At 31.9% G+C, this 72,089-nt stretch overlaps 3 protein-coding genes and 1 pseudogene across 6 annotated transcripts; 3 read left to right on the forward strand and 1 right to left on the reverse strand.

Annotated features, from left to right (window-relative positions):
- Positions 1 to 3,459: 3,459 nt before the first annotated feature.
- LOC124823580 (phosphopantothenoylcysteine decarboxylase HAL3a) lies at positions 3,460 to 7,517 on the forward strand. 3 transcript variants are annotated; one of them, XM_047295812.2, is made up of 4 exons: positions 3,460 to 3,608; positions 4,919 to 5,324; positions 6,135 to 6,408; positions 7,063 to 7,517. In XM_047295812.2, the coding sequence occupies exons 2-4, from the start codon at positions 4,992 to 4,994 to the stop codon at positions 7,092 to 7,094; spliced, it is 639 nt and encodes a 212-aa protein (XP_047151768.1). In that variant the 5' UTR covers positions 3,460 to 3,608; positions 4,919 to 4,991; the 3' UTR covers positions 7,095 to 7,517. The 3 variants fall into 3 exon arrangements, with proteins under 3 accessions (XP_047151768.1, XP_087962366.1, XP_087962365.1); XM_088106239.1 differs by lacking the exon at positions 3,460 to 3,608 and adding an exon at positions 3,798 to 3,999; XM_088106240.1 differs by lacking the exon at positions 7,063 to 7,517 and having other exon boundaries at positions 3,461 to 3,608; positions 6,135 to 6,838.
- Positions 7,518 to 24,127: 16,610 nt separating this feature from the next.
- Positions 24,128 to 41,164, forward strand: LOC124841485 (calcium-dependent lipid-binding protein-like). 2 transcript variants are annotated; one of them, XM_088105694.1, is made up of 12 exons: positions 24,128 to 24,261; positions 24,586 to 24,719; positions 27,874 to 27,975; positions 28,065 to 28,115; positions 30,360 to 30,480; positions 38,059 to 38,180; positions 38,279 to 38,377; positions 38,705 to 38,785; positions 38,875 to 38,960; positions 39,304 to 39,529; positions 40,200 to 40,364; positions 40,544 to 41,164. In XM_088105694.1, exons 2-12 carry the CDS (start codon positions 24,615 to 24,617, stop codon positions 40,937 to 40,939), a joined length of 1,554 nt encoding a protein of 517 aa, XP_087961820.1. In that variant the 5' UTR covers positions 24,128 to 24,261; positions 24,586 to 24,614; the 3' UTR covers positions 40,940 to 41,164. The 2 variants fall into 2 exon arrangements, with proteins under 2 accessions (XP_087961820.1, XP_087961819.1); XM_088105693.1 differs by lacking the exon at positions 24,128 to 24,261 and adding an exon at positions 24,268 to 24,427.
- LOC148203157 (uncharacterized) lies at positions 32,400 to 34,056 on the forward strand. Its single transcript, XM_088105695.1, has 2 exons — positions 32,400 to 33,421; positions 33,733 to 34,056. Exons 1-2 carry the CDS (start codon positions 32,437 to 32,439, stop codon positions 33,768 to 33,770), a joined length of 1,023 nt encoding a protein of 340 aa, XP_087961821.1. The 5' UTR covers positions 32,400 to 32,436; the 3' UTR covers positions 33,771 to 34,056.
- A 12,516-nt stretch (positions 41,165 to 53,680) lies between the features above and the next one.
- On the reverse strand, positions 53,681 to 54,288 carry LOC148203158 (GCN5-related N-acetyltransferase 5, chloroplastic-like; annotated as a pseudogene).
- Between the last annotated feature and the right edge of the window lie 17,801 nt (positions 54,289 to 72,089).

Genomic DNA, 72,089 nt, shown 5'->3' on the forward strand with positions numbered 1-72,089 from the left:
ATTATAAATAAATAAATATAATATATAGTGTTTAATATTTAATATTTTTATACATCAATTAAATTTATTCAACAACTTTTACAATTAACTTTACTGAATGAAGTGAAAGGTCATGATTGTCTCTGTGATACAATATGCACCCTATATTTAGCTAATTGTGTTAATGAATCGTAGTACTCGTCTAAAAAGTTTACTTACTTTCATGGGCACCAAGGCAAATTCATATGCCATTATATATATTACTCGTTCCTCGCATTCATATTCAACACACTTCCTCCTACTTCGTATATTTCCAATCCAATATATTTACACAATCTTTCTATTTCTCGTGTGAAAACCACTGATTCGTAATGGCAGCGTGGAACTTCAACGCATCTTCATCATCACAAATCATGGACGAATAACCTTTAATCTTAGATATGTTGATGAATTCAACACAGATGATGAATTGGATAAAATAGTTGGCGATGAACACAATGAGGATGATCACATGACACAATCATCTCAATATGTCATTCTAGAGCTACATGACCGTATGCAGTTCCAATCAAAGGAGGAAACCGTTTATGCAATCAAACAATATCACATCAACAACGGATACAAATACAACGTTGTTGAATCCAAGCTTAACATTTATGTTATACGATGTCTGAAATGCCACAACGGTTGTCAATGGCGTTTAAGGGCAGCCTATAGCAAAGTCTGTCAACATTGGAAAATCAAGAATATCAAAGGACAACATACGTGTTTCTCAAACATATTATCTCAAGATCATACAAATCTTGATAGTAATCATATTACTGCAATCGTATCAAATTCTGTCAAGACAAACCCCTTTGTTCCCATCAAGAGTTTGATTGCAGATATTAAAGCTCGATTCGGATATTCTGTATCATACAGAAAAGCTTGGATCGCGAAACAAAAGGCTCTTGCTATGTAGTTTGGTGACTGAAAATTCCTATAAACATCTGCCCAAGTGATTACATGCAATGAAGGATGCAAATGCTGGTACAATTTTGCAATGCATTGGTTCTCCAATGGAGATTAATGGACAAACTGACAGTAATTACTAAGTTATGGAAAGAGTTTTCTGGTCTTTTGGTCCTTGCATACAAGGATTCAAATATTGTAAACCCATTCTCCAAGTGGATGAAACCTTTCTAACAGGCAAATATCATGGAACTTTGCTCACCGTCATCGCTCAGGAAGGCAATAGAAATCTTTTTCCATTAGCATTTGCCATTGTAGAAGGTGAGACAAAGGAGGTCATGAATGGTTCTTTCAACTACTTCAAGAACATATTAGCCCTCAACAAAATATTTGCATCATCACTGACAGAGGAAAGGGTATCCTATCAGCATTAAGATCAGAAGAAGATGGTTGGGAAGAAGATGGTTTGAACTCTCTTTATTGCATACGTCATTTAGCCTTCAACTTCAACAACAAATTCAAAAATTAAGAACTCAAAAAATAATTCATCAATTTAGGTACTACTACAATAAATTTTACTACCAATTTACAGTTTATATTTTGTTAACAAAATTCTTCAAATTTTTTAATTTATTATGCTTACGAGGTCAAGCACCCCACTATGACGGCAGAGCTTACAACACTGAGAGACCAATACCCCCAACAAGTTGCTTGGATAGATAAAATTTCATTAAAAAAATGGTCTCAAGCTTTTGATGAAGGGAGAAGATATGGACATATAACCATTAATCTTGTTGAGTGCATGAACTCTGTTTTAAAGGGATCACATTCATTACCAATTTGTGCTCTCATCAAAACAACATTTGAGAGAACATAATCATGGTTTGTTGAACGAGGATTAAAAGCACGCTACATGCTACAAGCAGGTCACCAATTTCCTGAAGAAATCAGCGACATTATTCGAAAAAATCAACAAGAATCCGCATTTTGTCATGTTCAGTGGTACAATCGTGAAAATTCTGAATTTGATGTTTAAAAAATTTCAACACCTCACCAATATCGCACACATCCAATTTCGTATAATGTCAGGCTAATTGAATGGTGGTGTGATTGTGGTCACTTCCAAGCTACTCGTCTCCCATGTCATCATGTCATTGTCGTTTGTGCATATTGCCATATACCACTAACTCAATATATCGATCCAGTCTACAGTCTTAACAACATTTACAAGGCATACGAAGTATAATTTCATCCAATCCAAAATGAAGATTATTGGTCTGCATATACTGGTCCAAACTTCATACCAGATCCTCAAATGCGACGCAAGACATCTGAAAGACCAACTACAAATATAATCCGTAATAAGATGGATCAATCCACTTCATATCAGTCGAAAATATGCTCTTACTGAAGTAACGAAGGTTATCATAGGGGGACATGTCCATTTCGTCAATAGTTATTTATTAATCTTACCATTTTGTAATCCATTCACTAATTAATATTAATATTTCTTATAAATTTTGTTTTAGGTTTTTATTTTGTTTTTCGATTCAATAAATTATAATGACAATTTCTTTTTTGTGTAACACAATCAACAAAACTAAAATGTCAAGAACAAAAAAATATATTTCATTTAACACCAAAATGCCTTTGGTAATCGATTACAGCATAGTTGTAATCGATTATCAGAGAGTTTATGCCCATATAACATGCTGAGGTAAAGTTGTGTCCTCCCTACACGACTTTAACACGTTGTAATCGATTACAATGCTTGATAATCGATTACAACATCCTAAAGTCATTTTTGGATGTAGGACTTCAACCTGATCAATGGTATAGGATGAAATCGTGCAGGGGACACGACTTCTTCATTTAAAGTCGTATGACCCCTTGACTTATCTATTCTTATTATTGGTTGGAAAAATTTTTGCCTACAACAATAATTTTTCTTCTTCAAATTTGTCTAGTTTAGTAAAAAACCGATATGCTAATATAATTTGTGTAAAAATATTATATTACCATATCTTTTAATGTATCTCTCTGTTATAATTTTTAAAGTTATATCTACAATGGTCTCTTAAAAGTAGCAACTTTATGAATATAAAGTCTATCATTTCCCAAAAAAAATTGTATTAGTGGAATAAAATATGTTTTATTATTAATAGTGATAAGATATTTATCATTAAAAATATTATAATAAGAATTATATTAATATAAACCTAGATGAACAGTATAATGTTTGATTTTTATCTGTTAACTTCTAAAAAATCAATTGATATTTAAGGTAATATGAATAAGTGTGGCAAGTTATTTTAAAATTGTGATAATAAACATAAAGTTAATAGAAACAAACAAACATGTTTCGATAAATTACTCCATAAAAATAAAAAATTTAATAGTACAAAATAAGAAGAAAAACAAAATAAATTGATCATATAAAAGAGGTCTATATTCAAAAAAATTAATCACCATGACTTGGTAAAAAAAATAATTTCTGATCCATTTCCTTTTTGAAAAGAATTATATCTTACTGTGTGTGAGTTCCGCAGCGGGATCTGTTTTTGAATGCTGACAGCGCAAACACTAACAGGAAACACGGATTGTGTTGTCGGCGTCAGTTGGTTGCGAGGTTGTTCTGTTGTGTTGTGTTGTCAGGGAAATCACCCTCATTCGGTTAGGTTAGTTCCACTTCTTCTCTTTGATCTCACTTTCACTCTTTGTTCTGTTCATCTTTCTTTTTCGTTGTTTATATTTTCTTCATTTTTCATCATCCCATCATATATTTTTTTTTCAACAAATAGTAGATCGAATCTATGGTGAGGTTTCCTGGGAATAGAAATTGTGGGTTGTACTTTCCCTGGAACTGGTTTTAAAACATGTTTGTTTCAATTTAGGATTCAGTTCGACACTACTGTTCCTCTTTCTTCTCCAAATTCATCCGAATTCACTGTTCAAATTAGGCCTCTTTGTAGAATCTGCTTTGTTCTATTTTAATGATTTGTGATTATTAAAGCAGGAAATCTCTCTCTCTAGGGTTCTTGTTTTGGGGGAAGGGAATGCATTATGTAGGTAATTATGAATTTGTATTGCTGAACTCTGATGTGTTGGATTATCTGTACCTGTTAATGTATATTATAATTTAAAGTAAGATTAAATGGAACAAAGGGAAAAGGTTAAATTTTTTATATTTCCATTCAATCATGATGTTCATGAATTGTAAATTGTTGATTTTAATAATAATGGTTTAATTACATGTTTGGTTTCTCTGACTCCAATATTAAAAAAAAAAATCGTTTTTGTTTAGACACCTGCAATTTTTAATCACTTTTAGTCTTTTTTTTTTTCTAGGAACTAAAAATTATATGAATAACGACTAAAAATAATTATAAATAAGTGGTAAAGTTTTAATTACTATAGGAACAATATTGGGGTGATCTATAATGTAGGTTGATTTTTAATTGTTTTAAGGGTAAGAAGTTAGTCTTACCATTTCTTAGAATTAAATTCTTTTTCTTAACATATGTAGGATACTGACCTTTGCTTCTGATATAATATATTTCTTTCCAAGGGAAGCACCAAAGCAAAATAATCAAATTTCTTAGTGAGTTAAAATTAACCAATTCACCTCAGATTTTAGAGAGATTGGGTTAAGAGCTTCTGGAAAAGTTGAAGAGCATAAATTAATTTTAGCTTATGAGAGAAACTTAATTCAGTTTACCTTTCTTTTCTTTTCAATATGTATTTATAGAAAAAATCGTCATAAAGGCTTTATCTTAACAGGAATATAGTACTTTTAGGTACATGTTCTCATTGGTGTTAAGCTAGCTGTGTATGGCTATGGTTAGACTTAGCTTTAGATGCATGTATATTTGAGTTTTAGTTCAATAACTAAGGATTTTTTTCCTTTTTTCCCTTTGCACCAATGTGATTCAAGTATTTAGTAACTATAAACTGTCATCTAAAGGGGTTTTAGTTTACCAATTTGAAGGTTTTTAATGAGTGAGCTGAAACTCGTGTTTGAAAACATGGAAATTTAAGATCATTGTGGAAGGTTCTGGGTGATGGCTGTAAGTGCTGAGGGAGAGACTATGGCTGTGGATGCTGCACCAAGGAGGCCCCGAATTCTGCTTGCTGCTAGTGGGAGTGTTGCTGCTGTCAAATTTGCAAATCTGTGTCATTGTTTCTCTGAATGGGCAGATGTAAGAGCAGTTGCCACAAATGCATCTTTGCATTTCATTGATAGAGCTTCAATGCCAAAGGATGTAACTTTATACACTGATGACAATGAATGGTCTAGTTGGATGAAACTTGGTGATAATGTGCTTCACATTGAGCTTCGCAAATGGGCTGATATCATGGTTATTGCTCCATTATCAGCAAACACCCTTGGCAAGGTAAACAACTAAAGTTCTTATTGAATAAATGCTTTGGTTGTTTCTATAATTGAAAAGAAAATGTGATTACACTGTTCTCAGAAAAGTTATAACTTATAAACTGTTTTCAAAAGCTACCCTGCATAATTACTAAGGGTTAAATATGTTTTTAGTCCTTTAACTTGAACCTGACATTAGAATTAGTACCTATTCCAAAATTTGATACATTTTGATGTCCATACTTTAAAAATGAATGAGTACAGTCCTTTTAACTTGATGACATTGATTTTTTTGGGATTTGTTAAACAATGTTCCATATTGACAAAACAGTGTAAACAACTCAAACATCGTACTAAAATGTGTTGGATACATCAAAAAAATATAACGCAGTTGATTAAAAAGACTATATTCATTCAACTTTAAAGTTTGAAGACCAAAATGTATTAAAGTTTGAGGAATAATGACGAATTCCAATTTCACGTCCAAGCTTAGGAACTAAAAACATATTTAATCCAATTACTAATATAAGTTATTTCATTTTCTCTCGTAGACATTTGCACAAGTGCTTATGTCATAAGATAAAGCCTAAATAAGTTGTAAATAAGTTCTTATAAGCATATCTTTAGTATACAAAATGGTGGTATAGCTTATATTTCTCCACAATAGATTAAACAAACTAGCATGTCTATGACATACCTATTCTTACACAGTGTAGGCAAGTTCAACCAATGATGTGTTTTTCTGTCCATCTTTTGGTGTTCAGTTTTGTGTGTACATCTTTTATAGGGTTCAGATGAGTTTCTGTTAAAGTAAGTTGAATATATGTTGTAGATTGCTGGAGGGTTGTGTGACAATCTACTGACATGCATTGTGCGAGCCTGGGACTACAGCAAGCCATTTTTTGTTGCACCAGCCATGAACACTCTTATGTGGAACAATCCTTTCACCGAGCGGCATCTCATCGCCATTGATGAGCTTGGAATTTCTCTCATCCCACCTGTTACAAAGAGGTTAGCTTGTGGAGATTATGGCAATGGTGCCATGGCTGAACCCTCTACCATTTACTCAACTGTAAGGCTCTTCTATGAGTCAAAGGCTCAGCAAGGTAATGGTGATATCTGACAGTGTTGACAATTGGAAACAAGTATGAATGCCTTCCTAGGACATGTCTTGGCCCCTTGTTTTATTGCATTTGTATTTCTCTTACATCTAGTCTGATCATAGGTTGTGTGTATTATTTAGGACAAAACTTAGATGTTGATCTTTCGCTGCTTTTTAATGTTGTTCTCCAATTAGAAACAGAGTCTCATCTCAGTAATTTGGAAAGAAAAAAAGCTTACATCAAGTGTCAACATAGTTTATTGAGATAAATTTCCAATTCTGGTTAGAGAACAACATCAAATGCACATGAAAAACTGTATCAGAGTTTTGTCGTATTTTTTAATGCAAAGGGGTTGTGCTGCAGATTCCTTTATGTATCAACATTGATGCATGTGCATCTCCTTAATCAGAGGACCATGAAATGAACTTCTTTATGCAGAAAAAAAATCAGAACATTTTATGCAGATAATGTCCTTTTGATTGCACATAATGCCAACCTTTTAATAACCAATGAGTTAGCATGAAATGTAACATCTATAAAAATCCTCTGCAGTTGTTTTTAAACCTAAACCCTAAATCTTTAAAATATTAAGTTCATATTACAAAGAATAATAAATAACAGTGGTATTAATAAAAAAACGTTGAATTCATGCACCAGGTTCAGTTTATATTTGGCCCTCTCGAAAATAGAGTGGCATAGCAGGAACAAAGCAGAGGAACCTGAGAAGTTGTGGGATTCAAATAGCAGAGTGGTTTTTCAATAGCAATTATTGAAATTTCCCAAATGGGTAAAATATTTATTCTTGGAACATCATTGTTTGAGTTTTTTGGGTAAAATATTTTGCAAAATGTTATGTTTGTTTTCATCTTTATACTCACATTAGGTAAAATGATGATATGTCAAGGTGTGCTAGTTTATCAATTTTAATCAAACACAATATGCCACCAAATCTGGTAGCTTGTGATGAGATTGAATCTGACCTATTTAAAGGGGTTGTCCAATTTAAGAAAACTAGGGTTTAATTTTTTTTATAAAAGATTATTGATGTAATTAATTATTACTTCTAAACAGTTCATACTATCTTAATTGCATGAATGATTCTTTTTATAGAATTATAATGTTAATTGAAAACAATGTTTATATTAATTGAAAAAAAAACATTGATGTTGATATTTGGAATACAATCAAAAAGAAAATGTTCATGTTAATTGATCGAGAAATCAATTTTGTTTGCATTGCATCAATAGTTGCAATGCCATTTGTCTATGCATCATTCACACCTGAAGTCCCTCTCTTACACAATCACCACTCATTTTTAAATAACAATAATATTTATCACACAAGCTAGAGAAAATTGTGTATCTACTATATAACTCTTTAAAAATTTTATATTTTTTTGTGTATGTATATAATTATTTTAAAATCGTAACTATGATTTATTATACACAAGTTTACCATTGATAGCTTATAAAATAAAGGGTTAAATATGTTTTTGGTCCCTTAACTTTCAGCGAAAATTGGAATTAGTCCCTCTTCAAAACTTTGGCCTAATTTAGTCCTCAAACTTTGAAAATGTGTGAATTTAGTCCTTTTAACTAAATTTTGTTAGGTTTATTTGATGTTTTAAGTGCGTTTCATGATAGCATTTGAGTTGTTTATTCCGTTTGACACATTTTTGCTTCAATGTTCACTGATAAATGTGTTTGAAACATCAAATAAAGTTAACAAAATTTGGTTAAAAGGACTAAATTCACACATTTATAAAGTTTGGGGACTAAATTAGTCTAAAGTTTTGAAGAGGGACTAATTTCAATTTTCGCTGAAAGTTAAGGGACCAAAAACATATTTAACCCTAAAATAAATAGATAAAAACCTCAGAAAGACTAAACATACATCCATGCATCATTCATTTTATTTTATCATTACTCACAAGCTAATTTGTTGAGATTACTTTATAAAGCTGAATCTAAGGATCCTCAAAAAACTGAGTTTAAGGAATTAATAGCGGACAAAAAGTTGTTAAAAAATGTTCATAACACTTTCATATTTTTAATGTACTAAACTTATTTTTCAATGTTTTTTCTTTTAATTAAATAAAATCAATATGATGTTAGCATTTTTTTTAAAAAAAATTATGTCAAACAAGTTTTGTAATAATTTTAAAAAATGTAATCGTTTTTTAAAAACAAATGAAAATTCTGTAATAATTTTCTTTTATAAAAGGAAGATTTTTTTTGTAAACTAAGAAATAATTATAATTAGTTTTTTATGTATATAATTATTTTATTTATTTATAATTAAATTACATTATATTTAATTAGCCTCATTTTTAATTTAAATAATAAAAGTTTTCATTGAAATATAAGATCAATTATATAAAGGGAGTTTGAATACATTTAAAACAGAATCAAAATACTTTCGAAACAAAGTTTAAAGAGATAATCAAGAATAAATTAAAACGTTCGATAAATAATAACAATTCACATACAAATGCACCTTCTATTATCTCCGTCTAATACTTGCTTTACACGAAATAATTTATGCTAAACAAATCAAAATTCTCTTGTTTATCATTGTTAAAATATGCACATGAATGACATGATTGAAAAATCAACACTCACATCTTATTGTTGTCACTGTAAAATAATTTTAATAGATGATGAAAACATATATATTATTGTATATATTTCTTGTTCTTTTGTCAACTTATATCAACGAAAATTTTGCTGTAACTCTTATTTTATAATAACAAGTAAAAAAATTATCGTGATTCGTCATTCATAAAGAAATTAAGTTTCAAGTCATATATTTTAATGATTATGATTTATTTTGATGGTGCACAATGAGACTCCTTTTTAGCTTAAGTAACAATGATGGAGCCTTTTATCGTATAACTTGTTGTGGTACTTGCTCAATTGCCTTAATCTTAATAATAATTGTGTTGTGAAATGAATCTTCTCTTTGTTAAGAATTTTGATAGTAATATATTAGTGAAATCTAATTTTTTGACTGATATATCTTCTTTAAAGGATGTTATTTTCATTGTCAATAGTGTGTGATTCCAACAATTAGATTCAATTCATAGTAGTTTAACAATAGTTTCTATTAGTTTAACATATAAGGAATAAGAATTGCAAAACGGGTTAGACCTATCTATTTTGACTTATTTCACTTTTGGTTTATCAAAAAATAATTAGCCACCTAAAAACTTGCCAAAGTATATTTAATTATATAAATATTTTCTAAACTTTGAATTGATTAATTTATATTTTTAATTGAATAAATTAAAGATCAAATCTTAATTTATAAGTATTAATGATTTAAGTTATAATAATATTATATATTTATATATTTATAAAAAATAATTTAATCTTTTTAATTATTTTAATTTTAATTTTTAATTTAAAAATTAAAATAAAAATAGAAAACAATAAGTGGGTCAGGACAAGCTAGTCTACCTTTTGGTCCACCAATTTTACGAGGGCTAAATCTTGTTTTAATAGTCCGATTTGGCATAACCTAGAAGATATTTTCATTATTAAATTAAATCAATTAATAATTAGTTCTCTTCGAATTTTTTTTTAGACAATAAATGTGTACACGTTCCATGGTTTTAATAATGCATGTGTATGTACATTCCGTATTGAATGTTTATACTTTGGTTTAAACCTTTCCTTGGTCCTCATTTTTGTATGAAAATCTCAGTTTGGTCATCATTTTTTCATCTGTCTCAATTGGGTCATATTTTTTTGTAAAAATGAACACATTTTACCCTAACCGTTAAATTGTAACAAACGGCGTTAGTTGGTGCTGACGTGTTACATAATTAATACGTTGATGTCAAAATATTTTATTACGTGAAATTTTTATTTAATTTGAGAGATTATGACATGGCAACCTTTGGTCGTTCTCTTCTTCTTTGTTTTGATCTTTTATCTGGGGCAAGGAAAATGCTCGCGATGGCGCAACCAAATGGCATTTACGGTGGCTCGTGGCGGCGTGAGAAATAATTTACTAGGGCTTAGATTTTGTATCTCCTTTCTTGAGCGTCAGAGATTTTTCCCCTTTCTAGAAGACCAAAGACTGCATCTTGTGAGTGAAAAACCTGTTTGCATCGGTGGAAAGCAATGGCTGGTATCTACGCCTTATCAGAATCAAGCTCCTCTTCCAAAATGAATCAGGTGAGCATCCGAGAAAGCCCCATCTCCCAATTAAGGGACAACCCCAAAATGGGGATTTCAACGTAGGATTATTGTTAAGGTAGCCATGGATACGCTATCTTTTTAATTGATATGGGAAAGGAAATTGATCTGGGATAAGGTTTCTTTTAGGAATTAACTTTATTAATTAAATTTGAAATCCTAATTGAATAATTAGGATGAAACCCCCCCCCCCCCCCTCTGTCTTCTCTAATGGAGTTCTGCACACTTCCAATTAGGGTTCTTTCTCTCGCTGACTGTCAATTTGAATTGGTTTCGAACCACGAGTTCACTGCCTTGCGGATTTTGATTGGTTGCGAGTTTCCAATTCTCGTTTTTGGTGTGCTAAACTGTGAGCATTGTTTTTGAATTGGGGGATTTTCGTGTTTCGGTTGGGTTGGGTGTGCGAATGCATTATGCTACGTGTTTTGTAGATGGATTGTGTGGAATTTCGAAATGGTTGAGAGTTTCAGTTGTTCTATTGTAAATGGTGGAGTTTTTTTTTTCTGTTTAGGTGATTTTTCTTATGTGTATGCTTTCTTTATTAACTGCTGCAGGGGTTTCAGGTTGTGTATCTGCAACTGAATCGAGAAGAATGTCATTTTTTTGGTCTGTGATTGTGTTGTAGATGGTAGGTGGCGCCGATGGAGCAACAATGGGGGAGGAAGCAGAGGGGGAGGGAGGAGAAGATCTGGTTCTAGTCAAAACATCACCACGTGGCCTTTCAAATCACCATTGTTTATTTAATTAAAACACTCCACGTAAACGAAGAACAAACGTCAACACATTCTCTCTGCACCACGTGTCTTTAATTTAACGCCGTTTGTTACAATTTAACGGTTAGGATAAAATGTGTTCATTTTTACAAAAAATATGACCCAATTGAGACAGATGAAAAATGATGATCAAACTGAGATTTTCATACAAAAATGAGGACCAAGAGAGGGTTTAAACCTTATACTTTTATTATACTTTGTGTTGTGTTTGTCAGCTGTTTTTATTTTAAGTTTCGTGTGATTTAATTTTTCTTATTTTTACATATTGGTTTGCGTAAGTTCAGTTTAACTTTACATGGTTTTATGTTTTTCTTTTCCATTTAACTTAATCTTTTATAAGTAATTCTTTTATTCTAATTATTTTAAAAATACTTATTTATTTGTAATTTGTTACCAACGATGTTATATTTTATTTATTTCCATTAAAATTATTTTAATTTTAAGTACATCTTTATTTATGTCTATACATTTGTACTTTTAACAAAGAGAATAATAAACTTCAGTGTGAAAAAGTTTCAATATGTTATCATGCCAACAAAAAACTCTTTTAATAATAATTGCAGCATCTAGTTTTTTTTTCTAAAATAAAAATAATATAATCTATTTATTTATTTAGATTAACTAAAATTATTTAATTAGATTTAAAAAATAAACTAAAATTGTGTTGTTGAAGAGAGGAGAAAAAAGAAAGTTAATTGTAACTTGTGTTTTATCTTTATATGCGAACGTAGAAAAGAATTTAAACAGTCGTGGTGGTTTTAACGAGATGATATTATAATATTTTAATAATAAAATATTCAAATTATAAAACAGATTCTAATAATATTATAATATTCTAACAATAAAATATTCAAATTATAAAATAGATTCTAATAATTGACGTTCATTTTTATACAATTATTATTTATCTAAAAACTTATTTTAAATTTTCTGTTTTTTCTTTCTAGGATATTGATCTTATCTTTTTCTTGTTGGAGTTCTTGAAGGAGAATTGTGACGAGGAATTATACGCCCTCATTCGATCAAAGAGTCAAACAAAGTTTGTTTTTAAAATACTCCAATTTTTGTAAAATTATTGAACAAATTATATTTTTGGATCAATTAATTAGCAAATTTCAGTTTGACTTTATTTTCAAGTTATAATAAAGGTTAAATTTTGGAAACATAGACATTAGCCTTTATGAATTTAATTATTTTGATCAAATGCACAAGTCAAGTTTCAATGCAGATAAATTAGGATTTTATCCCTTATATCTTAGTAAGAGTGATTTTCCTAGGTTCTTGAGTGATTCAAGAATCCTTGACTAGATCAAAGGACTTTCCATCCTTTGTGTGTTTGCCTCCTGTGGAAGAGTGATTCTTTCCTTTTATTTTTATCTTTGTTTCTTTGTTTTTAATTCTTCTTCTAGATTATAGCATCTCAATCTCTGTCCAGTTTAATCTCATATTCATAACTTTCGTTCTACATATCCAAATAGATAGAATTGGTAAGTGGGGTTTGAGTTGCATAATCCTGCAGATTTTCATTCTACAGATTATGCAGACTCGTTGAGCGAATAGATTCGCACAGCGAGTCACACCTGACAACTTGCTCTCGGTCAGGGCATTCACACAGCGAACTGGTGCACTATGCAAATGGTTTGAGAGATTTGCTCTCTGTTTGATGATCCGCATGACGAATCGGGGTGTTATGCGACTGGTTGGGGGTCTAGGACTACTACCATTTTTTATTCGAATAGCGAAGGGGTGCACTCAACGAGTGTTTGAGAGGTATGGACCACTGTCTAGACTTTCGCATAGTGAGTTGAAGGCGCTATGCGAGTGGGTGAAGTATGGTATCATTGAAAGTTTATTCGCACAGCGAGATGGGTTACTGTGTGAGCAGTCTCTATATTCGCTATGCGAGAGTGTGCATTGAGCGAATGGTCTAAGTTTAGTTCACTCTTTTCATCCTTGCTTTAATATGATTTAAATGAAGTTCTAGCCTAAGTATGAAGTATGTATGATCATGTATTATAGTAATTGGTTGTTCATGTCTTGAGTTAAGTTTTAAAGTGAAAGTATGGTTGATGGACGTAATTCCATGATCCTCACGGGGAGGTTACATGGTGGTGCCCTGTGTAAGTTTAAAATGATTGCAGGAAGCTCAGTCTTGGGGGTTATTCTGAAACTCCAATGGTCTTTCACTCTCATGTAGAGAAGATTGATCCATGTCGTGAGGAGTAACAGGAGGTCCTAGTCTTGGGTGCTTCCAGTATGATCCAAGGTGAGTGATAACGGACTAACCTCGTGAGTGTGGTAGAGTGAAATCCATTGGCAATGGCTTTGCAAAGTAGTAGAGGCCACCACGAGTGCACGACCCGCCATAACTTGGCAATCATTCTAAGTCCGAACGGTCAAAGTCACTGTAGCGTCTTGCATCAAGTATTTTATGTTGGAAATGTCTATGTATGATTGTACGAATATAGTTGATAAATATAATTGTTTTATTTTATTTAAACTAGCTTACCCTTTCTTTTCTGTGGTTTGTCTTTGTTTGTTGTTTCTCTTTTGCAATGATCACTTTAATGGTGTGAGCTTAGGGATAAAATCTTGTAGTTGTTTCAGCGGGAAATTGGGAGTGACGCTTGCATAGTAGGTTCTACTCTTATTCTTCAGGTGAAGAATTTTATTCTTTGAAAGATATGTAGTTATGTTCTATCATTATTAATGTAAGGTTCATTTTAGTAGTTTATATTACTAAGATTGGATGTTACATTAATGGTAGGACCTATGGATTGTGGGTTTTCATGTCTTCCTTGTGAAGAATTGAGTCTAAATGGTATGATTTACCATTTCCTCCCAGTGTAGACAATATAGTTATGTATCTAACTGAAAGTTTTAAGAACAGAAAACGTCTTGATAGAAGTAATGAGGGTGCACACTCATGAATTTTACCAGAGATGATTGTCCTTTCTTAATTCTGAAGGTTTGAGAAAAAGAAAGGGTTGTGATTCTAGTGTTGTTGTCGACAGTCGTTCTTGTCTTGTTCTTGCCTTTGTGGTAGTGTATTGTGCTCTATAGTGGTAGAGGAATGCAGATTCAAGGACAACTTGACCTGTATACCTACTTTAGAATTGGTTTAGGCCTTTGAGACAAATTCTTGCCTCGAAGATAAGGAGTTAGAAGACCAACATTTAGGTTTCAAGGGATGAGTGAATACATTGAAGTTGATAAGGAATGTTTTTAGGTGAAGAAGTTTTTAAGAGTAAAGTCAGAAGATCAGATATCGTACGTTTCACAAGAAGAGTTAAGTTCAAAGGCTAGAATAAAAGGAGCTTTGGGTAAGCATGGGTGTAGCAAAGTTTAAGAAAATCAGTTTGGTTCAGTATATCAGTAACGACAGAGGTTAGAAGAAAGGAAAGCGTTGTTGAGCAACAGAGTAGCATTGGGTGAGATTGGTAACATGGGTCAGTGTGTATCAGCAATGGTTGATATCTAAATAAAAAAATGGTGGAAGGTTTGAATCTTGAGTTAAGAAAGGAATAGGAATTTTAAAGTGGACCAAAGGGAATCAATATCTAGAAAGGAAGTAGACGAAGAAGAGTTTGAGAAGCAGTTGTGTAAGACATAGAGCAGATTTAAGGAGAAATTAGTAGAAGGCAGAATTTCCAAGTTGAGAGAACATGAGGTCTTTGAAGAAGAATGAAGTATTGTAAGGATCTTAAGTTAAGTAAATAATTGGAAGGAGATAGTCAAGTTTTCTCAACAAGTGGATGATTCAGAGTCATGTTTAAAATGATGTTTCAAGATTTGTACTTCGCATAGAAGAAAGGTTTGACCATGGGCTGTGATGAAAGGTTTCAAGTGTTGAAGGAAGAAGTACATCAGAATGTTAGTTTGGTAGGACAAGGTAACATTAGGGAATTAAGAGCACGATGATTGAGGAAATGGGAAGAGAAAGGTCTCAAAACAGATAAAAAGGGGTTGTTTATAATATAAGTTGTTGAAGTGATTAGCGAGATGATCCGATTGAGTTGGGTTGATGGAGATCTTCAAGGATATGAGGATACAGATTGAGTTGAAGTTAACTTTCATCAGGAATGGTTTTGTGGTGGTGTTGAGTGACCGATTGAGTTTAATAAAGAGAGAAGAAGTTTTTGGATGTTGGGTTATAGAAGATAGTGAGACTGTGAAATTCAGAGCGAGTCAGAAAGTTTGCTTGAGGGGTGATGGTACTCTATGGTTCAGAGGTTCAGAGGCAAGCTTTGTGTTTCTGAAGTTCTGAGTTGAAGAGGTAATTCTTGAAGAAAGTTTGAGGGTATGTTGACAATGTTCGTTATGGTAGGGCTTTCATGAAGATTTCTTTGTTATGTGGCATTTGAAGAGGTTATCAAAGTGATTAAGTTGGAGGTTTATGTGAAGTAATTTCTTTGCAAATCTGAAGTTTGACATTATGAGAGAATGAGTTGTTTATAACCCTTGTTCTAAAGGAGTTTTAGTTTTTTCCAGAGGTGTTCCTTGTTTTGAGAGAAGGAAAGCAGTGGTGATGCATTAAGGGTGGATTAAGATATAGTTGAGAATTGGTGTTATGCGAATCAAGGAAGTTTGACAAATGTAAGTGAAGGAAAGATGAAGTTGGTTCTTTTATAAGATAGGAGTACGATCGCAAGGATGGTTTGATTGTGCTCCAATCTCCTTTCTAGTGGTTTTTTATTTTCAAGAGAAGTGTAGTGTTTTCAAGAAGAATAGTCAGTGGGTATACCTCAAGTATGAATCAACTTAGAAAATGAGGATAAGTGTGGAAGTGAAGAGTAAGTCTTTTGATGTAAGAGTTTTCGGTTGGCGTTCTGAAGCAGGCACTAAAATTTTCACATTAGAGTGGTGAGGTTAACTATTACATTGGTGTCTAAAGTAGAACCAAGGTTAATAGTTCATAATGGGATAGTTCTTGTTAAGAATAAGGAGTGCAAGATGCAAGTAGTGGATTGGTTAAAGCAGTGCTGTTTGGACTTAGTGTAATCATAGGGAGAACTACAAGGTTGAAGAATCTTAGAAGAGAAGTAGAGGGCAGGCTGGAATAGTCTAGTATAATTCTTAACAATCAGGAGTGGGTTCAAGCATGTACGTTTTCGAGGAGTAGAAATAATGTTGAGGTAATGGAATGAAAAGGTTAGTTCAAGAGAAGAGTTCTTAGGGTTTTGCAAGATCATAACAGTTTTGAAGAAGGTTCTTCAAGGTTGATTATTTTCTGGTTATAGTTGTCATGAAGGAAGTGTTCTTTTCAGTAAACTAGTGAGTAAGGAAGTATGAGGATCAGAGTAGCACAAGATAATGATGGGGATGTTCTTATCATTAAGAGGTGTGCATGAAGAGCTATCATAATCAGGTGTTGGTGGTTTGGGTGGTGATGTCAATATTTGAGAATGAGTTGAGAATGTGTAGTGATCTTTAAAAGTCAGAATTGAGTTCATCCATGTAGGAAATAGGTAAGAGTTAGAGAAGACAGAGTTATCCTACAGTTTCAAGTTGCAGCGTCAACCTTAAAGTGGGAAAGTATTAATGGGCGATGAACAGAGTAAGTGGTCAGGGGATCAAGGAGATGAGTTGAGTTATGGTTTCAAGTTATGGTGTCAATCTTGAGGTAAGGAAATGTTAACAAATGGTTTGAACAAAGAGGAGATTCAAGTTCTTGTTTTGGTAAGGATTGAGTAAGAGTTGGTTGAAGAGTATGAAGATTGGGGTCTGAAGTGAAGTTGTACAGTGATTTCATTAGTATAGTTGAAATGTTATAACTAGTGGGTTTCTCAAAATAGTTGAGAAAGTGCAGTTCAAACAATCCTAGTTGAGATGTATCATAAGTAGGCTTGGTACTGATCAAGCTAGTGATCTCAAGTCGAGGAGGATACAAATCTAGTATGATTGCCGACTAGTGGGTTAAGAAATGCATAAGGTTCAGGGTTAACAAAGTGAAGATGGGGTGCTAAAATTGTTGTTCTTGCTGCAATTGAAGAGAGTTCTACTTTGGTAATGGGATAACATAGTAGAAAACTATGTTACTCAAAAGTGGGGGATCAATATAACAATGTGAAGTCTTAAAAATGGATATGGATAAAGGTAGTCAAAAGCATAACAATTGGTAGTTAAATTAGAAGTTGTAGTGATCAGGTTAGTGGTATAGATGTTCTTAGAGGAAGCAAAAAAGTATCAGTCAAGGGTTAATCTGAAGTCCAGGCTAGCAGAGGTTTTAGAAGAAGATTTACAAGAAGTGGCAGAGGATAGATGAGGGGTTGGCAGTGTGGCAATCTCAATATGGTTGAATATGTGAAAGAAAGGTTCTTAAGAGTTGAGATTTAAGGGTTCAGATTTGTTTTGAGAATAATGGCTAGACCAATCTACACTATTGAACACTAGAGCATTTTAGCACAGAGGCAAGGTTTTCATGTTAGTAAGGTTGTTGGGGAGTAGTATCTTTGTCAAATTGGTAGTTGTAATAGAAAATGTGATGAGAGTAGGTTGTTCCTTCTATCTGATGAGTGAATTTTCGAGGACGAAAATTTTTCTTGTTGAGAAGAATGTGAAACCCCAGAAAATGGTATTTTAGAAGTGGTGGTAGTCTAAAAATAATGAGACTTGATTATTTTAATATTAAATGGTTTTATTATAAATAATTTTATTATAAACGAGTTTCATTATTTTAAAATGTACCATATCTCTAGAAACTACTTTTCTGGAGTTCTCTACCATCTCTCTGACCTTTCTCACTCTTGGATCATCTGTTCGACGATCAAGAAGTGCCTAGACAATCCTTGCGTCAAGGGCAACAATCTCTACCGATCAATTTCTTGTTTTGAGCCGGTAAGTTGTTTCCCCTTTTTCCTCCGTACGTTCATGGACTGTGATCATGCAACGATTTATGTTGCATGTATCTGGTTATTCTCCTCTTCAAATTCCAGCTCAATTAGGTACTAAGATGGATTTTCTATCACCAATTGGTAATTTGTAGGGTTTCCTAGAGTTACCTTGCGGTGCAAGCATCGATTGGAGTTTTCTAGAGTTGGGTTGTATATCTCAGAGGTAAGTGAAGCTGGGTTTGTTTTAAATTAAAGATTGATAGTATATGCATGATGAATTTGTGAATATTGAGTTGGTTGAACTGAAATTGATTTTAAAATATATGTGAAGTGTAACTTGAATGTGATAATGTGCAAATTTATGATCTGTGTAATTAAGTATGTTTGGATGTTGTATGATCTGTAAGTGGGGGTATGAAAGGTTTAAAATCTGTTAGGAAGGTGTTTAGTTGAAATTGAAGTGATCTATAATTGTTGTAGGTCATTGGTGAGGAAGTGGGGTAGTGAAAATAAGAACTAGAGGTTAGATGCTCAATTGGTCTGTAGGGACAGTTTGGGTAAGTCAAATGTGACTTGTTTGAGTCATCAAAATGGTCAAAAACAGGTTCAAAGTGGTAGATTGTGATTTGGGTCCCTAAGTTGATAAATTTGATGTTTTAGAGTAGGAATTGATCCATAAACAATTTAGATTGATGTTAGGGAGGTTTAGAATCACTTAGTCAGGTCTAATTAAGTATATAACATAACCTAGGAGTGTTAGAAGTTGGGAAAAATAGATACAATTGGTAAGTGGGGTTTGAGTTGCATAATTCTGCAGATTTTCGTTCTACAAATTATGCAGACTCGCTGAGCGAATAGATTTGCACAGCGAGTCGCACCTGACAAGATGCTCTCTACCAGGGCATTCGCACAGCGAACTGGTGAACTATGTGAATGGTTTGAGAGATTTGCTCTCTATCTGATGATCTGCATGGCGAATCGGGGCGCTATGTGACTGGTTGGGGGTCTAGGACTACTACCATTTTTTATTCAAATAGCGAAGGGGTGCGCTCAACGAGTGTTTGAGAGGTATGAACCACTGTCTAGACTTTCGCATAGCGAGTTGAAGGCGCTATGCGAGTGGGTGAAGTATGGTATCACTAGAAGTTTATTCGCACAGCGAGATGGGTCGCTGTGTGAGCAGTCTCTAGATTCGCTATGCGATAGTGTGCACTAAGCGAATGGTCTAAGTTTAGTTCACTATTTTCATCCTTGCTTTAATCTAATTTAAATGAAGTTCTAGCCTAAGTATGAAGTATGTATGATCATGTGTTATAGTAATTGGTTGTTCATGTCTTGAGTTAAGTTTTAAAGTGAAAGTATGGTTGATGGACGTAATTCCATGATCCTCACGGAGAGGTTACATGGTGGTGCCCTGTGTAAGTTTAAAATGATTGCAGGAAGCTCAGTCTTGGGGGTTATCCTGAAACTCCAATGGTCTTTCACTCTCATGTAAAGAAGATTGATCCATGTCGTGAGGAGTAGCAGGAGGTCCTAGTCTTGGGTGCTTCCAGTATGATCCAATGTGAGTGATAACGGACTAACTTCATGAGTGTGGTAGGGTGAAACTCATTGGCAATGACTTTGCAAAGTAGTTGAGGCCAACACGAGTGCACGACCTGCCATAACTTGGCAATCATTCTAAGTCCAGACGGTCAAAGTCAGTGTAGCGTCTTGCATCAAGTATTTTATGTTGGAAATGTCTATGTATGATTATATGAAATATAGTTGATAAAGATAATCGTCTTATTTTATTTAAACTAGCTTACCCTTAGTGGTCTATCTTTGTTTGTTGTTTCTCTTTTGCGATGATCACTTTAATGGTGTGAGCTTAGGGATAAAATCTTTTAATTGTTTCAGCGGGAAGTTAGGAGTGACACTTGTAGAGTAGGTTCTACTCTTATTCTTCAGGTGAAGAATTTTATTCTTCGAAAGATCTGTAGTTCTGTTATATCATTATTAATGTAAGGTTCATTTTAGTAGTTTATATTACTAAATTGGGATGTTACATTTTTTTCTCAATTTTTTACTAAATTTCAAAATTTCTTTCAAGGTTCTAACACTAAAGATCCTCCATCAACCCTTTTGTAAATGAGGTTCACATCAAATACCCTTTCTGATATAAAAATGTTATTTAATTTTAAGGGTAATTGGCTTTAGTAAAAAAAATATTAAACTTTTATGAACCTGGAAGGAATGAAATTAGTTATAATTGGGCTTCCAAATGCTTAGAGTATAAAGTAAAGAACTAAAAACCTGAAAAAATATACAAAAACATTACTTTGTTAGAATCCAAAAGTTAAGAAAAAAAAGTATCATATAAGCCTTTCACTTTCACAATAAAAAGAAAAGACAAGAAGAATATTGGTGGGTGACGATGAGAATGGGGATGATGAGATTGCGAGAAGGACTTAAGGGTAATAGAAAAGCAAACAACAGTGGCGATAACAACAAACAGTGGTGGTGGAATGCAAAATAATAAAAGGGTTGTGAATATTAGTGAACAAAAAAAATGGGAAATGGAGAAGTGGAACGTAAAAGGGAAGAGAGAGAAGAGTCGTTGCAAATAGTGGTGAATGAAGCTATTGCAAGCAGTGATGAACGAAGTAGAGGATGTTCGAAAATGTCATTGTAGAGATAGAATGGTGAGGATTTGGTAAATATTACGCCTAATTTTATCTAGACAAACTTTTGACTTCGATTTTATAAAGAATTGAAACCTAATGTTTGCAAATAAAATAAAAATATTAAAATCTATGATAATTTTGAATTTTTATTCAACTTTTTTGTTTTGGTTATTGGGAAAATGAAGTCCTATAGGTATATGATCTCAGTTCTCTACCAACCAAAGCCAAATTTCCTTTCTCAGATAAAATACTAAAATAAAATGATTGATAATTTGAAATTTTATTTAATTTTTTAAATTGAAGTCACAAAGTTATATGGTCTCAATTATCTACGCACAAAGCCAAATATCCTTTCTCAAATAATATATTTAAGTAAATGGTAAAAATTTTGAAAACTTTTGACACAACTATCAACCTCGATTTTCTAATAATCGAAACCAAATATCTTCTCTCAAATTAAATAATTAAAAAATAGCTAAAGTTTTGAAAATTTTATACAAATAACTAAATCCAAAAGTTTTGAAAATAGCTAAAAAGAATTTTTGACAAATTTTTGAAAATTGTCACCATATTTTTATATATTTTATTTTCTTCAAAACCAAACATATTACCCAAACTAAAAAGTTAAATCTAAAGTAGTGATGATTAATGTAAGCAGAGGAACCTATATGTGAAAGCGAGAAATAGATGATAAGACGGATGATTCCCGTGAGTCTTGGATATTTTGTTTAAGATGTATATGTAGCAGTGGTTTGGTGTATTAGTCCAAGTGCTGTAAACAAACTATTTCTTTTTAAAAACTATGTGAATATCAACTCTAACTTCACATGATAATACAATCCGAAATATTATTTTTATATCCAACTAAGATAATAAATGGATAAGAGGAAATAATAAAACATGGATAGAGAATTTACACTTTTATTTGTGTAGATGTTTATATATATAAACCATAAACAATAGAAATTAAAATTATGTAATTTTTTAAAACTGTACAAGATCTATATGAAACAAAAGAAAGCTTTAGCTCAAAATAACAAAAAGAAGTACCAAATGGTTATTTGAGGATGAAGCAAATGGTTTGAAAAGTAGAGAAAATGTAGTAACCTAAAATATAGGGACTATGATTCCTTGTCTTTTGGAAAGTAGGACCCAAAATGCGACTAAGGAATATCATATTCTCATTCTCATTCATCATCCAGCTAACACTAAGCTGGATATTTTTCTAATTTAAATAAATAAATTAATAAGACAAACAAAATCCACATAAACTTTTCACGATAATAAAACACACCATAAACTATTTTAAAATGCATAGTCTCTTTTCATTATGCACCTTAATAGTTAAGCAATTGGGGGCATGACATGATATTGTGCTTATCTTAGTCGAATTTTCCTCTCAAACAACACAATTCGATTTAAAAATTATCCAAATAATATATTATGTTAAATATTTACATAAATCTAGTGAGTTTTTTAATCAGACCAGATATTATATTCTAAGCTATTATGTAATTTTCTGCAATATCTTTTTCTGTTCAAAGATCTCTTCCTTCTTTTAAATGAAAAAGAAAAAGAAATTAAGAAGTCTAGTTTAAAATTCCATTTAAAGAAAAATCAAATTTTAACTTATTTTTTAATTTTTTTTCAAACACAATTCGGAATTCAACTTTTTAGAATTAAAATTATAACTTTCTATCTTGAAAATAGAATAAACCGTATTATGTATTTAAATATTTCACACAATATACTATTCAAATACTTTTTAGATTTATATATATTGTGTGTGAGAAAACCTATCATCTTAGCCAAAAATATATTAAAAGTACACAACCTTATTGTATAGAAGGAGTTTGAAAATTGAATTTTAAATTTTAAATTTGCAAACAATGCATTTTGTACAAAATCTAATAAAAAAATTCAGAAATATAGATTAGGGATAATTTATACATATTTTTATTTATTTATTAAAACACTTTTTAGGAGAAAACGTATTGGAATTTTTTTAACTCTAAAAGTATAGTAACTGGTATTTTGAATTTGATAATCCTGACAATATAGATCAATTTAAGAGTAGAACATTAATATTGAAAAGAATAATCTAGACCATTTAATTCTCATTTATACATCTAAATATGCCATACACCTTTTCAACTAAAATTCTGATGATCATTAAAATATATATGATAATTTGATTGTGAAACCTTTATTTAATTCAACAGAATTGAAGTTAAAACAAAAGTACTTTTAAATAATTTTTACTTGTAATTTTTTAAAGAACTGTTCCTTTTCATTAAAGAAAAACAGTTGAAAAATGACAATGATTACAAAATATCTTTGAATAAGGTACAATTAAAACTATTGAATACTCTTTAAACTTAAAAAGAAGTACTTCTGAGTTTGTGTGTTATCTAATTTTGGACAACAATGTGAAGTTATAAAAGGGACTGATGAATTTATGAGTTATAATAAAAACAGAAAAAGGAGCATCTGAAACTGTTGTAAGAAATGTAAATAACTGGTTCATAATGAATGGTAAAGGCAAATTTAGGTCCTCAAAACCCTATTCAGAAAACAACTTGGTCTGAAAAGTCAAGGTAACACATGATTTTCCCCCAAAAACTGGTAAGGCTGGCGGATATGATAGGACAAAGACATTGTGAGAGGAGCAAGAAAGAGACAAATTCCAAGTGTCATCAAATCACTGGAAATACCACCTTTCATTTTTCACTCTCAGATTTTTCTTTTCATAACCAAATGGTCAACACCCACAAATCTAATTTAAAAAATTAACTTATAAAGCACAAATTATTTTGTCAAGTTTAAACTTTTATATGTATATAAAAAGATAAAATTTATTAAAAATTATGAAGAGAAAATGACTTTTGCTCTTCCACCTTGTTTGTTAACTTCATAAGAACAAAAAAAATACTAGTATCACTCTCTTTTCATTTAGTTAGTCTGTCTTGAATTAAAGGAAGGATTCACCACAAATTGTAATGTTTAGGAAATGTAATAAAAGATAAGATTTTTATTATGATTATACCAACATGTGTCTAATTTGTGGATAGTGTAAAACAATTTTTGTTTTAGCATCAGGCTTGTAATAAATCTGTGACATTTAACTTTTTGAGTTAATAAACTTACTCTAATTTTTATTAAAAATTTGAATGAATGAAAATAATTTTAAGAGGTCAAAGAGATAAATAATTTTACAGTGATGGGAAATTATGAATAGATAAATAAATTTAAGAATGCCAACAATGTTGAAGATGTGGAGACCCTACAAGTCAGCTACAATGCTTTTAATGCTTTTTTTATAATCTTGTGGAGGGAGAGAAGATGAACCCACAACACTGAAAGTAACGTTAGAAACGAGAAGGTTTGCATAATTTACAGTTTTGAAAACTCACTCACACGACACTGGAAGGAATCCCTGTCCATACATCCCACCATTACCACAAAAATTAACACTTTGGGATTTTCTTTTGCTTCCAACTTTTGGTCTCTCTGCAAAATCTCATTCCAATTGGCGTTCATCTTCTAAAGTGAGACCCTTTGGGCTGTTTTACTCGAATTTCACTGAAAGTTTGGTTTTTGGCTTGACTTGGGTTTTGTTTTGCGGTTTCGAGGGTTGAGTTTGTGTCTTTTTCTCATGTGGGTGTCTCTGGTTTGACTTTTGGGTTTGTGTTTTTGGTGTTGGAAGGGGAAAGGTGGTGTTTGGCATCTCGGAAGATGGGTTTGTTTTCTGGAATTTTCATGGGGTTGGTGTTCGGCATCGCATTGATGGCTGGATGGGCACGCATGATGAGGTACCGAAGCGCCAAAAGAATTGCAAAGGTATGGGTGATGATGGTTTTTGTTTTCAGTTCAATCATACTTTGACTTTTGCTTTGTTGATTCGTGTTTTGAGAGATGGTGAGGATTTTATAAACTAGGCTGTGTTGGGAAAAATGTTGATGAATAGAGAACATCACGGTGGGGGAATTTTTCAGTTTTGCAATCAATAGGGAAAAATGTTGTGAATAGAGCATAAAATTTGGTGATGATTGGGTTCAGGGGGGTGTGAATAATCCACTTGTGGGTTATAATAGAGATTATCATATGGGTGTGGTGCAAGTAATCAATGTGAAAATGGATCATAGGGAAACGATCCTAGTTTGATTGATGAATACTAAAAGTTAGAGGATGAAACATCATGGCTCAAAAGGAGATGCTTCAACAATTTACAGAGTTTTCTGTTCAGTAAAATGCAGAAGCAAAACCTAATGAGTAGTAGTACTGGTTAGTTTTCTTTTGGTTAGTAAAATACAATCTTCCATTGCCTTCAACAACTGATGTGGGAATTAGGACGTCAAAATAATAACATGTGTTACGCTAATTATGTTTATAACCGGTTGACCCTAATTAAATTTTTACACTATAATTAGCTTTATGAGTTATGATTGAAATACTCAAATGCCCCTTTATATGAAAATGTTGCAATTAAACTCTATTACAACATTAAAGAAAACAAACGAGATTTGTGGAACTTTAAACTTGTGATGCTATTATTTTTTCTACCTCTTTCATGAACAACAGTTTTGTTTTCTCATGTGGACTTGAGAAGTGAACAAGTCATAACGATGTTGCACTTACCGAATAGACCTTACATTAGTTAGTGCCTCCTTTGGCTACTGTCTCACCTTTATAATAGATAGGTTAGTGAAGTACAACCTCTTATTCATGCTCAACTCAAATCTATCTTTGCTTGTTCATAAGACAAAACAATTTGGACTTTGTATTGTTCTGGAAGATTTTCTTGTAGATCCTATTTTCGATTTCTAAACTCTATTTCTAGGAAACTAAGTTCCCAATATTGGCAAGTCCATTTTGAAGTCCAAATCTCCCTCAAAAGGTTAGGTCTAGTGGTACTTAACAAGATTAATACAGACAACATGTTGCATATTCAGAGGCCTCAGGTGGCCCTTTCTCCTGATAATTGTAAATTAGCCACTTTCCATTGAAATAATCTTGAAGTATTCCTAGATAAGCATTATGTGAATGTGTTTCACAGCTTTGGTTTGGAACCCTTTTTGGTGGTTTAGAATAAAGGTTATGGTAAAAATGAAGGAAGCTCAAAACTGTATTGCTGTTTATTTATAGCCACTTTCCCTTGAAACAATCTTTATGGATTTTGCAGCCGTGTGCTGTTTATACAACATGCTTACACTTTAAGAGTGTTTCTTTGCCCTTGAACTTGTTGTGAAATAGGATTATGTCTGTGGCCTTTTTTTGGTGTTTCTCATGGTTGTTTCCATTGATAGCTTGCATTGACTTATAAGAACTGCAGCTTTACTGCATTCTTGAATCTTCAGATGTGTTGTTGTCTGCAGTATATCTCTGTCCCTATTTGTATTCTTCTGTGCTCTCTAATAAAGTAATTTTTTATATTAAAAAAGTTAAGTTGTGGAAATTTAAACACGGTAATGAGATCTCAAGAATGAGATTGCTCGAAATTTCAGGGTAATTGCTTGACTATTCTGTCACTTTAGATTGATTAAAAATTACGATGAAATTTCATTATAAAAATGGCAAATGATATAGTAGGGAAGGGATGCAGATTTCAATGTGTGTTAGTATTTTTGTGAGTAAATGGAATGAAATGGTGGAAAGAAATGAGATGTGTGGAAATAAGTTCCCTTTTTTGATATTTATAAAGGAGTTGATATAGAATGCATGAAAAGTGTAAGTCATCTAATGACAAATTGCCATATGTGTGGTTCTGATTCTAAACCTCAGCCTTATTTTTTTTTAAAACTAAATCTCAAAAGAAAATTTATCAATCAATAAAGTAAACCAAAGGACCAAAAATTACTTGAAATGTTCCGGTTTGAACAGAGCACATCAGTTTTGAAATGTATGTAGGAATGAGAAATAAAGAGAGAGGAGAAACCTGAAATTGAGTTCTAAGCTGTTCATATGTTCTGTTTAAACAGATATCTTGTTTAAACATTTCTTTTCTAGTCTTACCTTACATTTAGATAGGGAATTTCAAAATTTCTAAGACATTCAAATACATTAAATTTGAATTGTTTTCATTTAAAATTGTACCGGATTTCAAATATTTTGCTTATATAAGGCAATTCAAATTTGTTGAAAATTTTTCTCATTTGCATAAAGTATTTCAATTACCACCAAATGCAAAATGAAAAAAAAATTAAATATCAAACAATTGTTAATAATTCAAATATATCAATATTGATCATAGTTTTTAGTTGATACCGGTTGATGTTATTTTTTGGTCATAGTTTGTCAAGATTTTTTCAACTAATATTGATGAAGCTGTTTCTTGATTTGACGTCTTATTGACTTTTTGATCAATATTGGCTGAAAAATTTCCCCGAGTGACATGAGTCAAAAATTCCTAGTTAATGTTGACCGCAAGTTTTCCTATTAAGCATTAGAAAAGAAATCCTGCCATACTATTGACAAAGAATAACATCGTTGTCAATGATAAGAAAGTAATTATGGCAAACATCAACAAAAAATAGCCACGATAAATGTCATATGCTAGAAAATAGCCTCCTTGAAATTGGCTGATAAAACCCTGGCTGATATCGAGCGAGAAAATAACCGTGGTCTACAACAACAACAGTAATCCTAAAAATTTAAATAAGCATCAATAGAAAAACTTTAGTTTACATCAATTAAAAAAAGTCATCCCAATAATGTCTTGATCTTAGTCAAGTTGACGATGTTCTAACCAAGAGTAGGGTAGAGAAGACACATGAATTTGAAAATACGAAGAATTTCAAATTTTTACTTTCTAGGTTGAATTTGATATTCTTTAATTTTAAGAAATCTAATTATTCATGGAATTTTAAAATTACAGTTTCTTTTAAAATTTCTTATCCAAAAAATATATATAGCATTCCAAATTCTCTATAAAATTGATTTACCATCTTAAAATTCCATATCTAAACACACTGTTCATTATTTATTTGCTTTGCAGGCAGCTGACATTAAACTCCTTTCATCCCTTAGCAGAGATGATTTGAAGAAAATTTGTGGTGAAAGTTTGCCTGAATGGATATCATTTCCTGTATATGAACAGGTGGGTTTGAAAGAACTTCATATAGTGTACCTATTATTCTAATATGATTGTGTAGTGTGCTTGACATTTCCTTGCTTGGGCTCTTACAGGTGAAATGGCTAAACAAGAAACTGACCAAACTTTGGCCATTTGTGGCAGAAGTGAGTATGCTTGCACACTGTAATGTATTTGTATGATGATTTACAACAATTTGGGCAGTTTACAAGATTTTCTTTATATGTTTGAACTTAAAAGCTCCCAAAATGTCTAGTTGGGATTGCTATTTTATAAAAATATTTTGTTTATACTGTTTGTGGTCAAAATTAGATTGTTTATTGTTCAGAAGTCATCTTAATTGTGGTTACCCGTCGTCCACTTTAGTAACAGTCTCTTTAGTCTGTTTTGTTTGCAGTCTCTAGGGTGATGTTTAGTCTGACATTTAAAGCTTATAAAGTCTTGGCAGTCCTTTCATTATAAGGGTTGAGTTAGATATTAAATCTAAATTCTGTAATGTTATTGGAGTTTATCCTAGATCTATTGTTGAACCACTCACATTACTATATCCTGCAAGCCAGTGAAGTCAGTGTTGGAAAATTTCTGTAATTGTGACCTCACCAGCTATCATGCCTTAGTTGGGACAACTTTAGGACTGCCTTAGTTATAGGCTCAAGAGTGGTGTTTAATTTCATTACACTAGAGTTATGGTTTAAATAGAGCTTATATAGCTTGGTCAAATCCTTACCTTACAAATTGACTTTATGGGGTTAAGCTTGAATAATTTCTGAATTCTAGTATTGGACTATGTTGCTTTTAATACTCCAGTTCGAAAGAAATTTTTTCCTTAAGTATTAGTTTTCACGTGTTCATGAATCTTTTTTTACCAATAGAAATGCAAGAAAAGTTGTGTACCAATAATAAGTTCAACCATTGAATCATTTGATATTATCTTTCTAATTACGTATACAGGATTAATTTTCACATAAATTGGACATTGTTAATTTGTTATCTGGTAATAACATTTATTTATCTTTTTCATAGCATATTATTCGTCAGAATAAATTAGTGTGATGAAGCTAGTAGTTATGTTTATCTAGTCTGTAAGAACTTTCAACTTAATGGTTGGATTGGTTTATTTCATATTTTATCTGAAGGTATTAAGTAGTATAGATGTACACAGGTTTGAAATCTAGTGTGTTGGTTATATTTTGCTTTTAGTAAATATTATTTTTTAAACATAGTGTCTAATGAAGTTTTAGGGTTTCATGTTATACTTATATTTATTTAGACAATTTACCAGGTTAATAATTTGTGACTTTGACATTATATTTTTTATTTATTTTATAAAATTTGGTATGCCAACTTATGAATCATGCCTTTTTATAACTTTTTGTTTCAAATTTTGGTTGGTCAATCCTATCCAATCTGCAACCCACTTGATAGGGTGAAATTTTCAACCGATCTTAAAGTTGTCCAACCCCACCCATTTTTATGACGAGTTAACTGCAAGATTAAAAGCTCTTTAAAGTAGTCAATGTGCGTTTTCTTTTAATTTTTACCTTTAAAATAAAATCCAATGTCCCATATTTATAGTTCTAATTTCTTATTAGAGATACCTTATCAATTAGAGATATGATTATGATCATATGTATATGTATGTATGTATGTATATATATATACTCAATTATCTTTGAGCTAACTTTTAGGGTTGAATAAATTAAAGATTATATTATGGTCTATCCTAGAAATTGTTTGTTGTTGAGTTTATTGAGTCACTCAGTATTTGGCCATCAAAAGATTTTTGGTCATGCCAACTTTACACTTTAGATATTCAATCCTCAGCCCAAGCCCAAGCCAAGGCTTTACTTTAAAATGTAAATTTACTTATAACAATTACATATTAATAATAAACTTGTATTTAATTGATAATATTTTGTTAGACATGATGTTATATCTAAAAAGATATTATGTACTTCAAATACATATTATAAAATATAGCTTAATTTAAGTTTGTTCTTTAACTAATCAAGATTTTTTGTCGGATAAGGACAAAGACAAACTTGTCTCCACCCATTCCTTGCTAACCCCTTTGGAGATATATGATCAAAACAGAATATATAAGTGAAAAATTGTCTGCTATTATTGACTTAATCTTTATGGTTGATTTATGTTCAAATCCAAATATTAAGATTTCCAACAAATATTCTCATTTTATGTATATTAATCTTTTTTTGAAAAGTTTTATGAAAAATTGTATTTAATTATGTGCTGTTCAATATGAACCATGCCATGCTTAGACACAACCCCCTTCTCTTCGTTTTGGTTTAAATTTCCTTGCAAGTATCTGGAGTTGTATTCCTTCGTCACTTAAATACATAATTTGATATTGATGGATTTTGTTTGCCCAGGCTGCAACTTTGGTGATCAGAGAATCTGTTGAACCACTGCTAGAAGAGTACAGACCACCTGGAATTACTTCATTGAAGTTCAGCAAACTCTCACTTGGAAATGTGGCCCCAAAAATAGAAGGTAGCAATCAATAGTAATTCCTCTGCACAATCTTTGTCTAGTAAATTTACCAATTTTTTGTTCATGACAATTTGGTTAGAAGATTATAGCTATTTTTCCCGGGTATCTCTTTGCCCTTTGGGTTTAGGATTTATATTTTTTTTGGGATTGGATTCTGTCCACTGATAATATTCTTCTATCAACAAATAATAATTTAATAGAGAAAAAAAAATCTTGTTTGGATTCCATGAGATAAAAGAAAAATGCGTTCATATATTGCAATCCATAATTTGAAAGCAAAAATCTTGTTAGACCAGTGTTGGAGCCATGACCAAAACTTTGGAGCTAATGATGTTTTTTAAGAAAACAGATTTTTTTAACTTGTAAATACACTGATACTCTGCATATGGTGTCTTGCTTCCTACCGAGGTATTGATGGGTGAGAAATCAATATGATGGAAGTCAATTTGGAAGCTATTTAGAGGGAGGAAACCGGGATGTTTTTAACTAGTTACATAATATCTATAACATATTTATATATATATATATATATACACTGTTCCATTTTATCATTCTAAATTTGGGGAAATAAGTAATTTATTCAATTACCAGTTGGATCAATAATTTAACTGTTTTGGGCGATAGTTGACAAAATTGTTTTTGAATGAAATTTATTTTACAAAATTCATTTGAAGTGATGTGATCTCTGTTTTTGGATGTAGTTTTTATTGCAAAGGGTACTGGCAAAAGTTGTAATTTTTTTTAATCCAACATAAAAACTACCTAAAGTTGATTTAATTTATGATCAAATTTGGACCCAGAATTAATTCCTCAACATGAAGCCAAGGTTGACCTTGGGCACATTTGGTAGTGACAGCCTAGGGCCCACAAGATTAAAATAATGCTTATACTTGTGCAGTAAATGTTAACTATATCATTTTGTTATTTTCATGAACGAATGAAATTGTTGCTTTTTTTATTCAAACTATAATGTAGAACGTGCTTTAAATAGGGGATTATTAGCATAAAAATATCTTAATATCTCCATGGTAGTTAGCAAAAACATATCCTAGAATCTTCACATTCATTCCATAAGATTTTTCTCCTTTTATAAGAGAAAGTGATTGTTACAAATAGAGTAGTTAAGAATTTAATTAGTATGATTTTGTTAATAATATTTTCCTTTTTTCCCTTATTATTGAAGTGAAAGTATCACATTGATTATTTGTTTTTTAATTGAGAAATTTGAAGGGAAAAATAGAAGTCTTGAACATTATTCGAAATGTTTGTTGTATACATTTTGGGTTGTGTATTCATCTTTAGTAAGAGGGCTATGAAGAGGAGAGAGTAAATGTGAGATGTATTAGGAGACACAACGAGAGAGATAAATAGAAAGAAAAAGAAAATGGAGAAAATTTAGGAAATAAAGTTGTGTTAGATGTTAAGATGTGTGTTTCTGTTATTTGGACTTAGTCTATTCTGTATTAAGGGCATTGGCCCATATCTTACAATATAAATAAATTACCCTATGTGTATGCAAAACACACAAGGGATATTTTCTCCCAATCTTCTCTATTTCTCATATGGTATCTAGAGCACAGGAATAGTTCCAGTCAACTCCACGGTCTCCAGCACCCATCATTGCCGCTGTCGCTGTCGTCGCCGCTGCCGCCATCGCCGCTGCCGCCATCGCCGCTGCCGCCGCCGTCGCCGGAGTTCCAGAATCGACCGGCGACCACACCATCGGAATCGTTTCGACCGGGCGACCACCGTCATACGAAGATCGCGGCGAACGAACCTCCCACGCGCCGCCGCAAGAGTCGCCGCTGCCGCCGCTACCGTCGCGCGTGCCGGCGCGTCGCCGGAGCTTTCCGCCGCCGATCAGCACCGCCGTGATCGCCTCCTCGCCCTCTTTCTGGATCTGTGGTCGTTGCGTCAATCGGAGCACTTTTGAATTTTTAGGGTTTCTCCCTTTCTATGGCGCCTTCCTCGTCTACAAACACCTCTATTGGTGGCTCATCTTCTGATCCTTCAATATATACCAATTATGTGAATGTACACTTGTCCATTGACAAGTTAGATGGCACAAATTATGCAACATGGGCGTCCGACATCAAACTTTGGTTGAAGAGTCAAGGGTACTTAGATCATCTTACTCAAAATGTGACTACTGCTCCCATAGATGACACTTCCCGCTGGATGAAAATTGATGCTCAGTTATGCATTGTTATAAAGTCCACCATTCACTCCTCCCTGAAACAAATGTTTCGATCCTATGAAACATGTTCAGAAGTATGGGCACAAGCGAAGTTGTTATACACAAATGACACTCAGCGTCTTTATGGTGTTTGTCAGGACCTATTAACTGTTATTGGTCCGCGCAATCCTGGTCCTATGGCAGAATATTTGGGTAAAATTCATGCCCTTCTTCATGACTTTAATGATATATTACCTCCTGCTTCCACTCCTGCTGAAGAATTGGAACAACGGTCAAAGTTCTTCATGTTGTTGGCACTATACGGACTCTCTGATGATGTTTCTCATGTCCGTGATCAGATTTTGGGTTCTCCTGTCATACCCAACTTTACTTCTACTTGTTCTGCTCTTTTGCGTATATCGAGCAAACCCGTCATTGAGACATCCCCTCATACTGATGATACCTCTGTTATGGCTGCTCAACGTGATGATCGAAGTCGGTCTCGCAAGCCAAGTAAAGGACGTCCAAAATGTGACCATTGTGGCAAGTTAGGCCACAAAATTGATAGATGTTATGCTCTCCATGGACGTCCTCCTCGACCTGTAGCAATGGCAAATTCTGATCCACCTCCTCGATCACCGTCTGCAGACCATCCTACTTCATCTAATATCGTAGACAAACCTGCAATCTTTAACGAATTTCTCAAATGGTATGAGGATCATCAACACTCTGGTTCCACTACATCTGCATCTGTTGCACGTACAGGTACACCTTTTGTTGGTCTAATTCACTCCCTCGGACCTTGGGTCCTTGACTCAGGCGCCACCGATCATATCACTGGTAACAAGTCCTTGTTTTCTTCCTTGTCATGTCCGAATAATTTACCCTCAGTAACAATGGCTGATGGGTCTAGAGTCTCATCTCATGGTATTGGTACTGTTAATATTTTTCCATCCATATCCATTGATCATGTACTTTATGTCCCTAGGTCTCCCTTCAACTTATTGTCCATTAGTCGTTTAACTCGTACTCTTAATTGTGTTATTTCATTTACTAAAGATTCTGTTTGGTTGCAGGACCGGAGTTCGAAACACATGATTGGCACAGGATGTGAGTCTCATGGCCTTTATCATCTCCGCCCTTCTTCACATGTTGGCGTTGTCATGGAGTCACCATCCCTTCTTCATGCTCAGTTCGGTCATCCCAGTCTTGCCAAACTACAACAACTTGTCCCGAGGTTGTCCACATTATCAAGTTTGTCGTATGAGTCTTGTCAGTTAGGGAAGCATACTCGTAGTTCCTTTCCTCGTAGTGTCTCACAACGGGCGTCGTCTCCTTTTTCATTGGTTCATTCTGACATTTGGGGACCTAGTCGTGTTAAGTCCATTTTAGGTTTTCAGTATTTTGTTATCTTTATTGATGACTATTCCAGATGTACTTGGTTGTTTTTAATGAAGAATCGTTCTGAGTTGTTTTCTATCTTTCAATCTTTTTTCAATGAAATAAAAACACAGTTTGGGGTTTCTATTCGAAATTTACGTAGTGATAATGGCTGTGAATACCTTTCTCAACCGTTTAAACAGTTTATGGCTTCTCATGGCATTCTTCACCAAACCTCATGTGCTTATACCCCTCAACAAAATGGGGTGGCTGAGCGCAAGAATAGACACCTTATTGAAACAACTCGTACACTTCTTATTCATGGTCAAGTACCCTCACGTTTTTGGGGTGATGCAGTTCTCACAGCATGTTATCTTATCAACCGCATGCCATCTTCCGTCCTAAATAACAAAATCCCTCATTCTATTTTATTTCCTCAAGACCCTCTACATCCATTACCTCTTCGAGTTTTTGGGTCTACATGTTTTGTTCATGATTTTAGTCCTGGTCTTGATAAGTTATCTCCTAGGTCTCACAAATGTGTCTTCTTAGGTTTTCCACGGTCACAAAAGGGCTATAAGTGTTTTTCCCCTTCCCTCAATCGTCATTTTATCTCTGCTGATGTCACTTTTGATGAGTCTTCTTTTTACTTTTCACATCTATCTTCTAGTTCTGTACCTCTCCCTGTTACTGTTGATATTCCTCTTATATGTGATCCTCCTGGTGATGCTCCACCCATTTTGTCTTCTCCTTCTTTAGACTCTCATTCACCACAGGATCATCCTTCACCTCCACCCCTTCAGGTTTATAGTCGCCGTAATCGTCTCCCTCATGACTCACTTCCGGTGCCGCCTCATGTGTCTCCTCCGGCTCCAGCAACTGAGTCTGACTTGCCTATTGCCCTCCGTAAAGGTATACGCTCTACCCGTAACCCTTTCCCCCATTATACTGTTCTTAATTACCACAGATTATCTCCATCTTTTTATACTTGTCTCTCATCCATTTCTTCTGTGTCAATTCCCGAATCTGTGAGTGATGCCTTAACTCATCCTGGTTGGCGTCAAGCTATGATGGATGAATTACGTGCTTTACAGGAAAGTGGAACTTGGGAGCTGGTCCAATTACCATCTGGAAAGTCTGTTGTTGGTTGCAGGTGGGTGTATGCTATCAAGGTTGGTCCTGATGGCACGATTGATCGTCTGAAAGCTCGACTGGTTGCCAAAGGCTACACACAGATTTTTGGTTTGGATTATGGTGATACTTTTTCTCCAGTGGCCAAGATGACCTCTGTTCGCCTCTTCATTGCCATGGCCGCTCTTCGCCAATGGCCTCTTTACCAACTTGATGTCAAAAATGCTTTCCTCAATGGTGATTTGCATGAAGAAATTTATATGGAGCAACCGCCTGGCTTTGTTGCTCAGGGGGAGTCATCTGGATTGGTATGTCGTCTTCGCAAATCCTTATATGGCCTAAAACAGTCTCTTCGGGTCTGGTTTGGTAAATTCAGTTGTGTTGTTCAACAATTTGGTATGTCTCGCAGTGAAGCGGATCATTCAGTGTTCTATCGCCACTCGAGTGCTGGATGTATCTACTTAATAGTGTATGTCGATGATATTGTTCTCACAGGAAGCGACTATCTTGGCATCTTTCAGATGAAACAACACCTTTGTCATCATTTTCAAACCAAAGATCTTGGCAAACTCCGGTACTTTTTGGGTATTGAAGTAGCACAATCCAATGATGGTATTGTCATATCTCAGAGGAAGTATGCGTTAGACATCTTGGAGGAAACAGGGTTAATGAACTGTAAATCTGTTGAGACACCTATGGACCCTAACATCAAACTCCTACCAAATCAGGGGGAGCCTTTCTCAGATCCTGAACGGTACAGAAGACTAGTTGGTAAATTAAACTATCTTACTGTTACGCGTCCTGACATTTCCTTCGCAGTTAGTGTGGTGAGTCAATTTCTAAACTCCCCATGTGAAGACCATTGGGATGCAGTTGTTCGCATACTGAAGTATATTAAAAGATCACCTGGAAAAGGTTTGCTATATGGCCCTAACAACGATACAAAAATTATTTGTTATTCAGATGCTGATTGGGCTGTTCCCCTTCTGATAGGAGGTCTACTTCTGGATATTGTGTCTCTATTGGTAGCAACCTGATATCTTGGAAAAGTAAGAAGCAAAGTGTTGTGGCAAGGTCCAGTGCAGAAGCAGAATATAGAGCTATGGCATCAGCTACTTGCGAGCTTGTGTGGCTTAAACAATTGCTTAGTGAATTGAAATTTGGAGTTGTCACTCACATGATACTTATATGTGATAATCAAGCTGCTCTCCATATTAGCTCTAACCCTGTCTTCCATGAGAGAACCAAACACATTGAAGTTGATTGTCATTTCATTCGAGAAAAAATCATATCCGGAGATATCAAGACTAAGTTTGTTAACTCAAGCAACCAGTTGGCAGACATATTCACTAAGTCCTTACGAGGACCTAGAATTGATTATCTTTGTAACAAGCTTGGAACATATGATTTATATGCTCCAGCTTGAGGGGGAGTGTTAGATGTTAAGATGTGTGTTTCTGTTATTTGGGCTTAGTCTATTCTGTATTAAGGGCATTGGCCCATATCTTACAATATAAATAAATTACCCTATGTGTATGCTAAACACACAAGGGATATTTTCTCCCAATCTTCTCTATTTCTCATAAGTTGTATAAAATCTTTATAAAAATGTTACATGTACATATTGTGTGTGTGTGTGTATGTTTCTTTTCTTTTTGGACCATAAATCGAATGATAAACAATAATACAAGTAAAATTGAACGAACAATGTCATACATCTTTTTGAGATTTGTTAGACTTATGTTATTTGCTAACTCTAATAATTTAATAAACCTTATCATTTTTTACATGTTTACTTGTTCTTGCAATATATATTTTACATTTTCAATTCATTTATCAATTGCAAAATCTAGTAGGAGTCAAATATTAATATAATTTGAAAAACGAAGTCCACATATGTATTTCTATCTTTTTAGTATATAGTTATATATAGGGGGCCTTTATCTATTATTCCACTATGGACTTATAAGGTGGAACCAAACATATGAACATATATCAAAAATCATTGGTCTGTATCTTATGCTTTTCTTTTTTTTTTTTCACTAAAGAATTACTTTTCCATAGTTTTGAATGTATTTGTTTCTCTTAGAAAATGATTTAGGCATAACTAAACCTTGCAAAATCTGTTTGAAAGATAAAGTTTACATCCATTTATATACTACAAAAGTTAACCATATCTTTAGTTGATGTGGATCTCTAACATAACTCATCTCGTCAAGGATTGAACATTGTGTGGGACCCGATATTTATGGGTGATCTTATAGTGGCCTAATAGTGAGTGACACTATAGGCCTAATGGACTTTGGTAGGATTCATTATAATACCATTTTATAAAGCAATTAAGAACTAATTCAACCTCACAAGGTTAGTTTGGAAATTGGGGTTTGTATACACTTATATACTATGATTTGGCTATATCTTAAATCAAATAGGGGATTTCCAACATTTTTATCTTTTCAAGATGATTAGAATCTTAAAAGAATCTAAAATCTTGTAAAAGTTCTGAAACTATGATTGAAATCTTATTTAAATCAGCTGTTTTTAAAAAGCGAGATTTTATGATTTTAAATCAACATAAATTATTTTTTTTAATCTGAAAAATATCTAGACTATTTTATATCAGAATTACTCTTTTTATTTATCTTTAACAAATTCAGTCTGAAGGCAACTAGATGACATGGATAATAAAAGAAATCTTAAGTTTAATGTGGTTATGGAATCTTTCTTTTCATACTCGACATAAGTGATGAAAATGTTATTCTACTTCGGACTTAGGTGCTTAGCATTCAATAAAACCGATTAAAATTATTTGTGTTTCTTTCCCTTTATCAAGTTTTCCTCTCATTTCATAAATTAATAATCTTTATATGCATAATTCTTCATCCATACAGGGATTCGTGTTCAGAGTCTTACCAAAGGTCAAATCATAATGGATATTGATTTCCGTTGGGGTGGTGATCCTAGTATTATTTTGGCTGTTGAGGCTGCACTTGTTGCATCAATCCCTATTCAGGTAAGACTTAGCTTGTCAGTGTACTTTTCCCTTGATTTTCATCACTTTCCTTGTACAATTTGTCAACATTAGAGTTTTATTATTGCGTTTGGTTTCAGTTGAAGGATCTACAGGTTTTCACCATTATCCGTGTTATATTCCAACTTTCTGAAGAGATCCCTTGCATTTCTGCTGTTGTTGTAGCTCTACTTGCTGAGGTAAAGGAAAAAGATAAAATGACAAGGTTGATTAAGAAAAAAAACAAAAAAGGTGGATGAAGTGTCCCTTCATATTAAACGTGTTAAATGTATTTAGATATCAATTTAAGTGAATTGCCAGAGTGATTAATTGGGGACATTATTAGGATAATACACTTTTCAAAGATTGTGAATGGGGGAAACTACTGTTAATAACCAAAAACTGTTCTATTTTTGGCCTAAATGTGTATTTTAGTTTATTCTTTAAAACTTGTATCAGCCTTGCCACATGATACCCACTAAACTTATTTTTACTCTCTGAATTCTGACTTTTCCATTTAAATATAGCCAAAGCCAAGGATTGACTATACTCTGAAAGCTGTTGGTGGAAGTTTAACAGCTATTCCTGGAATCTCAGATATGATTGATGTGAGTCATTTATTGTCTACTGCATCTTTCCCTTGGGAGCATCTTTGAAGTAGCATGCATAACTCTAACATTTACCCACCATTTTATAGGATACTGTGAATTCAATTGTTACTGACATGCTTCAATGGCCCCATAGGATTGTGGTTCCACTTGGTGGTATTCCTTGTGATCTAAGGTAAATGTGAATCATCAAGTTTATCCTTTTGGATTTATTCTTTGTGACTGCAGATAAAAAAAAAACAATAGGTATGTTGCTATATCCTTTTAACAAAGTTTTACATTTGATTTTGAAATTTGTGTGAGCAACAAAACAACAATATAGCCTTAAGAAAATCAATCTGCCACTATGAGATTCTCTCATGTAAGTAAGCAGGTGTTTCTCCCACTTCTTTCCAGCAAATAACCTCTTCTAAACCCTACCTTTGAAGAAATAAACTGGGAATGTCAATTTCAATGTTAGTGCTCAAATATGTTTACAATCACACAGCATAAAAAGCACTTTTTTTGTTTTCTTGCAGTGAGCTGGAGCTTAAACCCCAAGGAAAACTTTCAGTGACTGTAGTGAAAGCGACTGCTTTGAAGAATATGGAAATGATTGGAAAGTCAGATCCGTATGTAGTTGTGCATATTCGACCATTGTTCAAGTATAAAACCAAAGTTGTTGATAACAACTTGAATCCTACTTGGAATGAGAGATTTGAGTTGATTGCAGAAGACAAGGAGACCCAATCACTCATTCTAGAGGTTTTACCATACCAATACTTTATCTCCTTTTTATTCTGAAGTCTCTGCCTCATTTCTTAGGGACATTTTGTGACATTTTTGTTTTCATAAATATATGCCCTTAAATTAAGCCAATTACTTACTGAAGAATTGGAAAGAAATATTTTCATATATGCTCAATATGTTTGAAAATAAAAATCTGGTTATTTACCTGCTCTTGTTTCTGACACGGGGATTAGAAACATACTGCATACTTCTTTCTAAGTATGATTACTTTTGCTTAACAGCTCAATTTGTTTGAACCTTGTTATTGTGATCCTGTACCATACATGTTGTAAACTAGAATTTCTTTAATACATAAAATTCTGTTGGTATATCTTGTTGCCTCAAGTCAACAAATTTTGGATCTTCCACCAGTGGCAGTTCTATATATCAGTGATATATATTATAATCTATGTTTGATTACTGACTTCTCAAAAATTTGTGATTGTTTCTGTAATATTGACAGAGGTTGTGTCTTTGTTTAGCCTGGTTGAAGCCCAAGATTTTATCCATATTTACAGGGTTATTGCAGTTATTATTTTGATTTGAAATCTAATGTTTTTCTCCCTATAACTCAACTTAAACTGCTTCTATAATTTGATTTGTTTAAGGCAATTAACACAAATGATGTCCATGACTCCTCAAACAGGTTTTTGATAAAGACATTGGGCAAGATAAGCGATTGGGAATAGTTCAGGTACGCCTTAATGATCTAGACTCACAAACTGAAAAGGAGATGGAATTGAGGCTGCTGTCATCACTTGATACACTGAAGGTGAAAGATAAGAAGGATCGAGGAACCTTGACAATAAAGGTACTTCTAATAATCTGACGTACTTGGCAGTGACAATATTATGGAGCTCTGCATGGTGTATATAAAGTTTTTTCTCTTCCCTTCATATGTTCTGATCTTACCATCATTTGGATAATTTATGCCCTCCTATATGTTGGTCACTTGTGGCAATCCTGGTTGAAATCATGTTTCAATTTCAGGTCTTATACTATCAGTTTAACAAGGAAGAACAACTGGCTGCACTAGAAGAAGAGAAAAAGATACTAGAAGAAAGGAAGAAAATGAAAGAAGCAGGAATGATAGGAAGCACAATGGATGCACTAGGATCTGGTGTTGGACTGGTTGGTACTGGTGTTGTGGCCGGTGCCGGTCTTATGGGAAGTGGCGTTGTGGCCGGTGCCGGGCTAGTTGGCAGTGGCATCGGTGCTGGAGCAGGGCTAGTTGGCAGTGGTTTTGGAGCCGTTAGCAGTGGATTGAGCAAGGCAGGGAAGTTCATGGGAAGGACAATCACAGGCCATAGTGGCTCTAAAAAGAGTGGCTCTTCAACTCCAGTCAATAATGCACAGGAGAATGGTGGTGGTGCAAAGCCTCTTTGATTCTTTTCTTTGTGTATTGTAAGACTAATGGATGAATCTTTGCAGCTTCAGGCTTTGATAATAGATAGATTACATGTGTATTTGTTGCTTTATTTTCTTACCATAATGTTTTCTCCATGGCTGTTATAATGTTTCCTCCATGGTTGTATCATCTTTGTCTGTGATTATGTTTACCTGAATTTGTATTTAAACTCAACAAATTTTAAGCATTCCTTATTCAGTTCACCTACTTGATGTAACAAATTGTTTGACATGGACTTGTAATGTACTTTAAAATGTAAAAGAAAATCATATTTATTGGTAATATGCTTATAAAAACTTACTAGATTAGATTTCATGTGATTTTAAATATCAAGGATGATCTAATTCATGAACAAAATAAGGATCATATTCAGGTCAAATGTGCGACATCAAGCAACAACAACCATGGAGTTTTATAGTGTTTTTGGTTGTTTCAAATCAAATTAGACATAAATTTGTATAATTCTAGTCTGTCGTAATTGAATATTCCATAATTGAGAGTTTTTGTTGGGAAATGAGAGATTGACAAATTGAGGAAAAAAAAAACAGATTAATGATAAACAGTGGAGAATATATAACATTAAAATTCTAAAACTATGTTGAACCAGGTAAATTTTATTGACATTAGTTGGGTGTGAACAATTCCTATTATTAGTGGTTATAAAGTAATCCATAACTGAGAATAATACAACATGACAATACAATTATTTCTTTACCATTTTTAGTTATAAATTATTTGTCCTTTCCCTTCTCCATAATTGAGGTGGGACTAATGGAAGGCTAATTGGTTATCAAATATAGAAAAGAGGAAGGGATGATTTATTGGTACACATGTATATAAACTATGAATGAAAGAGGTGGTGAATGATGGGTTTATACACACATATAAACTGTCCATGAAAATGAAAGGTCATAGGAGTGTGCTACAAATTAAGAAAAAAGTCTTTATAAATTTTTTGCAAAAATAAGAAAATGTTTTTTTTTTGTGATTCTTTTTTAAATTTTTGCATGTTTATAAATTTTTTGCACGGAGTCTCAAAGTGACATGTCTAATAACAGTGTCTCTAATTTGGGCTGTAAACATGCAAAAGAAACTGGATGTGCTTTTTGGTGAAAGATGCATACCAAAACATCCAATCCGAAAGGTATTTATGTAAGATTCTAAAAATTATATATTTTGAATTGTACAAACTAGAAAATATTTTTATTTTTGAAAATATCCTTTTGAAGTATAAACTTTAGAATTTTTTTTTTCAAAAGTATAGTATAGATTTTACAGTAAAAAAAGTATTTTCAGATAGAAACATATTTTCAAATTATAGAAATGTATTTATAAATATATTCCGGATTCACATCTTAGAATATCTTTCTAGATTTAGAAATGTTTTTCAGAATATATATATATATATATTCTGAAATATAATTTTTTAAAATATGATGTAATCTTAAAAAAATACTTTTTAAATTATACTGTCAAATATATTTTTTAAATAGATTTTGTATAGTACAATTCAAAACATGTTTTCGAATCCAAAAATATTTTTCGAATTTCACTAATCGAAATGCATTTAAAAATAGGGTGCATGTTTTTAATACAATTTTAATGAAATTTATAAGTATATAGAAATGCGAAAAAAAAAGTACAGGAAAAAATAGTTGGTAATGAATTGTAATATATGAATTGGACCAGAAGATAAAAAGAAGTTAGTGATTGAAGTAATGACGTATGAAGCTTCTTCCTTCACCACATCTGATTGATGGGATATTCAGAAAGTGAGATGGTTAGATTAATTGTCTAAAATCATATTCTAAAATTAAAAAAAATATATATTTTTAAATTTAGAAATATATCATAGTTTTTGAAAATATGTAATTTAAAATATTTTTTAGATTAAAAAATATATATAATTTTTTTAATTTTACAACCTAAAAAATGTAATTTTGAATCCAAAAATAAAATAAATTATATAATTGAGAAATATATTTCACAATGTAAGATCCATAACCCCCGAAATAGATAGTATCTACTATAGTATATAATGTAAATACATTATGCATTGTTTTGAGTTTATATTACAAAATCCAAAATATGTTTGAGTAATCTGAAATATAGTTTTGAACATGATTCAAAATGTTTTTGTATCATCCATAAACAAAAACAAAAAAGAAAAAGAAAAGTTAGATGGAAAAGTTATGGCAGTAGTGAAAGAAAGAGCATGAATGTTGATACCAATATGTTTTTTTATAGTGATACTTTAACAATATTTTTTTGACAACGTTATAATATTATTTACATGTGATTGGTCCAAAATTATTCCACAATTAATAATAACAATCATAAACATCAATATGGACCAATCACAAAATAACACGTAGATGATATTAAAATATTGTCAAAGTATCAATAGTATTTTTTAATAGAAAGAAAGAAAAGAATAAATGGGACCCAGTTTGATAAAAATTATGAGGAGAAATTAAAGGACTTGTCTCACGGGATTACTATGATGCAGATGATAGTATGGTGAGTTTTGTCATTTAGTTTGGGTGCCATGACTCACAGGTAAGAAGCAGTTTAAGGCTTACACAGACACCATTCTTAATTCCTTTGCCTTTTCATCTCAAATAGGCTTCAGATCACACGTCACATCCTCCCATGCTCCTTTTATTTAAAAAATAAAGCCTCACTTTACCCTCTCTCTTCCACATTTATTCTATCTTTGAATTTTTGTACATGTGTTGTTCGCACCTCATCAAATACTTGTTTTTCATACCATTAAATAAATATATATTCAAAATCCCAATTAATATTAAGAAAGGTATACAATAAAATTGTTTAGATTGGGAGACAAAAATACAAGAAAACACGTAAGAAATTAATTGAAGTAGCTTTATTATACAATAAGATGAAGGTATTCTTATAATACCTCTATGAATTGTCTATGTTGAAATATTGCTATTAAGGTGTAAGAAATCTTAGTAAAAGCTTCAATGAAGAGTGTAATCATAGTAAGATATCTTACAACAGGTAACAATGCATATTCCACTGATGTATTCTAGAAATAGTTCATATATTTATTTATTCAAATCGATATATAATTTACATGATAAATCATTAGTGAAATCAACGTATCTTATTTATTTAATAAATTGACATGCTTATTATTCTATCGCAAACTGATACCATGATCTTACATGATCATCATTTCGATATGAATATCTTATAATAATTATATATCTCGAATATATAATTAGTCTAATAATCTATATATAACCAATTCTCATTGGCAACTCATGTCAATATATATATATATATATATATATATAATTGAAACATGTGAGCGAGTTTATATAGATTGGGAAACCTCTTCTCTAATTGGGAACAAGCTTTCTTATTAAGTTGTTAATCATCACTTGAGTAACTTCTTAATCCATCACTTAACTTGCTACTTAAGTGTTCATCATTTTAGCAACATTCTTATGTTTGAATAATATTTACTTATTATCGGAATTGTTCCAATAAACGTCATAACTTTTGTCTTATCTTCACTGGTGGGATGATAATGGGACAAGACAGTGTTGGTTTGACTATCCCATCTTCATCTTTAAAGTAAAAATTCATCCTTATATCTAATAGGTATATAATTTGTGTATCATCCTTATTCACATCGAAAAACAAATATATACTTGTATTTGCATCCATATCTGCCTTATTACTATTCCAAATATTAATTAAAGTTTTTTACTAAAAATAAAAAATCACAACAAATAAAACACGATATTATCAAGTATTTAATGTTGAAAGGATATGCACAAATTATAATAATACCTAAATTATAACTAACACAATATTTGATTGCCTAATATTTGTTAATAGAATATTTGATAAATCGTAACACCCCCACTCAAGTTGGTGCATGGATATCACAGATTCCCAACTTGATTAAACACTATGCTTGACACTCCTTTAGTGAGAACATCAGTCAACTGTAGTTCTGATCTTACAAAGAGAAAGGAAATTATTCCAGCTTCAAGCTTCTCTTTGATGAAGTGTCTATCAATCTTCATATGCTTTGTTCTACATATTGCACAGGATTGTGAGCAATTGTTATAGCCGACGTATTGTCACAGTACAAATTCATAGTTTCATTTGGTTTAAAGCTTAAATCTAATAACATATTTTTAATTCACAAAAGTTCTCATACACCTAGTGTCATGCCTCTGAATTTTGCTTCAGCACTAGATATTGATCCTATAGGCTGTTTTTTACTTCTCCAAGTTACAAGATTCCCTCCTACAAAAGTAAAGTATCCAGAGGAAGATCTTCTATCATCTTTTGAACTTGCCCAATCTGCATCAGTGTACCCTTCTACCTTTAAGTTTGCATGATTTGAAAACAATTTTTTTTCCAAGAGTGTACTTCAAATATCTCAAAATCCTCTCAACAACATCCATATGATGCTTTCATGGGTTGTGCATAAATTGACTAACAACATTCACTGCATAGGTGATATCTGGACATGTATGGGACAAATAAATTAATTTTTCTACCAGCCTTTGGTATCTCCCTCTATCTATGCTTCCTGAATTTGAGCATTGAAAGAGTTTATGATTTCGTTCAATTGGTGTATCAATTAATTTACTCCCAAGCAAGCAACCCAGTTTTCGATAGTAAATCAATAGTATATTTTCTTTGGCATAGGAAAATACCTTGTTTTGATCTTGCTATTTCAATACTCAAAAAATATTTGAGGTTTCCAAGTTGTTTCATCTCAAATTCAAATGCAAGATATTGTTGTAAGGTTTAATAGTCAATTTAGTCCCCAGTTTCGTTGACAAATATCAATTTAGTCCCTCGTTATAAAAGTGTTTGGAATGGGTCCTCACTTTTAAAATTTTGCGTTAAATTAGTCCCTTCCATTAAATATAACCAAACAGAGTTAATGGGATGATCATTTGGCAGTAGTTAGAGGTAACATGTCATTATTTAGTTTTGTGCATGCTGACGTGTTATTTAATTACAGGTTGAAGTGGATATTAAGTAATCTGGTGTTTGAAATTAGGGAAAAATTGAGTTAGGAAACCACCAACCTCAAACTCAAACGCTGATCGAAACAAAGATGTGAGCTCATGAAACCTAAACTCAAATCAACAGAAGAGCCAAAACTAAAACTGAAGACCCACCTTCTCAAATCGCAAAACAGAAAAGAGAATTAGAAGTTTTAATTCAAGCCTTGAATCATTGTAGAAGAAATAGAATCTCAACCCATGGCCACTCCATCTTCAACCCCAACAAGAACAAGAATTGCAAGATCAAGATTATAAGACTAGAAACCACATAAATCAATTTGGAACAAAGCCCTACCTCCCAAATGAATAAAATCAGATATCAGAACAAAAACCTCCAAAATTGAAGAGAAAAATAAAACCCCAATTTCAAAACCCAAATTCCAAGAACAATTTGCAATCACAGAAACCCTAAAATGCAGAATCTAGAACGAAAACCCCCAAAATCTGAGAACAAATCAAAACCCTAATTGTAATTTCAGAAGAGGAGGAGGAGGATTGCGTCGCGAATCAAAGCCTGCAGAACAGGGAACCAAAATCATCCACCCCAAAACGCTAGCCTCACGTGACAATAGAGAACCCAAAAATCCCCAAACGAAACCCTCACTACAACACGTAGATGCCCTCTCCGCGAAACGTAGAAGATTTCGACATGCTTTCACCGCGCCTCCGCCTCGCAATAGCCGCGCCTTCCCCGTGCCTTTGCTCTGTCATCGTCGTCGTGAGGTCGTTGCCTCTGCTCTATTGTAAATACCCATTTGTAGCCCACAATTTTCTTCCATCTAGGTAAGGACAAAAGATCCCAAGTGTTGTTTTTTTCTAAAGTTGTCATCTCCTCAACCATTGCTTTGGTTCATCTAGGATCTACCAAAGCTTCCTGTATATTACTAGAAATAGAAATTGAAGATAATTGAAATACAAATGATGCATATGACTAGGATAACCTATGAGATGACATATATTTACTAATGAGATAATTAACTTTGGCTTTGAGGTCTGGTTCATATTTAGCTAGAGTTGACCATGGTTAGAACGAGGTGGAAGATTATATTGAACAGTAGTACACTCAGTGTTTGGTGTGTTGGTGGTCTCATGCAGTCAAGAATCAATTCCTTGATGAGTTTTATCTAAATTAGTATTATCAGATATAGGATCAGAAGGTACCTCCGAAAAGTCAAGTTAAACCTATGGAGAAGATTGATCCAATTGGTTATGATAAGAAGACACTGTATTATCCATAAAAGTAGTGTCCATATTTAGGATTGGCTCTCTTCTTGCAGAATGATCCTCACACGATAATTTATCTTCACAATATAATTTTATATCTAAGATATCAAACATACTAACATCATGATTATGCACTTCACTTTCATTGTCTCCCTGAACTGGAGAATCAACATAAAAAAATGCATGCTCATTAAATGTCAAACTCATAGAGATATAAAATTTCTTTGATGATGGATGGTAAACACGATAACCTTTTTGAGTTGATCCATATCCAACAAAAACACATTTGATCGCTTATTCTTCAAGCTTTGTATGTTGATGTGGGTGTAAGTAAACATATACAACACATCCAAAAATATGAGGTGGTAAATAAACTATGGGAGGAAGGATACAATGATCAGATAACACATCGAAAGACCTTCGAAAGTTAAACACACTAGAAGGTTTGATTAATTAAATAAACGACAAGCTCACAGCCTCACCCCATAAATGAGATGGGACATTACCATCTATCAAAAGTTGTCTTGTCACCTCTAATATATGTCTGTTTTTCCTCTTAGCCACTCCATCTTGTGTTGGCAAATAAAGACATGTAGTTTGATGCAAGATGCCTTTAGAGTTCATGAACTCTATGAATTCATTCTTAAAATATTCCCCTCCATTTCCTAATCAAATTAACTTAATAGATGTGTTAAATTGTGTAACGATCATATGATAGAAGGAACGAACGACATCATATATATCACTTTTATGTTTAAGAAAAAACACCCAAGTTACCCTAGTACAATCATCAACAAAACTGATAAACAATTTTTTTCCATTATGTGTAGGTTGTGGGACAGGGCCCCAAACATCAGTGTGAATTAATGAAAAAGGAAAATCAATTTTTGTATTGCTTAAAGGAAACACAGCACGATGACTTTTTGCCATAACACAAGTTTCACAAAGAAAATCAGAAATATTGCATTTATGAAATAATGATGAAAATAATTTTCTTAAATAACCAAAAGAGGGATGTCTGAATCGTTTATGCCATAACCAAATTTTCTTCTTGTTTTTATATTGTATGTGATCATTTGCAAGACAAGTCAACCCTCTTTTATGGGTTTATTGTGAGAAATTTTTAAGATAATACAGTCTTTCACTCTCTCTACCACTTACAATTTTCTCCTTGGAATGAATGTTCTTAAAAAAACAATGGGTTGGGTAAAACAAGGCAACACAAGAATGTGATTTGGTTAACTTGCTCACGGAGATAAGATTACAGTTTAATGTATGAACAAATAAAACATTAGGAATCGATAAGGAGGGTGAGAGGGATATAATACCTACATTATCAATAGGAGACGAGACTTCATTGACATTAATAATAACAGTTTTAGAACAATTAGAGGAAAAATTACTAAATATATGAGGATCACAAGTCATATGATCAGTGCCACCTGAATCAATTATCCAATCACTACCCTTAATAACAACAGAAAGATTAAGGGCAGAGTTAGATATACTTGACTTGATCACTACCCTTAGTAACAACAGAAAGATTAAGGGTAGAGTTAGATATATTTGACTTGGTCACAAATCCGACAACAATAGAAATATAACTCTTGGAAGCCGCAAAAGTCCCACAATCATGTTTCTCCGATTGATTTTTATCGGAAGGAGCCATCAGAATATTCAATAAAAAAAAGAAGCATTGATTCTTATAAAGGATATCAACGTTTCGCTCTGGATACCATATTAAAAGGTTTAAAGAATAATTCTGATGTATTATTTCAAATAGTAGTGTACCATATAAATACATACAAAGATATTATAATTCCTCATCTATTAAAGGAATGACAGTTGCACAAATTATAATAATACCTGAATTATAACTAACACAATATTTGATTACCTAAAATATGCTAATAGAATATTTGGCATATCTTGACATGATACACATTTTATTTTCTCCAATATCAAACATCAATAAAGAAATTATAATAATATAAAGGTGTAATCCATTTGTGGTCCCTATTTTTGTCAGCTTTGTTCGATGTAGGACTCATTTTTTTTGAATGTTCAATGTAGTCCCTTATATCGTAATTTATGTTCAATTTGGTCCTTTTTGCTGACAATGTTTAAATCATTAACGACGTAGAGTCCACGTAAGAAAAACATAATAAGCTATCACGTCATCGTCTCGCCACGTCATCACCATCTTCCCCAAATAAAAAACCCTAATTTTTGTAGGTTGTGTTTGATTTTGATTTCTGTAGGTTTTTGTGATTTAATTGAAAGCAATTTGGGGGTTTCGCTTCTTGCAAATGGTTTTGTGTCATTAATGAAGGTTAAACGAGTTCAATGGTGGTGTAATTTGTGATTTTGCAGGTTTTCATAGAAGAGACGCGATTTCGCAAATTAGAGTTGATATTCGATTTGACAATTATGGGTTTTCTCCAGGTTCAATAGTTCTGTGATTTTTGGGGCTTTACTTTTCAAGTTCTCGCGAAATTGAAATTCTCTAGTTCGCGATGGAGAAGATCAAGATTGTGATATGTTGATGGTGGTTCTCATGGTGATAGTGATTTGGCCTCACGAAATTTGTGTTTATTCGTTGTAGTGGAAGGTTTATTTTGCATATTGGGTTTCTTGGTTGATTCGTGGTGGCTTCTGCGGTTGCTAACGGCAAAGCTTATGGTAGTCCAGCAACATGAAGAAGATGATGGCATAAGTGTGGTGCACGGTGGCGCGCTGGTGAAAAGAAAATTAGGGTTTTGTCTTAGGGAAGATGGTGATGATGTGGCGAGATTCGTGCCAACTCATTCCCTTTTTTGTTACATGGACATTTAGCCGTTAATTATTTAAACATCATTAGCCAAAAGGACCAAATTGAACATAAATTACGATATAAGGGATTACATTGAACATTAAAAAAAATGAGTCCCACATTGAACAAAGCTGACAAAAATAGGGACCAAAAGTGGTATTAAGCCTAATATAAATATCAAATAAGATTATTAAATAATAATTGGATAAAGATTAAATAATATAGAAAAAATGAAATGATAAAAAATGTGTGTCTTATAATAAGTGATGAATTTAAACCAAAAAAATGTTAATGGGCTTTTTTAGATCAATTAACAAAATGAAGATGTTTTAGTAATTTAAAATAGAAATGACACTTATGAAGACGAAACAGATGGATATGTATATATTCATCCCCATTTCCATACTCAATTTAAATAATAAAGTAGTACTCATACTCATATTCATACTTATTCAATCATACTCATATTTATACCTATTCAGTGTAGATATTCTTCGTAAATCTCTATTTACTAGTACTTAAGGAACCTAACCTCAATGTGGTTGCATGATACTTCAATTATCTATAACTCATGAACACTTTTAATTTCCTCGTCCAAGTGTTCAACAAAACACTTGAACATTTAGCATATCACTTGACCGATATGTCTCTAAAGGAGAAAGATTTATCTCAATCTCTCTCTTTCTCAAGCTTTATTATGTTTTGAGTTATACACTTCATTACTTGAGCGTCATTTGTTGTTTGAGGTAAGTGAAGAGTATAATTATTACATATGATATTCAACTCAAGATCAATGTTTTTAAGCTTAACAGAAATTAACTAAAAAGTAATTATCATTTTATACTTCAAATTCATCAAAACCCCAATCGCATTATACACTATCATGTTTTCAAATTGTTAGATGTATTATATTTATCTTATTTTTATATATTTTTTAGTTTGTTTATTATTATTTGTATTTTGGACATAGCCCATATTTCTATATTATAAATAAGTACCTATGTGTATATTCATAAGAGAGATTAATCTCATACATAATTTCTTCAATATATTCAACATGGTATTAGAGTCAAGTTCTTTTAAGAAAATTATTTTTATTGCCTCTGCAACTACAATCACCGCTGTCGACGACGGCCATCTATCACTATGGGTGGCGCGTTGTCTACCATTGTCACTACAGGAGTTTCATTTTTGACCGATGATCAATGGTTTTGATCATCTTGAGTAGGCGACCACCATGCCGTCAGTGACGCCTTCATAGATCTCCTACGCACTCTTAACGCCTTTTGAATATGTAGATTTGCTCCCTTTTTGGTCATGCATGGTGGCATGTCTCGTCTCCTCTTAAGCAATGATTTAAAGTGTCGATGTTTTTTTTTCCTCTTTCAGGTTCGTTGTGCGTACCTGCACATCTCGTCTCCTCTCATACACTATTCTGAGCATCAAAGTCGTTCTTTTTCCTCTTTCAGTGCCTTGATCGAAGAATCTTGGATTTTTAAGGTTTCTCGCTCCTGTTCATCAATGACTTCTTTTGTTGTTGTTTCTTGTGACCTCCCTTTTATCACCATTGTGTTTGACCCATCCATATATATGTTTTCTTTTTCTGTGGCAAAGAAGACTTTTGTTTATTTATTTATAGTCGTGGTGGCTCTTCAACAATGACCTCTTTATTCACTAGATGTCAATAATGTGTTTCTGCGATTTGTAAGAATATATTTATATGGAATAATCTCCCAGATTTGTTGCTAAGGAGTCATCTAGGTTGGTATTTCATCTTCTATGTCGTCGTCACAAACCATTAACAATTTGGTATCACCTAAGTACATAAACATATATTTTCACTAAGTCTATATTGATTATATTAATAACAAGTTTGATACATACATTTTGTATGTTCTAGCTTAAGGAAGAGTATTAATATATTAATTTTATTTTATCTTTATCTCTTATCTTTAATTGTTTATTATTTATTATTTGTATTTTAGACTTAGTCATATTTCATTTATTATAATCAGACTATCTTATGTGTATATATTCAAAACAAGATTATACATAATTTTTTCATTATATTTAACCTAAACAATATTAACTTTAATCTAATAAGCATTCTCACCTAACTTCATATATGTAACTATGTATATTTCCACTTTTATATACATAAAATACACTACCGCATAGTCTAAACATTGATTAGATTTAATTATTAACTTGTCTTACATGGATTAAAGTATGTCTATAAGCAAATTTTTTCTGTCATACTTTTAAAAATCTCAAAAATTCAGATAAACTACTAACTAGTAACCTTTCCTCTCAACAAAACATCAAAAAGGAGAATAAAAGAATAAATTTTTAGTAAAAAAATATTTACTTATTGATAGTCAAATTAATCGATCTAAACAAATACTTATATAGCTATGTATCTTCTCAAAAACAATATAACATAATAACGATATCAATGTTCTTGTTCTTTAGATTTATAGATTTTTTATATTATAGTGTAGAAAAAATAGTTTATAATTTTAAGATAAAATAAGAAATTAATATCTAACTTTGTTTATAAATTTTTGAATCTTTACCTCATTTTAAAATTTATAAGGAATAAGAATCAAATCTTAATTATAAACTAACTCAAAAGAAGATATAATAAAACAAAAACAAATACCCAAACACGACAACCTATAGATTGCAATAATCTTAACTAACAGTTTAAATAATTATATACACAGCTACGCTAAATATTTGTTATAACCTTCTTTCTATATGTTTAATTGTTATATATAAAAAGTGAAAATACATGTTCGTAACATACGAGTAATACATAAGTGTTCACTTTTATTTATGATAATAAAAATTAATAAAATTATTTTTATTATTATTATCATAATCATAAAATTAAATATAAATAATTTTTGTATTAATTTTTTAATTAAAACATAATTAAATTTTAAAACAATGGTTGAATTTTAAAAAAATCATTAAAAATAAAATTAATAAAATAATTATTTTAATTTAATAAAATATTTAAAAGATAAAATTAAAACAAATGTGATATTCAAAAAAGATAAATATTTGTTATATTTAAAATTTTTATTTTGATATATTTTTCAAAAAGGTATAATAATTATCTGGTTGAGGTCAATGATGATGCAGGCGACAAGATCCATAGGTTGTAACAAGAGGAAGTTGTAATTATTAGTTATTTTTTAAATAATATAATTGTAACAACATTAATCTTAATCAACAGTTAATTTTGCATGTTTAAGATTTAATCAAGGCAGAAGAACCAATAAACTGTTTTCCATTTCTAAGAAGAGGCATCATCCTTTGTGAGAATATCTCTTTGTGTTCACTTTTGAGGATTGTACTGTTAGAAGGAAAAGCGAAACGAAATTGAGAGATTGGTGGTATTCGCTTTGGACGATTTGCGAAGATGGAATACAACGATTTGAGAGATACATCCTTTTTTATCACTCGCAGATATGGATGATTTGTAGTGAATTGAAGCAAATCTCATCTTTGTCCTTCCTAGATATCATAATACCATGTAAAAAAGAGAAAGTTGTTGTTGTATTCGGTTGGGGTGTGCTGGGGTACTGGGGTGTGTGTATTCGGTTACACTAGGAGACGAAAGCTTTTGGTGTATTCGATTCTAGTTTATTGTATTTGTTATAAGCGTTCATTTCACCATGGCGTAGGCTTGGATTCGGTTCCGGGCCTCTTCTATTGAAAAGATCTCGACAGTTCCAACCAAGGGCGCTCCATCGTCTTCTTTAGCTTCCTCGTCAGCAGCATCACAGTAGATGGCGATGGTGTTTGAGTTAGAAGGCAACGAGCGTGGCAGTGTTGGGTAGGAGCGTCAGGCATTGGAGGAGGTATTGGTTGATGAGGAAAGCAAGGAGGTTGACCTAAGCGGCGTGAATGAGCAAGGACTCGATAAAGGAGTAGGCGAGGAGGAGAACGGTCGAACGGGTCTCGTGGGGGCGCATGAGACTGATAGAGAGGGAGCCGAAGGGGAGGTCGCGGCGGTAGAGGAAGGATTCGAGGGAGTTGAGGCGGTGGAGGACATCGTCGATGAGGAAGCCGATGGTGAGAAGGGAAAGGAATAGTGGGAAGAGAAGTTTGAAAGCGGGGAAGCATGATTTGGTGGAGGTGAAGAGAGAGAAGTGAGAAGGCAGGGATAGGGAGAAAGAGAGGTTTTGGTTTAGATCTGAGGGTCAAAGGGGAAAGAGAGAAGTTAGAAAAGATGGGTTTGGGTGGTGGTAGTTCTGTGATTAACTTTTTCTATTCTTAAAAATATTCAATTTCACCTTGCTAATAAATAATATTATAAAAATATTACAATTAAAAATAATTTTATTTTACTAAAATAAAATTTTGTACAATATTAAAATTAATTTTAATAATTAATGTTAATTTTTTACTCTTTATTAGCGAGACAGAAAAATTCGAACCCGGCCGATCCACCACAGGTTGGTAGGTAAACGGGTTGGCTTGGCTCACTTAATTACATTTTTTTAAATAAAAAAATTACAAACTTTCTATAATACAAATCTAAAGAAATTTCACTTCTAAATTTCACTCCTAACATGGGTGTTTAATTAATTTTAAAAATAAGGAACTTAAATAATTTTTTTAAGCAAAAGCAAAATAATAAATACTTTTTTATAAAATTAAAATTAAATTTTAAAAAATAAAATTAGTTAGGTGGGTTGGTGGGCCAGCCCGGCCCACCACGGGTTCAACCCCATGAGCCGCCGGATTGAAATCTGACCTGCATAAAAAAATACAATTTTTTCAAACCAACCCGACTCAAACCCGTGTGGGCCGGGTTGTGACCCATTTTGACAGCTCTACCCTTTATAAACTTTTTTACAATTAAATATAACATTAACAATTATCATTTTATATTACATTAATAACTAGGGACATTTTGGTATCTTTAATTTCTAACCGTTAAACAAATTTTTTTTATCTCTCACATCAATGAAATCCTACATTAATTCTCATAAATTTTACTTCCAAATCCACTCTTATTTACTTGCAAGTCTAATCAAATAAACAACAATTAATTCTTCCTCAATCATCCATCACTCTTCCCCAATTCCTCTCCCTCAATTCCTCTCCCCCAAGTGGACAAAGCATTAAAGAAAGGTTAATTAGCAAAAAGAAATTCAATAATTGACAAGTATATCCATGTAAGATCCTAACATGTTACTTCCGTGCATAAATAAGTACTTCACAAAGAGAGTTATTTTTATTTATTTAAGGGTGTTACTCACTCCACCACCACCTTTGCTCCCTCCACCTCCCCAACTTTCTGCAATTTTTTTAATTACAAAAATAACCTTTTTTAACTCTTAACCCTATTTAATTATGAAACCCTAATTTTTACCATCGCAGCAGCACCACCTCTCCTTCTCTCTTTCAGGTTCTCACCCCCAACTCCAGATCCGTAGGTTCTCACCCTCCAACTCCAGATCTGTTTTCTCCTAACTCTTACTTTTCTTTCATTCGCCTAGTCCACCCCAACTCTCCCAGTCTCAGTTCCTCTATTTCCACATTCCTACCAGTTTACTTTCATTTGCGTGTGCGTCGTTCTTGGGTTAGTTCTACGAGAGCACTTCATTTCTTTGCTTGCATGATATGTTTATAATTTTTTTGTAAATGTATGTAATATATTGTGTTTGCAGTTGATGCTTGATGTTGATGTTGTGTTGTGTTTCTGTTTTGTTTTCTCTATTTTTTTGTGTTGTGGTTGATGTTTGAGGTTCTCTGTGTGTGTGTGTTCAAGGAGGAAGAAGACATCCAGGCCTGAACGAACGTCGCATATCCGTTTGGCCCTGAAACGGATGTGGATATCCGTCGAAGTGCAAACATTTGATTTAGAAACAGGATAATAGTTACTACATTAATCGGTGCAAGTACAGAATTTTTTTATTACCCCTTTAGTTTTATAAAATGCTATTGCTCATGATGGTATGATAGACACTTCCTATCATTTCATAACTTCATAAACAAATTTTCCTAACATATAAAATTTTCCAATGGGATTACTTGGTCTAGGGACCAGCCTTTGCGAAAGAACCAAATTATATCAATTTAGAATCATGGTATGAACATATGGAGATATCTACAATGTAACTATGTAATGAATTAATTTTGTTTCTCACAATTTAAATTGTTCTTCTTCCACAAGGTTTGGACACAACAATCTGAGATCCAAAGCCTGCAAAGCATAACCGAGTAGTTGTTTTGATATCTGTTTGTTTGACTTTGAAGTGTATTGTTCTGGAAGAAGAGAGAGTAAGCACATCATGGGTTGTATTGTGTTTAAGAGTACGATTCTAATGTGAGAGTGACACAGTTGGAGTAATTGTAGTAGTTGGTAATGGTTCTAGAGTTGGTGCTAATTCCTCTTCAAACTTGGCTGGCTTTGATGTTGTTTTCATGATATAATTTTCGGTGTGCACAATCATTCTTCCCAGTTTTATTCCCTCATTTATATTCCCTGTAAGTTGTCGCCGCCACTTTCCTCAAAAGAAATTTTGGCAGCTTACAAAGTGATATGTTTTGTTTTGTCATAGGTGGCAATGTGGCTTCTCTGGCCAAGACTGAATTTTTTTTTACTTTCATTTAGTGAAACGAATGTCGACATCCGTTTTACCTTAAACGGATGTTGACATCCGCTGACGGATGCTCATATCCGTTGATTACCTACCTCGAGACATAGTGCACCTTGCACCTTCAAGCACCACCGAGTCTTTCAAGCACCATCGAGACCGGCACCGCACCACCACCTACAACCTCTCACTCACCACACTCTCACACCACAAGAAAGAGAGGATAAAGAATTTGTACGTGAAGAAGAGCACAATGAAACACAAACAATGAGAGGACAAAGTAGAGAAGAAGAGGTTGTATGCCGCTGCATGCCCAGGGATTGGAGTGGGTAGGAGTAGAACTTAAAAATATTAACCTTAAAAGTAAAATTTTATTAAGGATAAAATAGGAATAGAGAGATGGAAGAAGGGTAAAAGAGGAATGGGGAGGTGGAGAGAGTAAGTGGTGGTGGTGGAGGGAGCAACACCCTTTATTTAAATATATAAAAAAAAATACTTGAGTGGTCCACTAAAATGAAAAAGAATGTCAAAGAATAAAGTGAATGAGTAGAAAGAGTAATTTGATGTGTGCAGAACATGGAGAGGTTATGTGAGAAAGAAGAAGACAAGAATACAGAAGAGCATGCATTAATACTATAATGAACAAATGGATGAGTAGTGTTGAAATAACGTTAACACGACAACCACTGAGCTCTGATTTGAAGGTTCATACAATTGCATTGAAGATACCAATTACTCACGCACTCACCTGCAAGATCTTTTCTGTCAAGACAAACATTGCTGTCCCCCTACTTTTACCCAAATATTATCAAATATCTTTATTTTAGAAAAAATAAATATATTACTATCATTACAAATTTATTGATTTTTTATATATCCTATTACCTTAATTTGATATTCCGAAATACTTTTTAAATATAAAATTATGAAAGTGAACAATATTTGGAGTGCATTAATTGATTCTAATAATTTTGTATTTTGTTACATTTTATATTTCATTTAATAATATAAGATTATAAATAAAATTTTATGAATTGTAATGGTATATAACATATTGATAACAAACATACAAAATATTAATACATTATATAAAAACTATATTAACACAGAATATGTACAAAAACAAGTGAAACTATATATATATATATATATATATATATATATATATATATATATTAAAGCATAATTAGATTAACATCACATATTATTCTTTATAATTACATTTATAAAAATTGAATTCTTAAACATAAATAAAAAGAAAAAAATGATGTTGGACTTTGTTAATCTCGTCTCACGAGAGTTACTATTCACTCACTGAGTAGTATTTAAAAGTATCCTCGTGTAGTAACCAAATAACTTGCCTACAAGATATCACTGAATCTCAATCTTAAAATATCACGAAATTTGTCCAATGAGACTTGTCTCGTCCAATTCACTGTCAAGCCAGTGAGTTATCTCACTTTAGGTGTACTCAGCGAGATTCTCGTCCAACGACCATTGAGTCAGTAACACTCTAACTTTGAGCTTCTAGCGACCATATTCTCGCTCAGCGCAAGTTAAGTCAATGAGTTCCCTAACTTTACTCTTGTCCAACGAAAACCAAGTTAGTAGTTCTCTAACTTTAACCTCGTCCAACGAGTATATACTCGTCCATAGAGTCTATATAATTATGCATAACAGAATTCTTGAGATTCATGTCATTTCAACCCTACAAAATCAGTCTAACACTCACCCTGCCAAAACAATCAACCATCAATTTAAACTCAAATTCCATAATTCAATTCACTTCCAATGAAGTCTCAAACACAAGATCTCACAATTTTAACATATCAAAATAACAATCAAATAATTGCTAAGGAAAATTCATGAATTTCCTAACACAATTCAACTGGTCATACTTCATCAAACAACTCAATTACACAAATCAACTATCATTCAAGCTTACATTTAACAATTATAACTTGTCCATTAATTTAAAATAATGTAACTAGCTCCCCTTACATATGATCAAACTACTGTAAAGCTCCTAAAGTAGTTCCACCAATAAAGGAAATTCTACTTACTTCTACAAACAACAAAAACATTATCAAGGCACACTGTTAGAACCATTAATCAATAGAGAGTCTTATAAAAGACTCAAACCTCACAAGAAAACACTCACATGTACATAAACGCTCAGAAAAAGAAAAATAGTAAAAATTAACTTACTCTTTTGTAGAAACTAATCAATTAGAATAGAAGATCTCGGCTCAAAACTCACTTCAGCAATCTCTGATCGCTATACAGATGAGAAGGAAGTTAAAAAAGTTTATAAAGATAATATAGTTTTAGATAATAACACTCTGTTATAGAAATTTTATTTATATTTTAAATTTTTAATATTAAAATAAGCAAGTTCCATCATTTAAAACACATTATTAACTCTAAGACACAATTTTTTAGACTCTTAGAATGTTAGCATATTTAACATTATTATATTGATATTATTTATAAAAATTTGAAATAGAATGTTAGAATTTCAATGTTATTATCTCAAATTAAAATCGAAAAGAGTCCTATATCTGACATATAGTCTATTTTTAGAATTTAAATTTGACTTTGTCACAATTTTAATTTCAGAAAATATCTCAATTAAGGTGGAAGAAATTGTATGTACTAAAGTTAAGTGTTTACCCTTATTTTTACTTCACTTAATTTTACCCTTATGTACTAATCCACCATTATAAGTGCACAACCCGTTATATCTCAATAACAATGCATGTATTTGAATGTTTTAGTCTAGATGTTTGATATGTTTAGGTGTTGTGCTTAGTTTGAAATGAAAATATTATATGCTACTTTATGAATTTCATGTTTTATTCTTTTGATATTATAGCTTACCCTTATCGTGTTTTTGTTTGTTTGTGTTTATTGTATGATTTGAATGATCATGTGATGGGTGTGAGCAAAGAGAAATAATCTATCAGTAGAGTTAGTGTTTCTTTTTAGGTTGAAATTTTGATAAACCTTTTTAAATAAGTAGATAGTCTTATATTAGAATTGTGTATATAAATTTGACTTATAGTTATGTTTTAGATAATTATATAGACACTTTTATATATTTCCTTTTTACTTAATTAACTACTATAGTTTATTAAATATATGATATTTCTTTAATAGTTTTTAAACTATTGAAATGAAATGTTACACATTCTCTTACAGTATGCACATTGTTTTTCTAATTTTTCCAAATTTCAATGATGCCAATATAAGCATTCCATATACTCAAAGTCATCTTCAAAATAAACAACTTATTTTAAGATAAAAAAAAGTTAATTATACCACAAATAATATATATATATATAATATATAATATATATATATATATATATATATATTATATATATATATATATATAATTATATATATATATATATATATATATATATATATATATATATATATATATATATATATATATTGTACTGTATGGTCACCTAATCAACCAAGGACCGAGTGGTCGACCATCTAGCAAGGAAATGACCGACTAGTCCAAAAACTCATTAATTGATAATTAATCTAGACAATAATAGTCATTACTGGCTGTTAAGGAGAATAATAGTCATTGATTAGAGATTAATAGGAATAATGAAAGTCATTTATTGGTGATTAATGAGTCAAACCTAATGGTAAACTCATTATAATATACATATAAATATATGTCTAACGGAAAAGGTAATTTAACTCTAATTACTCATCTTTATTTCAAGAATTATTGAGTAAATCACTAACTTGAGTGTCGAAGTGTCTTTGACAGGTACCCGCATCCACAGCTTGGACAAAGAGGAGAGAGCGCGGACAACGTAAATTGGATAATCTAGGATCATCAAGAAGTTCATCCGGTCTACAGAACAACTTTGAGTGCTTTGAGTAAGAGACCTCAACGCCTTATCCTAAACATTTTGAACCAGAGGGAACTAGACGAGTGCTCGATCTCAGTATCGGTACTTCGGTCAAGCCTTAGTCTATTGAGTGCTTTAACTCGCCCAACAACAACCTCCACTTCTTTGTCACCGAAACTTGGGGTTGTGCACGACAATCTGTCAGGGGATGTGATGTTAACCTCCTCAACCGCATCTCCGCCTAGTGGGCCCGTGTTGTCGCCAACAAACTCGATCACGCTGGTGTCTCACTAGAGTCACATTCGAATATGTCACATGAATCTTCCAAGAGTTCAACTTCAAGCATATGGGCATGCTAGCCCACAATAAACTCATCGGCAACGAGAGCCCCCTCACCATCCGCTCCAACTGCTCTCCATGGTAGACTTCGAGTGGCATAAGCACCGCACCCTCATGGCACGCTTCCTCATCCTCCCTAGTGTGAACCTATTGAATAATTTGTTGGGAGCTTGCCTTGAAGCAATTGTTAATACAATAAAAATTGTTTCTTTCCATCTGAAATCACTCGTGGCGGTGACTACATTGGTATAAGAGGAGGAAAGAGAATAAAGGGATGAACCTAGCCAAAACTAGAAGTGGCTCTTTCATTTTGCATATCTCTTCTTTACAAAATCACAAACTAGTCAATTTAACAAATAAGTGCAAAATCTCACAAATCCAATTTCCTAAATCACGCTTTTAGTTGATAAATTCATTCTCACCGGAACCATGTTGGTTTTCAAAACCCCCTTGAGCGGGAGATTGAAAATTCATTCATTTTATCTTAGCGCGCGATACCCTCTTCTCTTCTCAAACTTTTCTTGAACAAAGTTTGACGAGCATCACATGTAATCTTTCTTTCATTTGATACAAATGCATGTTAATTAATTGCTTTATGTATGATATTTGTTTGTTTTAACCAATTATTTTCGTGCTCTTGTCCTTCATAAGCGCATTCTGCTTTCTCTCTCATTGTGTCGAAACTTTATTCCGACGAACCCACCTTTTGAAGGTTAGTTTTCGTTTTCGTTTACGTTTTGAAGAAACTTATTTATTGAACTTGTTTGTTGTTGTTGTTTAGTTGAACTGTTTGTTGTTGTTGTTTGATTGAACTTGTTTGTTGTTTGTTATTATTGTTTGATGTTGATACTATACTACATGTTCAAAGTTCATGCTTTATAAAATACCATAAACCGAAATTTGTTGTTTTTTGCTTTTCAGATCTCGTAAAGTTGTAAAAAAGGATCATAATTAATTAAAGAAAAACAAAAAAAAATTGATTAACGTCGAATATTGACAAAATTCGACGTTAATTTAACATCGAATTTTTTAAATTCGACATAAATTTAACATCTCCTGATATGACGTTGTTTGCGTATTCGCCGTTAAAAGCCCAAAATATTCAATGTTGTACGTGATTTTTGTACTAGTGATAACTTGATATTAACTGTATAACCTCGTAAATGAGTTAGTCTGATTGACTACACTTTTTTTTTATCGTTTAATTTTGAATTACTATTATTCTTTTGTGCAGATGACAAGACCCTGCATATAAACTACTTGGCCAACCTAGAATTCGTCGACCGATGAGGAGCGACCTCCCATTGGATTATTCCTTCAGCCTAGGAAAGTCCTAAGACTCCTAGAGCTCACTCACCGGTGAGGAGCAATCTCCCACCGGATCATTCCTTCAACCTAGGAAAGTTCTAAGACTTCTAGAACTCACTGATCGGTTAGGAATGTTCCAAAGTGAACTCTCATTGCATCGTCATTTATACGACCTAGGGAATGTTCTCGGTGAACTCTTAGAGCTCATCGATCGGGCAAAACAGAGAAGAATAAAGACTTAAAGCGCATTGAAAACAGACCCTAATACAACACGAACGACCTCTCTTAAAGTTCACAATAATCCTTGTGCACCTTTTCCAATAAAGAGCTTGTTTTAGCTTGGAGGGCTTGTGTATTGTATGGCCACCCAGTCAGCCAAGAACCGAGCGGTCGACCATCCACCAAGAAAATGATTGACTGGTCTAAAGCAGACATTAATTGATAATTAATCGGGACAATAATAGTCATTACTGGGCAGTTAAGGAGAATAATAGTCATTACTGGGCACTTAAGGAGAATAATAGTCATTGATTGAAGATTAATAAGAATAATGAAAGTCATTTATTAGTGACTAATGAGTCAGACCTAATGGTAAGCTCATTATAATATTTATAAATACATGTCTGACGAAAAAGGAATGTAATTTAACTCTAATTACTCATCTTATCTTTATTACAAGAATTATTGAATAAATTACTAACTTGAGCGTCAGAGTACCCCTTTGACAGGTATCCGTCCCCACAACTTGGACAAGGAGAAGACAGATCGAACAATATAATTTAAATAATATATGATCATCTAAAAACTCATCCCATCTAAAAAACAACTTTAAGTGAACCTTAACATCTATTGAAATATATATATATATATATAATTTAATCTTATGTATCAACCACCCCATGTAATATTCCATGTTTTATTACTAATTAGATTCTTAAAAACATTAACTAAAAGTACTAAAGATATTTTATTAAAACTATAATGACTTAAAATTATTGTGCTCAGTAATTTTTGTATTATTTTATATCCATTGTACATAGACATAATGAAATAATGAGTAGTGTTACAAAAATGTCATGATATTATTTAACTTCTTCATGTATTGTTATTATTTTAACTTCTTATAAATATTCGAAAACATACAATTAAATATATTTTAACTAATTGGTAAATTTAAATATTAAAAATAATTTGTAAATTTAGATATTTTGAATTGAATTTATTTTAAAACTTTAAATATTTTGATTATATTAAATGTTTATTTTATATTTTTATACAAATAATTTATTATTTAATTTTATTATTATCTTCAAACATTCAACTTGCTGTCACTTCTCTTCTAATTGTTGAGTTGAGTGAAAAATTAAATAAAAACAGAAACAAGTTAATAAATAAATTTAGGATGAAAAAAAAATAGTTATAACATCATTCCATATTATGATAAAATATTTAATATTATTAGATATATTATCTTTATTTTATATTTATTTTTAGTTAGTTTGTTATTATTTCTTATTTGTATTTTGGACTTAGTCCATATTTCTTCTATTATAAATAGAGGATCATGTATGTATATTTAACGATATTAATCTCATACATAGTTTTTCATTATATTCAACATAGTATCCCTAGCTAGGTTCTTTTGAGAAAGAAGTTTATGGTGTCTCTGTTACTACACCTACCTCTGTCAGCGAAGCATCTACCACTACCGCCAGCGACGCTATTTATTGTTGTCAGCGATGCTATCTACCGCTATTGGCGATGCTATCTACCGCTGTTGGCGGCACTATCTACCATTGTTGGCGGCGTCATCGTCTACAGTTGTCGTCTACTTCTGTCATTATCGGAGTTCAAGTTTTGACTGATGATCACATGGTTTTGATCGTCTTGGTCACTATGTCATTAACGATGCCTTCTTCAGAGCTCCTACGCACTCTCAGCGCCTTTTGAAGATATGGATTTGCTCCCTTTCCGTCGTGCATGGTGGCATGTCTAGTAGTAATTCAAAGCGTCGAGGTCACTCATTTTCCGCTTTCAGGTTTATCGTGTGTCGTTGCATGTCCCGTCTCCTCTCAGGCAACTATTCAGAGCATCGAGGTTTCTCTTTTTCAGGTGCCTTGTTGGATAATCTTGGATTTTTATAGTTTCTCTCTCCTGTTCATCCATGGCTTCTTCTGCTGTCGTCTCTTCTGACCTTCCTTTTGTCACCATTGCGTTTGACCCGTTCATATATGGCTTTTCTTCCATGAAAAGATGACTTTTGTTAGTTTATTTATAGTCGTGGTGGCTCTCCAACAATGACATCTTTATCCACTAGATGTCAACAATACATTCCGCAACGGTGATTTGCAAAAAGAGATTTACATGGAGCAACCTTATAGATTTGTTGCTTAGGGAAGTCTTTTGGGTTGATATTTCGTCTTCTATATTGTGTTGCAAATCATTAGCAATTTGGCGTCACTCGAGTATAAAAGTATATATTTTCGCTAAGACTTGATAAATTATATTAGTAACAAGCTTGATACATATGTATGTACAAGCTTAAGGGGAGTGTTAGATAAATTATATTTATCTTTTTATCTTTGGTTAATTTATTATTATTTCTTATTTATATTTTAGAGTTAGTCTATATTTCTTTTATTACAAATACAAGATCCTAATGTATATTCATCACAGAAGGATATTAATCTCATGCATAATTTTCATTATATTCAACAATTATATATATATATATATATATATATATAATAAAGTAAATTAAAAAAATAAGTTAATAATGAATTTCAGAAAATAACTGTTAAATCATTCTATTAACAACAAAATAAAATTAAAAATACTTAAAAATAATAATAATAAAGTAAACTAAAAACAGTCACATTTATAAATTAATTAAAATTTAACTAAATTTATTTTTTATTTAAAAAGTTCAAAATATTAGTGTCTTTTCTTTATTTTGATTATAATAAGAAGAAAGTATAAAGTTGAATGTGGAACATAGTTATGAGTTAGGCCTTGGAAATATCGCTCTCACGGGTCAGCTCTGACCCCCGACAACCATGCTTTTCAACATTTTTTAACTAACCAAGTGGACTCACTCTAAATATTCCCATTTTTAATAAATAATATATTATTATTATATTATTATTATTATTATTATCACAAATATTATAATAAAAGAATCACTACAACCTCATTATAATATGAATAGAATTGTACAAAAAAGATTGTTCATCCAAAATAATTATAAAAATGTTGTCATTTTAATACATATTCGTATAGATTTCACCAAACATCATAACTATTTTAAGAAGGAAAAACTTTAGGTATGTTTAATATTGACGAAACTGGTTATTCTCAAAAACATTTAATATATATATTTAATTAATATAATTTCATCGGTAATTTTATTTGAATTAACAGTTCTATTGATTAATTATAACCCTGTCACATATTTATTAACACAAGAGTAATCTGGATTTTGATAAATCCAATAACCTGATAAATTATGAATCAATTAAAAATAAAATTTTTAAGTTGATTTGGATCGGATTGAAATCTAATTAAAATATTCAATCTGGATTTAGATTTTGAGAACCTAAATGAATCTGGTTCTTCTGATTTTGAAATATATTTTTATTAATCGTTACTTTTTTAAAACCCTAGTTTGGTTATAGATTTAAGCAATGTACTACTTTTTACTCAAGTTTTATTTATTTTTTTTTATATTTTGTGGTTTTCGAAATTTTCTAGATTCCTCCTACGAAGCTACAAAAGTCAAAGGCTGTGTTTGAGCATCTGGCACAGTACCTTTCAAATTAATGTGATTTTGGATTATGTGTTGGCCTTGTTCCTCCCAAACTTGTCCCAACATTCTTCAATCTACACTTTTTTATTTCTATATTTAAGATAATAATAGTTGGATGTAATTATTTATGTTGTGTATGATTCGTTATTTTACTAGGTTTTTCTTTTTTATTATTTTATTTCATACGTAAAATCTGTCAAATTTAATTCCACCAGGATCAATGCTATATTGATAAACGATAAGACTGTTTAATTCAAAGTGTTACTTCAAAATAACTAATTAAAATGTAGAATAAAATATTACTGCTCTCAATATTGTTAAATCTTGTTCAGGATAATAATTTAAACACATTAGTTAAGTTTGCTCTCAATATTTCTATTATTAAACAAGTTATACTAAATTTGTATTTCTTTTAATTTAGACATGATTATTGTATATAGTATTATTTTTGTTTTTGTCTATCCAATTTTAAGTCTAAAACAGTTTAAATATTTTTTTTTCTTTTATCATGTTTTTTAAAAATAAAATTGTGATGAAATTTCATGTTAAAAAAGCACACAATATTTTGTAACTTATATATGTCACATTAAAATCATTCACTAATCAAAATGGTAAATAAGGGGTTCCAAAATCATTCTAACGTATAACTTATTATGACTTAACATGTAACTTATATATCATAACATGGTTTGATACATATTGGATCACTTATATACGTTAAACATACTTTTGATTCTTCAAAGATTACCTAAATAGCATTTGGTCTTCTTAATTTGAGAATCTCGTTGGTTATATGTAAGAGGAAGGGATAATGATATACTTTTAGCAACGAAAATACCTAAAAGACAAGCATTGAAGTTTTTGTGGCAGTTGATGAGTGTTACCAAATGACCCCACTCCACCTAAGTTTCATCACTTCATATAATCTTTTCTTTTCTCAAATCATTGTTCATTTCCACTCTCATTATTGGACAACACTTCTTACTTATTATCATCATTACTATATATAATATTTAAACTTATAAAGTAACTTAAATGGGAAGTAATTAAGACTTACAATGAAAACCACATAAGAGATATTAACTAACGGTAAAAAAATTAGCTTCCTTATTTAGATATTTTTTTAAAAAAATTATTTGGGTTTCTTCTTTAGTGTACATTTTTTAATCTTTAAAGTCATATTTATTTGTATTTTATAACTTCTAATTTTCTATGCACTCGTATCTCATTTGTTTTCTAAAAGATATACAAGAATAATAGGTATTTTTACTATATTACGTTTTTGAAATATTTAAACTAATATATATTTACTAAACATAAGTATTGAAGTTACATTTAAAAACACTTTAATTATATGATAAAATTAGATAAATAAAATATATCTATTTTCATATGAAACAGTCTAAATTTCAGTTCAATTTATAAAAATAAGTTTGTAGTATAACAGAAATTTGAATTATTCCAAATGGAAAATAAATATGTAACTGAGATTCTTTGCGTTATAAATACTGAAACTGTTGTTGGAGCGATTTCTTTAATGGTTGAACATAGTACACACTAGAAAACAGTCAATGGAGATTTAATAATAAAAATAAAAATGGTTATCATATTTATTTATTTATTTAGTATTGGGTGATGATACCAGTGGACTTTATGTCCACACATGAAAGAGATTGCTTGTTGTATTATTAAATTATTCATAAATTTGTCTTGAAATTGGATAATTTAACAGTGAGTGAAGTGAAAAGGGTGTGAAGAAAAGTCAACCCTTTTTTCTGAGCTGAGTCTGTTTCACACAGTGAATGAGTGAAGCCATGGACATTGCTTTCTGCTGAAGCATTCCAGTTTCATAATTCAAGAAATCTAGATTTCTTTTTTATTTTACTGTTCTTTTATTGAATTTTTAAATCCATTGATGTTGATATATTAAAAAAAATTAAAAATTTATGTCTAGTAATGTATTTTGAAGGTGTAAAAGAAAGACAACAAAATAATTCACAAAAAAATTTAAACTCTACCTTAACTATATTCTTGCTCCCTTCTGACCACTATTTCATTTCAGCATTTTGGTTTACATTTATGCGAAATAAAATTATTTTGAATAAATTATTTTTTTCAAGTTTATATAAACATTAATGTATTTGTGTAGAGTATCATAATGTATGTGAACTATACACAACATGTGAAAAAAGAAAATATGTTATGGATATCCTAAAATATTCATCAATAACTCGTATGCCTTCTAGAGAGAAAAAATAAAAGCAAAATTATTATTTTATAAGATATATAATGTAATAAAAGAAGAACTTTTTTTTATTGATTTATATCAAATGAAAATAGCTTTTATTATTGTGTGTAACGAAATTATTAAACTCAAATCACTCTCCATTATTTGTGAGATGGGATTTTACATGTTTAATTAGGTATTAGGTTATGTAACGAGTTAAAAGTTTTTATTCAATTAATCAATTCATAGTATAAATCAAGCACTACAAAAATAATCATATCAACTCTATACTTCGATCATTTGGATATATGTATTAATCCTTGGACTCATAGGAGACCTACCCCGTGTGTGGTGAAACAACTTGTCAACCCAAGCTACCATATACTGAGGTTAATCCGTTAACACCTATTGTCCAAACTAGTGAACATAGACTATGACTTTTTACTACTCCTTACAACATAACTCATCAATTTCTACTTGAGACTTAATGGTTATTGGAGTGTCAAGATCATCCCCCAATCCCGGAGTCCCTACTTCATTCCATCACACTACATAACAAACATAAGGATTTCCCCATGGAATCCTTTTCACATCATACTTAATCCACACTTTCCATTTCATTTGAATATCATCATAGATAAAACACATACTAAATCCATACACACATTCATGCTTACCATCTGTAAAACATTCATTAATTCCTCACAAGTAAGTAATTAATCTATATAAACCAACTCAACCAAACTAGGAATCAAAAGAAGAGAAAACCTGAAGAAGAACTTGAAATAGGGCATTCATAATTATAAAAAACTATACATAACATCTTAAACAAACATACATTAAAAAGTGTAGAAAACATCTTGAGTTGTATTAATTCAATTCTCATCATTAATCCCCGCTTTTTGGTGTATTTAGATCATTTACTATAAACTTATGTGTCAAAACAAACATAGAGCACACCAATTCAAATTATCAAGTTCCTATAAATTTAAAAAACAAGGTATTTAGCTTCCCTTTATAGAGAATCCAACTACTCTACAAAAGCTAAGACGATTCCACCAATTCAAGAAACTTTATTTGCACTTACAACTCATAGAAACATGATCAGGGTATACTGGTAGAACCACTAATCATAAGAGAGTCTTATAGAAGGCTCATATAACACATGAAAAAACACTACAATTCGCATGCAAAGAAAGTAAAACATACCAAAGAAAGAGAGTAGAAAATAACCCACTCTTTTGAATAAATTAATCGGGTAAACTTGAAGATCTCGTTATTGGAATCACTCAGGTGATTTCTGATCCTCAAACAGATAAAGATAGGAGAAGAACTCTTAGAGAGAAGTCAAAGAACTCTAAGAAAAGTGATTTATAGAAAGATGTTATGTTTTAAAACAATGAAATAACAAAACTATTTATATTAAAATCATTTAATATTAAAATAGTTAAGTTTCACTATTTTAAAACTATTACCACTTCTACAATATATTTTTAGGTTTTTAGGTCTTTAAAATAGATATTAGTGCTTTTATATTATTAATATTAAATATTTTTACTTTTATTTATTTAAAGAAATATATTTTCTCAACATGAGTTATATATAAGATCATAAGTTTTACAATACTTCTTCGTAAAAGTATAACTTAATGACATCAAATTAAAGACGATGACCAGTAAATAAACAAATTAAGTTTAGTTAGTTAGTTGATTTTTATATTTAGATTTTTATTATTTATATGTATATTTATTTTTATTTAATTGAATATTAATATTTGTTGAATAAAGTGAATGTAGTTATTTCGTTAGTATTAATGTTGTTTGTGACGTGATCATATGTTAGAATAATAGAAAACTTAATTAATAATTTAGTTTTTATATTTATGTCTATAATTCATTTTTATTTTTTATATTTTGTTTTTGAAATTAATTAAGATTTTATATTGTTTAAATAAAAATAATGTGATCCATTCTATAAAATGTTATCCCTTTTCAAATCTTATTTTTTGAAGACATAATTCTACTAATATAGTCTTCTTCAAATATTGTCTCTTTCATATTCAATATTACAAATTTAATATCTTCATCATTTTCATTTGAAAAATCTAAATTCAATTGAGTAAAAGAAAAAAATACAAGGATTAAAGTAGTAATTAAACATTTTATTGCACAATAATTTTTTAAATAATATTAATATCAATTTAAGATAATAAACAATTTTATTTAATAAATATTGAAACTCAATTAAATAAAAAATAAATATAAAAAACTAAAAAAAATCAAATATGTAAATATAAATATCAAATTACTTATTAAACTTAAATTACACTTCTTCTACAATAATCAAATAAAACATTAATTTAAAGGTTTAATTGCTTCCTTTGTCCCCAGTTTGGTTGAATTGTGTCAAATTCATCCTCATTTTTAAAAAAGTTTCATTGTCATCCTCACGTGGTGTAAAAGTTTCATTGTCGTCCTCACGTGGTATAAAAGTGTCAATTGAATCCAAACATAGAAAAAATTTGTGTCAAAGTAGTCATTTTTGCTATATATCTGTGTCTTCCTTTCATACAATCAAGTACAGATATTCATTTTACCTTATCCAATTTAAGGCTTTTCATAGCTCCAGAGAAGTGACATATGAAAGGAAGACACAGAGATATAGGAAAAATGACTACTTTGACACAAATTTTTTCTATGTTTGGATTCAATTGACACTTTTATACCACGTGAGGACGACAATGAAACTTTTTTAAAAATGAGGATGAATTTGACACAATTCAACCAAACTGGGGACAAAGGAAGCAATTAAACCTAATTTAAAAGTGGGTAAGAGCTTCTTATTTGAGTAAAAGTGTTAAAACTAATGTGACATAGTAATATCCATAAAGATGATGGAGATGACATGGAGGAGATTGGAGTTTTCACGGTGGAGAATGGAGGAGAAGATGAACTTTCTCAGGTTCTCTCTGTTGTCGCGATTTGGATGGTTGATGGAAGAACGAAGGAATTCTCGCGGTGGTCCGAGGTTGCTCGCGGTGGTGCGTCAATGGAGGTGATGTGATTCACTGTGGTTGCTGGACGGCGCTGGTTGTGTTCTTGAGCGTGGTTGAGGATGAATGAGGAGTTGATGGTGGCCTTGGATGGTTGCGCGAGGAACGATGATTTTGGCCGGCCAGCTGCCGCTAACGAAGTTGGAGAAGAGACCGTTTCTGAAAAAGAGAAAAAGAAACCCTAGAGAAAAGAGGGTTTGGGCCTGGCCTAGAAAATACAAAGTGTACTCCTAAATTTCATCTCTGCACTCATTCACTAACACGTCAACATAAAATATATCTACAAAATAATACGTCTTGTGCCAGATCATCAATCTTTAACTCCGTTTGTTTCTATTTAACGGAAGGGACAAAGTTGACGCAAAATTTATCAAATGAGAACCAAGTTGACACTTTTTTAAAAACAGAGACCAAATTGACATAATCGAATAAAACTAGGGACAAAAAAGACTATTAAACCTAAAGAATATTAAGCCTAATAATAAATACCATCTCACACGATACCAGCAATTTAAGGTTGTTGCATATTTATTTAAATAATGTTAGTTTTATTAAAATAGTTTATTCCCCCTAAATATACTATTTTTAATAAGGAAAAATAATTGATTCATAAGTTATTTCAGAATAAAGGTAGTGATTTAAAAAAAAAAACATTTTTAGTAATATTATTTAGACTATTTTTTTTATAAATATATACAAAAGATAGTTCATTTGGTGTACATATAAAATATGTTAATCTTATAACATTCTTTCAATAAATCACCTAAGTTGCTCCAACACTAAAGCATACCATA

This window comes from Vigna umbellata, chromosome 2 (genome assembly GCF_029865625.1).
Source record: "Vigna umbellata cultivar VRB3 chromosome 2, Vumbellata_1.0, whole genome shotgun sequence".
Lineage (NCBI taxonomy): Eukaryota > Viridiplantae > Streptophyta > Magnoliopsida > Fabales > Fabaceae > Vigna > Vigna umbellata.

What these genes read in the sequence shown, in the direction of transcription:
- LOC124823580 (XM_047295812.2), top strand. Translation starts at nt 4,992, where the DNA reads ATGGCTGTAAGTGCTGAGGGAGAGACTATGGCTGTGGATGCTGCACCA. An exon ending in CAGCAAACACCCTTGGCAAG is followed by an intron (nt 5,325 to 6,134) that starts GTAAACAACTAA and finishes TATATGTTGTAG; the next exon opens with ATTGCTGGAGGGTTGTGTGA. An exon ending in TGAGTCAAAGGCTCAGCAAG is followed by an intron (nt 6,409 to 7,062) that starts GTAATGGTGATA and finishes TTCATGCACCAG; the next exon opens with GTTCAGTTTATATTTGGCCC.
- LOC124841485 (XM_088105694.1), top strand. Translation starts at nt 24,615, where the DNA reads ATGGGTTTGTTTTCTGGAATTTTCATGGGGTTGGTGTTCGGCATCGCA. An exon ending in TTGCATCAATCCCTATTCAG is followed by an intron (nt 38,181 to 38,278) that starts GTAAGACTTAGC and finishes GTTTGGTTTCAG; the next exon opens with TTGAAGGATCTACAGGTTTT. An exon ending in GAGGAACCTTGACAATAAAG is followed by an intron (nt 40,365 to 40,543) that starts GTACTTCTAATA and finishes TTTCAATTTCAG; the next exon opens with GTCTTATACTATCAGTTTAA.
- LOC148203157 (XM_088105695.1), top strand. Translation starts at nt 32,437, where the DNA reads ATGGCGCCTTCCTCGTCTACAAACACCTCTATTGGTGGCTCATCTTCT. An exon ending in TGCATCTGTTGCACGTACAG is followed by an intron (nt 33,422 to 33,732) that starts GTACACCTTTTG and finishes GTTTGGTTGCAG; the next exon opens with GACCGGAGTTCGAAACACAT.